Source organism: Heterocephalus glaber, unplaced genomic scaffold (assembly GCF_053883595.1).
Source record: "Heterocephalus glaber isolate CG9 unplaced genomic scaffold, H.glaber_assembly_v1.0 deba00001586, whole genome shotgun sequence".
Lineage (NCBI taxonomy): Eukaryota > Metazoa > Chordata > Mammalia > Rodentia > Bathyergidae > Heterocephalus > Heterocephalus glaber.
The window spans coordinates 9,587,877-9,659,965 of record NW_028258364.1 but is presented as its reverse complement, the minus strand read 5'-3'; the positions used below and the strand labels follow the sequence as shown (position 1 = coordinate 9,659,965).

At 39.9% G+C, this 72,089-nt stretch overlaps 1 long non-coding RNA gene across 8 annotated transcripts; it reads right to left on the bottom strand.

Moving 5' to 3' along the window:
- Nucleotides 1–23,031: 23,031 nt before the first annotated feature.
- On the bottom strand, nt 23,032–56,389 carry LOC147823408 (uncharacterized). 8 transcript variants are annotated; one of them, XR_015443907.1, is made up of 5 exons: nt 53,024–55,800; nt 52,656–52,756; nt 26,280–26,336; nt 23,351–23,438; nt 23,032–23,179 (listed from the first exon to the last, which is right to left on the bottom strand). It is a non-coding gene; the product is annotated as an uncharacterized LOC147823408 (long non-coding RNA). The 8 variants fall into 8 exon arrangements; XR_015443910.1 differs by lacking the exon at nt 53,024–55,800 and adding an exon at nt 56,098–56,389 and having other exon boundaries at nt 23,032–23,442; XR_015443909.1 differs by lacking the exons at nt 52,656–52,756; nt 53,024–55,800 and adding exons at nt 47,578–47,631; nt 50,383–52,649 and having other exon boundaries at nt 23,032–23,442.
- Nucleotides 56,390–72,089: the final 15,700 nt, after the last annotated feature.

Sequence of the window (72,089 nt, the reverse complement as noted above, 5' to 3'; positions counted from 1 at the left end):
GAGCAGCCAGCAACAGAGATTTAAATTATTTGCTCAAGGCTGCATTGCTAGCAAATGGAGTCAATTCCAGCCCATGTCATTTGACTGAAAAGTTCCTGTTCTCTACCACTATGCTAAAATATGAGAAATAAAATTAAACTTGTAAATTAAAAGTATCTGTCCATCTCAGACTTAAACAGTCCCTTTCTTTCTTTCTTTGGGGTTTTGTTTTGTTTTTTGAGACAGCCTCTCTAAGTAGTTGAGGCTGGCCTTGAACGCACTATGTAGCCCAGGGTGGCCTCAAACTCATAGCAGTCCTTCAGCCTCAGCCTCCCAGGTGCTGAGATTACAGGCATACGCCACCACACCTCTTTAGAAGATGGCAATTTGTTTTGAGGAAACTCTCAGTCAAGTCTTTCATTTACGGGAAAGGACCTCTGGTGGCCATAACATCACTAGGTGTCTGGTGGACACCACTGCTGAAACCATAGCTGGGAAGCTCTGTGGTGTGTTTTCTGCTGGTCCCTTCACCTGGCTGGTCTCCGGCACTGCTACTGTCTTATAGCTGGCTCTCCTGTGCTCTGAGAGAGTGGTCATGAGTATCTTCTGTGGAGGGAGGTATGTCACACTTTACCTCAACCCTCCCTTCCTTCCCTTAGCTTTGACTCTGAGTCCCTTGACTAGCTGAGCTGGATTTTAGTCTTCTCTAACCACCAGAAATACAGGATTCCTTTCAAAGCCTACCTTAGCTCCCAAGGAAAGGAAAGGGCCACATTTGCCCTTTCCCAACTCTCATCTTTCTACCAGCCATTTCCAAACCACAGCTAGATGTTGCTCCAAAGGAGCTTGCATTCTTCTCAGTCTGTGCTCAGACTTACAACTTTTTAAATTAATTTTATTGGTACATTTTAGGTATACAATATAATGACATTCATCATTGGAAATTTGCACCTTTACAAAATCCATTTTAGTTCTTATTTTTTTCCCATTCCCCTGCCCTCCCTTCAACCCCTCCATCCCTCTCTCTTTACAAAGACTTTGTTTCCAGTTTTCCATTTTCTCATATTAATTCCATTCCCTTCTTTCCTTTCCCCTACCCCTCCCACTTTCCTTTCCCCTTTGCCCCTTTTCTTCCTATCTCACATTATCTATTATACCTTTTAGTCCTTATTTACACTTTCAGTTTCTCACACTAGAGAAACTATTCGGTATTTACACGTGTGTCCTTTTTATTTCACTTAAGAGTATTGCCTCAATGTACATCCATTTAGCTATAAATGTCTCTAGTTTCTCATTTTTTATGGGTGAGTAGTACTCCATTTTATTAAAAAAACACATTTTCTTTATTCAGTCTCCAGTTGATGGGCAATTGGGCTGCTTCCAAGTTTTAGCTATTACAAATTGTATTTGCTATTACAAGTTTCACCTATTACAAATTGAACATGGGTGCACATATATCATTGTGGTATGATCCTTTTAATTCCCTGGGGAAGATACCCAGCAGGGGAATAGCTGGGTCAAATGGGCCTTCCAGTCCTAGTTCTTTGAGGTATCTCCATACTGATTTCCATAGTGCTTGCACCAGTCGACACTCCCACTAGCAGTGGAGCAGGGTTCCTCTTTCCCCACAGCCCCAACAGCATTTGTTACTGGTTGATTTCATGATAGCAGCCATTCTTTCTGGAGTGAGGTGGAATATCGGTGTTGTTTTCATTTGCATCTCTCAAATGACCAGTGATGTTGAACATTTTTTCATATGTTTATTTGCTATTTCTACTTCTTTGTCAGACTTACAACTTTGATGCATGAAACAAACAGTTCTCTTTTATTTTCTGTTTTGTATCCTAATTTGTTATGAAGTCCCATTTCCACTCAGTAACAGAGAAAGTTTTTAAAAAGTTAGACCTCAGTCTCTTCTGCTTTCAGAAAAATTTCTTTCAGATAAATGTATGGGGGTGGTGATAAATGTGCAGTCAATTGAAACTTAAATCACCCTCCACTGGAGGGATTTTCCAAATCCTTCACAGGATCCTCTGGTCTGTCCTCCTCCTCTGCACGATGGCCTCTCCTCTAGGGAGTGATGGATGTTGGCAGGAAGAACTCTGGTCTTCCAGCTTCCAGGCTTTGTTGGTCTAGTCCCATCTCTGAGTGCCCTCTGCTGGTTTGCACCTCAGTGTGGCAAATCCTGTTTAATCTTTAGGCCATTTTACTGGTCCCACTGCTCCACTCTAGGGTCCCTGCAGTTTCCCTACAGGTAGACTTCCATCCTTTGTGGCTTCCTGATCTTGTCTCTAGACCTCGGGACAGTGATCGCTCTATGAAAACCTCTGTGTGCCATGGCTCATGTGGAACCCTGAATTCTCCTACACACAACTTGGAGGTATTGGGGTCAGTGTTAAAGAAAAATTATTCTGTCACTTGATAAAATAGTAAGGAAGATTTTTTCAAGACTACTACAATAAAAATCATGAGGAAGGAGAGAGAAAGAGGTTGGGCTAAACTCTGAATACAACAAAGGCAGCTGAAGATGTATAGCTAAAAGGCAGAGTGAAGCAGTCGGTAGGTGGAAAATTACTAAGAAGAGTCACTAAAGATACAGAGATTCTTGCTAAACTGGGCTAAAGAGGTTGTTGCTAAAGGCAGGCAGGGATGAAGAACTTGATCAGATATGGGAGGTGACTTAGCAAGATTCTTGCTAAGACTGGGCTGGACAGGCCACAGACAGATGGGAATCAAGGGCAAGTCCTGGTCAAGAAGAGGGGTCAGAGGAGCCTCACTATTTGGACATAAAGAGAATCTTTGTCTCTGTCTCTGTCTCTGTCTCTGTCTCAAGCCAATCTATCTAGACATCTCCATAAGCCCAGACATTCTCAGGCTCTCTTGCCCCCAAACTATCTGTTGCTTCTATCAGCTTTCTTTCCTTCACCCTTTGGCTAGGCCTGGAGGATTGGAGGTGCTGGATGCCTTTCCAGAGACCCAAACAACATCCTCACCCTGCCTGAATTCTTTCCAAATCAATCTTACTTCCTCTCACAGAGAAAAGTTTATGGCTTCCTGTCTCAAGGATCCCTTTCTTAAATATTCTATCCTCTCCATATTATCTTTAGTATAAAACTCTGATCCAAGTTGGTTTTTAGTATGTGTAAGAGAGATCTAAGAATGAAAAAATAATTATTTTTCTGTCTCATTAAAGGCTAGTTTTCAAAGTTATTGTTTTTGTTTGGATTTCAGTCCTATTGGGGAAGTGAAAAAACAAGTATTGATATTTTCTTTTCCTTTTTATTTCAAAAGCTTGATCATATCTGACAATAGATACCTCAAACTGAATGAGGAATTTCACGCAAAGGAAGTGCAAAAGAGAAAAACACATTAGTATATTCTGCAGCTACATTCTTCCCATTGAAAATCTGTAGGGGTTCACTGAGTCCAAACTCTGCACCTCTCCTCCCCATTCTCTTTGCAGAGACATGAGTATGCGTACAATCTCGCGGTCCAGAAGGCATTTGGAGAATTCCACTCTTCCTCCAATTCCAACCCTCTTCCTGTTTTCTTTCCTACTATTATTATTATTATTATTATTATTATTATTATTATTATTATTATTGGATACTGGGGATTAAACTCGGGTCCTTGCGCTTGTGAGGCAGGCAGTGAAACCACTGAGCTAAATCCCCAGCCCTCCTACTTTATTGTGTAGGAAGCAAGGCAAAAGAACTGCATTTCCAACCAGGCATGGTGGCCCACACCTGTAATCCCAGCACTCGAGAGTCTGAGGCAAGAGGATAACCACAAGTTTGAGGCCAGCCTGGGGTACATAATAAGTTCAAAGCCAGCCTAGGCTACATAGCAAGACTCTATCTCAAAAAACTAACCTGTCCTCCCCCAAAAGAACTGCCTTTCTCATACTTCCAGTTAAGATACTGTTTATAACCCAAGCTCTAACCCCACAACCACTCTGTCCCAGTGAGAGTTGGAGGTGGAAGTAAGTACCTTAGGGCAGTGCCTCGGCCCCAGCGAGAGCCTCTTCTCATACACGTGATGGGAGAAACATTCGCCTTTCCCTGGGGTAGCTCGGGAAGCATGTTTTCCAGTTAGTCCCTGGTAGAATCGAACAGTTCTTTTGGATGTGTTTTACTTGGCTGATCTGTTTTCAGTCAGGTAACTTGTAAGACTGGGTCTATTCCAAGATTTTGTGAATAAATACTGTTTAATTTATCCTTTTCTGCTTAGATTGACTCCAGTGAAGCCTGTTATCTGCAATTCAAGACCAATGCAGTAGCTCTCTCCATCTCCACTCTCTATGCTCTTCTTTCAACATAAACGAAAGTATAAGAACATGTAATGACTTCTCACAAGTTACCATATGAAATATTACAAAACTGGATGGTTCTCTATCTATGTCAAGGCTATCTTATTTTTAAACACAAGGTATCTGGAACTGGAAGTGTAGCTCAGTGGTAGAGAAAACACTTAGCATGCACAAGGCCCTGGTTTCAATCTTTAGCACCCCAAATAATAATAAAAGTTAATGAACAAGTAATTAAAAAATAAATACAAGGTATTGACTTGAGGTATCCTTTGCCTAAAAGAAAATTTTTAGAAGTAGTATTAAGAGCTATGAGTGCTCTGAGAACTGGAAAACTCTAAGGAGATAAGGACATCCTTCTTTTCCTTTCTCTTTTATGCTTCTCCATGCATACTTCCTGAGTTTATATTTATTTAAGTTTTATCCACAAGTACAGACTATTTCTCAGTGCCAGTTCCCAAGTTCTTAGGAGAAGGAATCAAGTTCACCCCAATCCAATACATTATGGCTACAGAGCTGTATACAATTAAAATGTGGTTATGAAGTGGAGGAGAGTAGTCAGAAAATTAGGATAAGTGACAAACACTCCAAATTACCACCCCTCCAAAGATCTATGTTTAGAGGAGTTATCAGAGCTCAAAACTTTCTAGGGCTTAATAATACTTGGGTGGTAGTCAGGGGTCTACAATATACCAAAATGTGCTTTGAAGCTACTGAAGCATCCCTAAGGCTTCCATAATACTTTTGGGAAACATACAGGTGGGGAATTTTTGCTAAGCCATTAGAGATCTGCAAATTTTGCCTTAATGGCTATGGTAGTCAATATCCTGACTTTCTAACAGCTTTTCCCACTCACACTATCTTCTCCAGTATTATTACTAAGTCAATGTGAAGGCAGCTTGTCTGGGTGGAAGTCTGAACCCAGGTTAAGATGTACTACTCTGATTTTATTTTTCCAGAAGTTGTAATGAAGATCTTAAATATGCCATAGTGACTACACTTACAGAATTAGACCCTCTAAGAGGGCAGCAGAAATCTCAATTGAAGCACATAATCAGTTTTAGCCAACTAAAGTTCTCATCAGACAACTCAATAATGGTAGAGTTCAGGTCCTCAGTAGTCTAGCTTTTACTGGTTTAAGTGGTCTTTAGAGTTCCTCAATGAGGCTAAGAATCATGGTCTAAAAACACTAGGGCTCAACTATGCACAGAAAAAAGTGGAACACTTCCTATTGTCTCTGAATTTTGAGGAAACTCCCCAAATAAGTACTAAGTACTCACACAAAATTTTAAAAAGTTTTAATAAAACATGGCAAATCAATCCAACAATTGTCACCGCATCCAAACTATATAAGACTAGAAATTTTAAAATAGATTCTTTGAAAGGGATCTTTCCATGTATTAGGAAACACAAAGATCTTTGACACTATTTCTCCAAGTGACTCCTTCTTAGGGACAGGTAAGTGTAATAAGGACAGTTGGTCATCTTACTCCCTATATGAGTATTTACAAAGCTGCCCAAATTTATAGGTACAACTTCTGCTTCCCAATGTAGTAAATTTGATATTCTAGAGACTCTACTACTGTAAAACAACAAGATCTTGCATAAAATAAAATTTTAGTTACTTCTTTTGATTCAAATGAAAACAACTAGGGGGGAAAAAAACAAAGGCATGGGCTGGGGATTTGGCTCAGCGACACCGTGCCTGCCTCACAAGCGCAAAATCCTGAGTTCGATCCCCGGTACCAAAAACTCAACAAAAAACAAAGGCAAACTAAAAACTACTGATTCGAAACCAAAGCAGCAAGTGAAAGACTTCTCTGAAGTCAGGTGCTAAGAATGGTTTAGGAGCTAATGTTTGGTTGAGAATAGGTTGAGTTCCACTGAACTATACCCCTAACCCTAGATCATATTTAAAGGAAGAATAAAAACTAAGATAATGTGAATGAAACAAATGAAAATCATCACAAACCAGTGGACCTCAGAATGTTGTACAGTAATATGTCAGAAACATTACATTTTCTTTTCTTTGTAAAAATAGATTATGAAGCTAGAAGATGAAGCCATTTTAATGAACTCCTTCATTTTCAGAACTATAGCAGTACCCCCAGTATAGCTTCACTTTCAGTAGTTTCATTTATCCATGGTCAATAGTAGTCTCAAAATATTAACTGGAAAATTCCAGAAACAAACAATTCTTAAGTTTTAAATTATATTTCATTCTGGGTAGCATAAAGAAATCTCACAGCTTTCCACTCCATTTCATGTGGGATATGAATTATCCCTTTGTCCAGTATACCTATTGCATATGCTACCTGAGCTGGTTGTCACTTAGAAGCCATTGCAGTTATCAGACTGACTGTCATGGCCCTTTCTCTTTTTTATTTTTTTTGGTACCGGGGAATCAAACTTGGGACCTTGCACTTGTCAGGCAGGTGGTGAAACCACTGAGCTAAATCTCTAGCCCATGGACTGATTATCATAGGAGTGGAGTGTCTACATCCTAATAACTCTCATTTCACTTAAAAATGGCCCTAAAGCCCAAGAGCAGTGATGTAGGCCATTCAGATTGTCCTTGAAAAGTACTTAAAGTACTTTCTTTAAGTTAAAATGTGAATTTTTTTGATTTAATAAGGAAAGAAAAATAAACTGCATGCTGAAGTTACTAAAACTAAGATATTTTAAGAGATCACATTCACATTTTTCTTACAGCACATTGTTGTAAGTTGTTCTATTTTATTAGTAGTAATTATTGTTAATCTCTTGTGCCTGATTTATAAGCATTATTGTAGGTATGTATTTATGTATAGGGAAAAACATAGAATATTTATATGTAGGGTTTGGTCCTACCCAAGGTTTCAGTTAATCATGGAGGGTCTTGTAACATAGCCTCCAACTGTACTGATTTTAGACAAACTTTGTCTTATAAGTACCTATCATTTTGAAAAGAAACACTTATTTTGAAGTTAGTATTCTGCAAGAATTAGTTTGCCTCTGAATCATCACAAACTTTATATTTTTATGTTCTTCTGGTTTTAAATGAGACTGAAAGTTCTGGTACTTTCCCAGTGGTTTTAGAAGAGACAGGAGGGGTTGGTGGAGGAAAGCGGTCCTCTCACTCTAGACACTTCCTGAGAAGTAGACAAAGTTGTGGTGGCTTCACCCTCTGATGGACACCTAGCATTTACAAAGCATCTGGCAGGGTTTGCTAATGGTGCAGCACTTACAGCCTTCGGTCAACCAGCAACACAGAAGCAACTGGTTCCTACTCTAGTACAGACTGACTTGTGGCTTCCATTAAGCCACTCAATCTCTTTGAGCTGCAGTCTCCTCATATATCAAGTAAGGACATTATATAAACAGTCTCAATCTCCTTTCCGAGTCTGAGATTCGGTGATCTTGCCCTCCTAGCCACCCACTGATGCAAAGCCACCTCTCAGGCACTGAGGAAAGGCTGGGGAAGCTTGGCAAGCTGAGGAAAATATTTATGGGCATAGAGGATGGCTGATGTGTGAGTAGTCCAGATAAAGCAATAAGAAAACTGCTTTTCAGAATATCCTTTGTGATGTGTATGCAATTTAGTTGCTAAAAAGAGAGTATTTTCATGGCTGGTGTGAGTCCAAACTTGACATAGTTGCATGCAGTACATCTGGCTATTTTAAAGTGCTAAGAAGTTTAGTGACAAGTGCTCTTCCGTTTCTACTTTTTTAGAATTATTAGACTTTGGAGGTGGGGAGGAGAGGAGGTAGAAGCTTGAGTAATCCTTTCAAGGGCTTCCTCTGACTTTGGCACACAGTGCAAAGAAAGGATTTTTTTTTTAACATGTATTTTCCAGGAACAGGAAATTCATAGCAAAACATTTCCCGTCGTTCTGAGGTAGCCACAACACTACAATGCTCCAGGGCCCATACTGAGAAAGTCATATATAGATCTTTGTGTTTTAGCCAGAATTCCTTGACATATTGTTCATTGAAAACATACACACATCTCTAAATTCACACACATGTAGGAAATTTAAATGCAAATATCTTCCTATATATGTATAGTAGAAGCAAGTTTATATAACAAGATTTGCCAAAAATATGTACAGCAAAAAATGAATTTTGTTGTAGTTACCCTATTAATGGGATACAACAATAGTCAACCTCTTATGGCACTTTGATATGCCACAGAAAGCTGCAAAATCATGCTAACAATTTTTGAACGATATGCAAATTTTAATTCTGCACCATCTGAGTAGTCTATTATTGTGATGTCCATCATATGGGCCACAGAGCTCAGTGGGCAGAAGCTACATAGTGTAGAACAAAGGAACAACATGCTGGGAGTGAGACATGAGACCATGGTAACGGCAAACCAAAACAAAAAGGTGTTTATTAGAACAAGGGAGAACTTTTTTCTTAGCCACTTTCCTCATTGCTGAGACAATACCCAACACCCACAGTTTAAAGACGGAGATGTTTATTTTGGCTCACAGTTATAGTCCTTGGTTGGCTGGCTCCAGTGCAGGCATAGCAGGATGGAAGAGCCTGAGCAGAGGAAAGCCATTCATGTCATGGCAGACAGGAAGAGAGAAAGTGAAGGAAGGTGCCAGAGAGGGAGATACATCTTCCAGGTTACCCCTCAGTGACCCCCATTTTCTAACCAGGCCCTGCCTCTTAAAAGCAAGTCAGCTATAATGCCCTCATGATCCAATCACCTTCTAACAGCCCCGCCTGTGAACATATAAGGCCTTTGGGGAATATTCTCCCTCTAAACCGTAACGCTTTTATAGGCCTGAGAGTAAGTCAGATTAATATATTATTTTATTCAACAGTAGGAAAGCAATGAAACACAGTGTGAGTTGTTACATCATAGAGATGATTGTTTTATAATTATTGTTGACTTGTTAATTTTCAATTTCTTCTAGGGTGTTAAGAAAAATACTAACACTTTCAAATATGCTATAAACACAAAGAAGGGTGAGAAGCATCATTATGAGAAAGCATTTGGGTTTGATCCTGACTTGCCTACAGTACCCAAATATCAACACTTGTTAACCTCTTGTATGTCTCATAGGGATGCTCTGCCAATCCAGGCGTGTTCTGATCTTGCAGGGGTCATAGGTTAAGGCTCTGCTGGGGAGAGATTGAATGTTCACTGGAGTGGACATTCCCAATATCTATTGTTCCAGGAAAAGAGGTCCCAGGTTGGAGAAAGAATGCCTGAGACAAACGAGGAAGGAAATAGTTGTAGCTCTCTGAGACTTAGCCTGAAGCCTCCACCAAGTAGTAGAGGTGGAAGATTTCCTCCAGTGGAGGTAGAAACCACAAGTTAAATCTTGTAAACCAGATCATCTGTTTTTATGTTACCCTTAATGTGCATTTCTTTTTTGTGTTCCCAAAGTTTTTGGTGCCTAAACATTTTGTAAGTTCCACTTTGATCACAGCCACACTGTGTGGTTTGGGGAATTAAGGAAATAGTTGAGCCCACCATTGGGGCTAAGTATTATTGGAGGAGTTTCCCACAAGTATCAAGGTGATAAAAGCAGTATAATAAGTATGAAATCCCCAGCAAAAGGACTCCTGAAAATAAGTGTTGATCATGATGCCTGGCTGGTCCTCTCAAGGTGAAGATTCTTCCTTCTGAGCCTGATGAATAAGCTTTCATTTTTCCATGAAAGTCTTGTGAGACCTTCACATATGCACATATGTACAAAGAAGGATACGGGGTGGGTTGGTACGTTTGACACTGTAGTAAAGTTCAGGCCAAATCTAAAAATGTTATCACAATGATAATTAAAAATCCTCAGCATGAGAGGTATTAGAGGTTAAATTGCTGAAGGAACATGAGCTTGTTCATGTTGTACTTTAACAATTATTTATGGATCTTGAATTTAGTACATGCATCTAGAAGTGAAAATTATAATTTTTTTGCACTTAAATTAAGAAGAGTGCTTAATGGGGCAAATACTAAGATTTCTAATAAGTCTAACTTAAAGGTATTGACCTTTATTGACCTTTTTGGCTCAATTTTTTGGTCTGCAATGTGGCTTGTAGAAAAAAAAACCCTATAAATCCTAAATCAAGCTAGAGTTCAAGCCTAGTAGGATTTTCATTATGCGGACAAGCTGAGAAGTCAAAGTGAAAAAAGAAATGAGATAAGAATCTAGATTTAAAATTCACTTTCCAAAAAACCAACCTGGGTGACCACACCACAACCATTTGTGTATAAAGACATGGCACTGAAGCACTTAGACATACAGGCCAGGCCAGAAATTAAACTTCTAAGAAAACCACAGACTTCCACATAATCTATAAACTCTTCTGTCTCTAACAAGTCTAAAACAACCTTCCTGCCAACAGCAAATAGCAATATCACAGTATTTTAATCCTCATCATCCTCATCAATGCCTGTTATGTGACTAAGTAAAATCTCCATGTAGAAGAGATTGATCATAAAATTATTACTGGCAATAACTGATTGATAGGTTGATAATAAAAATATATACAATGCAGTTCTACATATTAGTAATTACATTATAACCAGCATTTATTCCAACATAAGAGGTGAAGTCTTTCCTCCCTCTCCTCTACATCAAAATTACTCCCAAGTTATATTTTAAAAATTATAATTTGATGCCCATCAACTGGAGACTGGATAAAGAAAATGTGGTTTTTTTTAATAAAATGGAGTACTACTCAGGCATAAAAAATGAGAAACTAGAGATATTTATAGCTAAATGGATGCACATTGAGGCCATACTCTTAAGTGAAATAAACAGGACACACATGTGTAAATACCAAATAGTTTCTCTAGTGTGAGAAACTGAAAGTCTAAATAAGGACTAAAAGGTATAATTATCTTAGAGGAAGGAATTAGGTAGGGGAAAGGAAAGAAGGGAATGGAATTAATATGAGAAAATGTAAAACTGGAAACAAAGTCTTTGTAAATAGGGAGGGATGGAGGGGTTGAAGGAGGGCAGGGGAAGGGGAAAGAAATAAGAACTGAGAGAGATTATGTAAAGGTGCAGATTTCCAATGATGAATGTCATTATATTGTATACCTAAAATGTACCAATAAAATAAAATTTTAAAAAAGTTATAATTTAAGGGGCTAAAATATTTCAAAATCATAAAGAAATGTCAAAATATATAAATTATAATTACCAATACTCAAAATGAGTTACAAAATCAAAAACTACTGCAAATACTACTAATGACATAATGGCACCCTATGTCAGGTTTATGACATTGTTGCCTGCATGTTGAGATTAGTTTCCCTATTAATAATAAGTTAATTTAGCTGGGTGTTGCGGTATATGCCTGTAATCTCCGCATTCTGAAAGGTTGAGGCAGCAGGATCAAGCCTTGCCTAGGCAATTTAGCCATTTAGACAGACCCTGTCTCAAGCCAAAAAGTTAACTATCTGGGTATATAGCTCAGACCTGGGACCTGGGTTCAAGCCTCAGTACTGAAAAAAAAAAATCAAATAATAAATTAATTTAAGGGCCCCTGATGAGCCACAGCACATATTTTAAAGATGGTGGCCATGGCAGGACCATGAGACAGGTGACCTCAGCTGGGCAGAGCAGGAAACGAACTGGTGGTTGTGGCCCTGTCCACATGAAGTTTCACCAGCCAAGCCGAGCTACAGAGTTCACCCATGTTGATTGATGTCAGCAGGGGTGGAGCAAGCCAGCCCCATCCTGTGCCTGTCAACTTCCTCTTTCAGACTGTTGAGGAAAGTGGCATCATTCTCACCTTAATGTGTGTTCAGGTATTATTTACTAACTGACAATATCTTTTCTTTCTCTTCTGGAAGCATAAATGGCACATCCATCAGTAGAGTGGATGAATGGACTAGTAAACAGAAATTTAAGGACTAAAAATCATTTGTTGTTACAGCTGGAAGGAATTGAGCCCAACAGCTGTACTCTGCAGAAGAGAAAACTGCAGGGTGAGGAGGTTAAGTCCCTGGCCCAAGGTCATGGAATTATTAAGTGTTGGAGCTGGGACTAGAATTACACCTCCCGCTCCTGGGCTGGTCTCCACGGTGAAGGCTTCAGGACTTCACACTGGTATGTGGAGGAAAAGTAATGTAAGGATAGGAAGAAAACAAGCTTTGAAATGGCTCAGAACTTCTTTTTGAAAGGTGACTTTTGTTGGCATGACTGGGAGCACTACCTAGCAAGTCTCTGTTGTCTGATCTGCTCCACATAAACCAAGGGAGCAGGGGATTCTGGCTGCCTGAGAGTTGATGTCAGGGCAGGCATTGAGGACAGTCTCTCTGAGGCTGAGCTACTACCAACTGCACACATTCCCAGGATTCAGAATTTCTGACCACTAGTGAGTCTCAACAGCCAGCTGTAGGTCCCAGGCAGGTCCTGGAAGTCCCCACAGAGCTGGGCACTAAGTCTTTAGCTACTGGATTTAGAGGAGGTTTGGAAGGAAGTTCTAGAAGAAAAGGCCAGCATGAGCCTGATACAATACAGGTCTCAGGCAGTGATTAATCAAGTGGTAGAGATTTCAATATTTAACAACAAGTACAACTTTATCAGCTCATACAGCATTCCTGAAATCATCCCTGCATATGGCAGTTTCAAATGAAATAATCTTAATGAGATACTCAGTTTAAGTTTCCTGAGGAGTAAACTCAGTGCATGCTGCTGCAATGAAATGTCACTTGAAGTAAGGATGCGCCCAAAGGACTCAAGGTCCAAGATGAATCATAGTGTGTAGGTCCGAAATCTACTCCAACCATTGCTTGTAGGTACTTTATACCCTCCGTCCTTCCCTCCTACCACTCCACCCACCCTGTCAACACACACACACACACACACACACACACACACGCGCGCGCGCGCGCGCCAAATACCACAAGCAGTTTTGAAAAGGAAGTCACAGAAGGACGCATCCTAGGCTTATATGTAAGTCTCTTCATCCTCTTCCCCTCTGGTACCTCCTCCCCCCACACACAAGCTAGGAACGGCTGTATCCAGTAGAACATTTTTTTTTCATCTAGTCAAGATCAAGCAATGAAGTCAAAGGGCATTATCTGGTGAAATATGCTTTGGCCTACATTTGCTAGACTAACCTTTTGGATATGCCTAGAACTTACCTGGTTATTGAATCTTCTTTCATTCAGCTTTTGTGCTTCAGAACCCAAGAGGAAAATATTAATGTAGTGGCGTCAAACAAGCTCGCTCTGGTCCAAGTGCCAGATAGTGATACCTAACCCTGGAAAGGTACCTGTTTTTCAGTGTGGTGGGATCAGTGTTAGGCAAGAATATCAAAAGCCATCTTTTACAAGGAGGCCAGCAAGATCACAGAAGGCAATACCTAGTTTGCTGAGCAGCAAGCTGTTTCCTAATCAAGTTTTCTTATACTCAGAACTACAGAAACATTTTCAAAGGTATTATTCTCGGCAGGTTTCCAGTAATTCAACATTTCCAGACTTATCCAAATGGCTTCTGAAATATTTGCTGTTTGTTGAGAGCAGCTTTCAGGATGAGGTAATTAAAAGAAACCTATCAATTTGAGATTTTTTTTTCCATGAGTAAATAATGTTGACATACTGTTCAAATAAACCCACAATTTACTGCAATCTGTTTTTAGACAAACCCTCCACTTTAACCTCCAAATGGGAAAAACGAAGAGACTTTCCTCTTCTCATTTAATCAAGAACATATGTTCAAAGATAATACTGGAGGCTTATTCTGGGAAGCATTCTGCTCTTCCTCTGACAGCCACGCAGTGAGCTCATGAGGCAGCCTCCACACATAATGAAAGCAAACGCCACCATAAATCTCCCGCACGGTGGAGGTCACTTCAGAAAAATCGCCCGCTGCTCAAATAAGCACCAGCTTTGCTGAGGCACACAGAGGGGGGAAAGCCGACTGTGATAAACACCAGCAGGTATACGTGGAACTGAAGCCGGCCCAGGCAACTGGGAGAGACGGGAGCTGGGGAAGAAGCAGGTGTGTACGGGTGTGTTTACACACAGCATCACCGGCCCAGGGTGCTCCCAGCAACTGCACCAGGGACTAGTTACTCCCCCTTAGGGGGAGAGCTTGGGAGGTACAATTTTCATTAAACCTGTCCATACAGTGGCAGGAGGCCAACCCAGTCCTCAAAATCGAAGCTTCTAAGAACATCTGTTAGGGGCTTTGAGATCCTAAGGGTGGGGGGGGGGGAGACTCAGAACTCAGTACATACGTTTCATTTCCAGACTGTGAGTCATAAAAGGGGTATGTAAATCCTGATCGCCAGAATCTGCTGACCTGAGTCTGGGTTTACTAACACCTGAAGTACATTTCATGGGAATTAGCTTTAAATATCAACCTGATCATGAAGCTTGAAAGGCTTTTCTCCCATCTCAGGATGCTAGGAATCCTCTGGAACCTGGAATGGAGTTTTCTGACAGCAGAGGTTTACTGTAGCATAACAAAATTACGGAGATTTCCCCGCCAGGCATAAGGATGTGATCACCATAGGCACCCGTGGGCCGGAGCCGGTTACCCACCACTATCCCTTTAAAGACCAAATTATGGAGTACTAGGGCCACTGCTTCAAGGCTTCCACAATGTGAAACCTTGACAAATTCCCAAATAAAAACCATAAAGCCAATAATTTTTTAAACCTGCATGAGTGACACCAGGAAAATTACAGCAGTGTGGCAGGTCCCCGTGAAATAAAGCTGCCATGAAGAAGCTTATGATGCTGTCATGGAGAAGGCAATTAGAAGGTTACTTGCTCCTGGGTCTAAGATTGGCTCTTGTTCTTCCTACAGTTCCCTGCCTTCCACCTCCCTGCTGCAGAATGGATCAATCTATAATAAGTAGTAGTCATATATCAGAAGGCAGCAATTCCTTTTAGTTGTTCCACTATAAAAAAGCATCCAGATTTAGAACTTGACAGGAACCGGTATCGTCTGCCCCCCAGAGCCGGCAGAAAGTCTGTGTATGTCATTCAGCCAGCATACAGCCTGGGTATTTTAAAAGCTTTAATTTGAAGGGGGTAAAAAACCTGGGCGTTAAGCAATTTGGTTGTGGATATTTAATGCACTGGCCACACTACAGAATTAGAGGCCCCTATTTAAGATGGGAAGTTGAAAACTTACACTCTCTGTAGGCAAGGTATAAGTAAATGTAGGATAGAAAGCAGAAATCAGCAGAGAGCTTGCAGAAATGCCATTAGAAGGACTAATGACATGTTCAGAAGTGGCCTTAAATAAATGCTACAGTGTCATTTACAGGTGTGTAAAACAAGTCTAGCTTTTAATTAGCAGGAGCCGTGTCTCCCTGTGTTCAGTTGAAGGCACTATTTCTTGAAGAGAATCTCCTAGCAGAGTTTACATAGAGATCAGGAGAAAACAATGGTCCAGAGAGGTTGAGATTTGCACCACAGTACAAGCTCCTCCAGGGCTGCACCAAGATTGGAACTCAGCCTCTGGTCTCTAATTTCTACTCTAAATTCTTATGAATAAGGCACCCCAGAATTGTCTAATCCTAACCCCCATAACCTGTAAATATGGTGCTTTATATGGAAAGAGTGACTTTGTGAGTAGGATAAAGTGAAGGAGTTGGCAATCAGGAGATTATCCTCTATTATCCAGGTGACCCAATGTAATCACAAGGGTCTTCAGAAGTAAATGAGGAGCAGGAGAATGAGTATGAGAAAGAAGAGTGGAGGATGGGACGATGCTGTGTTGCTGGCTTTGAGGCTGGCAGAAGAGGGCACAAGCCAAAACCTGCAGGAGGTCTCTAAAAGCAGAAAAGTTTCCTTCCCGAGAACCTCCGAAAAAGAATGTAAATCTTGCTGGCACCTTGATTTTAGCCCAAGAGACCCTTTGAGTCATCTGACTGCCAGAACTGTAAGAGAATACATTTGTGTTGTTTTAAGCCACTAAGATTGTGGTAATTTGTTAGAGCAGCAATAGGAAACCAATACAACACGTTCACTGGGAATCACATTTCCCTCTTATTTAGATGGATTCAAAGTAGCACTTTTACCTCCGTGCTGATCAGAGCCTAGATACAACCAGAAGAGATAGGACTCCAATGCTTCTGCTGTGACCTCCAGTGCAGAGAGAGTATGTGAGACCCTCATCCTAAAGTTGGTCCAGGAGTGGCCCCAGGTGGGAGGATGCAGGAGTGGTCTGCCCCTCTGGGAAGAGTATTTTAGTACTGACATTAAGAATCACCATGGCAGCCGGGCATGGCGGTGCACATCTGTAATCCCAGCACTCTGGAGACTGAGTCAGGAGGATCACTGCAAGTTTGAGGCCAGCCTGGGCCACATAGTGAGTTCAGGATACATAGCAAGATCTTGTCTCAAAAACAAAAACAAAAGCAAACAAACAAAGAAGAATCATCATGGCAGGTTTTTAGTTGGCAGTTGGCTTTGTTTTTATTCCCTCCGCTGACAAGGAAACCCCTTATTTCCTGCTGCCACTCCTTCCCTCTATTCTGTGGCTGGTCTTTAGCATCTTCTACTCTTCTTTAGCCCACTTTTTTCTTGTGGTTCCTCGATGGTTCCCTCCTAGGTCTTTCTTTCCCGTGTGAACTACTCCTGAAGGGAAAGCTTTTTACTAATTGTCAGCTGCTTCAGGTTAAGAAATTAAAGTATTATGGCTCACCACAATTCTAACATATTAGAATACTGCACTTCATTTGATTGTTTCATTAACCACTCCTATTCTTTCTTTCTCACTGTCCCTGTACATTAATCAAGAAATTAAACTCTACGGGTAAAATTTCAGGTTCCTAGGTTAGGTGGGCCTTGCTTAGAGTGTCATTCATTCTATGCAGACCTGGGCTTTAGTCAGACAGATCTCAGTTTGACTCCCCGGTTCACCTTTTACCAGTAGCATGACCATGGGAGAATTATGTATTAAGCCCCATTTTCTTTATCTAACATGGGATATAACAATGACCTCGCTCCACTGTGATAAATGAATGACCCAAACAAACACTCCATAAATAGTGAAGTAAGAGAGTATCATTCCAAGGCACTATAAGCCCACTTAAATCCTGTGGGAACAGAAGTTTCAGATCCTGAGTGGTGAAAAGAAATAGCACCCAAAGTGTAACAGTACAACCATTTACACACGGCCAACCGTATACCTTCTTGGATAGTAGCATCATTGGGAGCTAGAAAAGCATAACAGTTAATATACTATCCTGTCCAAAGGAATCTTATGATTTAGTAGAAAGAAGATATAAAAACACAATTACTGGTATTTATCACTGGGTATTGAAGGCATATGTACAACAAAGAATGGTAAGAAGATCCAGGAGAAAAAAAATCCCAAGGGAATCAACGATGAATCCATGAAAGAGAGGACTTTCCAGTTGGGTTCTGGAGCATAAGTATGAATTTGCAAAGAAGAAATGGGGAGAAAGAATGTACCAGATAAAGAAAAAGTGTTTAAGAAAAAAATGAAGTATAGGAATATGAACAGAGACCCTCCTGAGCATAACAATAACATTGAAATGTTTGGAACAACTATATTCGGTTCAAAGAATTAAGTCCATGGTCACTCTCTCTGAGTCATCAACAACCCAACTTTCTCTGGATCCACTGCAAAGTCATTTTCGGGTCACACTAAACAATTCATTCTTCCTTGACTAAAAACAATGCCTTGAGAATTCACCAGTGGCTCCAGTACAATCAATACTAATCAGGTAATATGCACTGGCCCTGAGATACAAAGCATCCAGAATCCCACTGTATGAATTCATACTTAATCAATGCTGCCTTATATAAGTGAGAGACTTTTTTTTCACATTCCGAAGAACTTTAGTAATATGCTAAGAAAATCAATAACTTATTAAATACCAGTTACCTCATTAAAAAAAACTATGAATCACCTCTGTTGCTATTATGTTAGGACCACAGATCTGACTTTACAGTTTGTAGTGTGTGCATGCTCGCAGGTTTACTTCATTCATTAGAGGAAATGACAGTCCCCACCGGGCCACATTATTAGAGAGGAACCTCTCTGGGACTCAGAATGACCATGCCACAGCCAACATAGTACTGCAGCAGGAAATGGATCCCAGCACATTACTGAAGGGAAAAAAGTCAAAATGGTGAAGGGCATATCTTTAACTAGGAGTGGTGATACTTGTTAGAAATAGAAGGGACTACACTACTGAAGTCACAATTATCACTTCAAATATTTCCTGCTCCTAGAATAATTTGTCATCCTCCTATAGGGCCAAGAAATAAAGTTATATTCATTTCCAGTTTTAAAATGGACTGACTTTGGCCATATGAGACTGCACATAATATATAATATACATATGTATTTCATAAATGGCAAAATAAGATCCACTCAGCTATAATATTAAGTACATTCCTCAGAAAATAAAGTGTTCTGTTCCCATTTCATTGAACTGTTAGTGGGCTTATTTCCCTAGGTCTGGTTAACTTTTTAATCTTTTTTAATATACATTTTAAGTTGGCTCTATCATAGCCATTCTGCCATCATTTTCTTAGGAATATAGAGAAAAGTTTGAGCTACATCTTATGATTGTGAATAAATTACCCTTGTTACTGGTTCCCTTACTTAAAAAGTATGGTCAGCATTATGTAAGCTAAACTTGAGAAATGCTGAGCTCAGTGAAAATATCTCACAAATTACACAAGATACAGGGACTTCCTACTAATCTTTGAGTAGCATTTCTTCAGTAATTGTGATCGTTAGACTCAAATACTAAAAAATAGCCACTTTATTTCAAGATGATTAATGTTTGTGGAAATATTCCTTTCACAAGCCAGTCTTCCCTACAGGCTGCATGGTATAGGGAAGGACAGATCTACATTTACTCATCTGGATTTCATGCCTGCCTACTCACTCTCAAACTGTGTCTTTAGTGGTCGTTTTGCTTGTGTGAGTCAGTATTCTCAGATATTAAATGGGGATAGATAATATTTGTCCTCTCTATTTCACTGGATTATTATTATGATCAAATAAAATCATATAAGTAAAAAAGTAGCATAAGCCTGGGGCCTCAACTGGCCAGTCTTACTGTGGTGTTGCATTAAAAAATATAAAGCAATCCAACAACTATAAAGTTATTCTGAAATGTATTTGCATAAAAAGAGGTATAATTTATAATTCACAACAGTATTTCTTTTAGCCCCATTGTACTTCTCAAATTCTCACCCTCTCACACTTTGCTGCTTTTTGAGCCTCTTTTTAAAAAAATAAATAAATAAATAAACTCCTCCCTTTCCAGTCTGCACCCCAGCAACCAAGACTTGAAGCTTGCCCATACCCGCCTTCTCCCTAACTCCTGTGTCCCACCCCTTCTCCAGCCCTTTAGGGCACATGTCAGTTCACCTCTCTGCCTTCCCTCCACATGCCTATCGCCCAAATCCTCCAAAACCAAAACCTGTAGCAGAATCCAGCAGGCAAGAATCTTCCACACAACATTCCCATCCCCAAAGGAGTGCCATGGAATGAAGACGAGACAAAAATATTCCTGCATTTATATTTTTAAATTTTTATATTTTATTTTGAAAATTTTTTACACATTATATTTTATACCACCTAGTATTCTGTGTACATACTGATTTTGCTTATTTTTCCACATTTTACTTTAGGTATTAAGGTAATAAGGTCTTCATTTTTAAATAAATTTTAAAAAGCACAAGGAAGTGACCCAGCAACTCTTTTAGGTATAGGATAAAGTGAGATTCCACTATACAGAAAAGTGGTTTCCAAGGTATCTCTACAGATGCCTCTCAGAGAGAAACCCAAGGCCAAATACAACAGGAAAATGCTGCCTTTTGTCTGCCATCAGAGAGGCCCACAGTGCATATTAACAACTGAGGGGGCCGGGGACTTAGCTCAGTTGTTCCGCTGCCTGCCCTGCAATCGCAAGGTCCCAAGTTCGATCCCTGGTACCAAAAAAAAAGAAACAACTGAGGGAGGTTCTGAGGTGTTATGGTTTAGATCTAATATGCTCCCCAAAAGTCTCATTTATTCAGAGGTGGGGATTCTGAAAGATGATTGGGTCACAGAGCACTATACTTAGCAGTAGATTAATCATTGATGAGTTCACAGCTGAATGTGCTGATAGGAAATGAAGCCTGTTTAGAAGAGGTGGTTTACTGGAGGTGTGATCTGAAAGGGTATACCCTCGTTCCTGGCTCCTTCCTTTTCTCTCTTCTGTCATGGATCAAACCCACTGAAGCTGTAAGCCAAAATAAATCTCTCCTCCTTTTTCTCAGCCATGAGAAAGCTAATCAATGCATAAGGTAAAGAAACCTACTCACAAAAACAATGATTAGAGACTTAAGTGTGAAAAGAAAAATTCAAAAACATTTAGAATAATTTGTTTGTAATCTCTGGTAGGGGAATATTTCTTAAATTGAACCCATACCGCACAACCATAACATAAAAGACTGACAAATTCATCTATATTGAAGTGTGAAACTTCTCTTTATGAATGAACACCACTAAGAAAGTAAAAATACAAATCACCCATTGGAAGAAGAAATTCTACAAACATACAATTTAAGAATTACAATGAAGAATGCATAAAGAACATCTAAAAATTACTCAGGAAGAGGATAGCAACCCAATTGGAAATTGGACAAGAACATTATTTACAATAAGAGGAAACTCTACTTTTTCCTTCTATTTTCTCTTTTTTCCAGAAGAGGAAACTCAAATGCCAAAAAATATATGAAAGATGTTCAAATTCACTGATAAGAGAAATGAGGATCAAAATCACAAAGAGTTGGACAAACAATTTAAGCCTGACATGACCATGTGTTGGTGGGGATATGGAGCACTGAACTCTTAAGGCCCACTGGAATAAATAAAAATGGGAAGAATCACTTTGGAACACAATTTGGTTTCTTCTATAAAATTAAGGATGTGCCTCCCCTCACATTTAATAATTCTGCTCTTAGATACATACTCTACAGAAATTCTTACACATGTGCTATAGAAAGAGAAGTTATGTACAAGAAAGTTCATAATCCATTGTGTATAATAGCAAAACACTGTAAGCAACATATTAATCATCAGAGAAGAAAATGATAAGTGAATGGTGGTATATTCATAGAATGGATAATAGCAGTAAAAATGGACTACACCTAGTGCATCAACAAAAATAAGGCCCAGAAACATAGAACCAACTGTAGAATTTTGCAGAAGAATGTTTATATAAAGTTAATTCAAAAGGATATAAAAATGAAAATATCTTATCTAAGGAGATATAAATATATAGTAGATCCTTAATGAAAAGTAAAACTCAAACACAAAATTCAAATCACTGCTCGCCTTGGGGTGAAATGGGAGGCTAAATCCAGAAAGAAGCAACCAGCAGGCTTGCTAAGATTGGTAATGTGTTTATTAATGTGGATTTCTATTGCTCTTTTTTGGGGGGGGGACCAGGGATCGAACTCAGGTCCTTGCGCTTGCGAGGCAGGCGGCGGAACCACTGAGCTAAATCCCCGGCCCTCTATTGCTCTTTATACTGTGTGTGTGTAGATCTACAGATATATACTGTATTCATGAATATCACATGCATACACTTTAATTGTTCATTTAACTTGTTTAGCTCAATATCTCACCAACATTGCCTGTGTAATCCTTTTATCTCCTCACACATACTAACACCCTGTTGAGTTTAGTTTGGAAAACAGTGCTCTAGGCCTTATAACCTCTCTCTTTTGGCAGACTCACCCCAGCACAAACTTATGGCCATTATTCCAGTAAGACCAGGATGCCAGAGCGGACTCATAGCTTTTGCTGAGGCTGAGCTTCCCCAGATGTTTTTGCACATGTCTTAGTACGCACGTGTGAACTGTACACACTAGCTTCACTTCACTTGAAAAGCAGTTGTTACGGAATAGCAGGTGGGTCTGTTGACAGACACAAAAGTAAGTGATGTTCACCTATCCCCTGCCCTTGGGGTCCACTCTTCCTCCCACTCTGTCCAGGGCTACATGGTGGGAAGGACGATGCTCCACACAGAGCTGCAGATCCTTGTAAAAATGGAAATGACTCTGGAGGGCTCAGTAGTTTCCGGGGTTTTACCATAGGACTGTCTGGTCAGGGACAGCATTTTCTGAGGCAAGCCTTCTGTGCAGCTACTGTCTAATAATCTTCAAATATAAATAGCTCCTGCTGGGCTTTTGATGTTCACACCTTGGTGGACACATTGAGAGATACTTAATAGCTGGTTGCGTTGCTGAGAAGCCTACATATTTCAACCCATTCCTCTGCTGATAAAGGACATTTGATTTGGCATGATTGTGGCAACGTTAAACTCTCATCCGTGGCAACTGGACTTTAGTCCCTCATTGGTATCAGGTTTAATGAGGTCTGGCTGAGAGGGTCTTCAACTAAGTTGATATTGATTGTCACTATCCGTAGAGTGGCCTACTACAATTTAAACCTCTTGTTCAAGGAAATATTTCATTTTGGCTAACTTTGTCTTCCACTGTAAAGATTGATTTCAGCATAATGATCCATCACCTGAGGAGATTCACTCTGCTGCTCCTGAACTCATATCTCACAACCAGTCATTTTATATTCTATGGGTCCCTGGCCAGGGTGCCTCTGCTCACTGCAATTGCCCTTCCATCACACAAGCCCTCTCTCCTTTCAGAGGATGCCACAAAGATGAGGGTTTCTCACTTCTTTTTCTCTGTTTGCATCTTCTGGAAACCTTGTCATTTACACACAGTTTCTAGCTGAAGAGCAAATCATTTATCATCACATGAAACCAAACCACAGAGCAGTTTGTGCTAAAGCAGACACAACATTTTTATGGTGAATTTGTTTTTATAAAACCGACTGTGGTGTCCTCACCATGTTGGCTTCACCCTGGCTTCAATCTTCACCATGTTGGCTTTTCGGGGGCAAGCAGCTGAAATTTTCTTGGATCTAAGGATAAAAGATCAGCTGGGCAACAAGAAGATACCAAACAGGGCCTGAAAAGTCATTCCCACTCTTTTCATGTTACATTTTCTCTTTGCACAGTTGCTCAGTCTCCACTCTGTCTCTTCTCACCAGACTCTTTTCATGCCAGTCCATTCAGTCGCATTTCCAAATTACCAGGGCTGCAATTTTGATTGCTTCATCTTGAGCCACCTGTCCAATCCGCTGTAGCCAGAGGTCAGTGGGCTTGTGCAACCAGATGTTCCTGACTTGGGAAACACAGTGGAGAGGGTTAGTAGGAGCTGGGCAGACCTTCTAAAGTATTTCTGTCTTAGTCCATTATGTGCTACTTTAACAAAATACCTGAGGCTGTATAACTTATAAAGTACAGAAATTTATTGTCTCACAGTTCTGGAGGCCAGAAAGTCCAAAATTAAGGTGCCAGCATTTAGAAAGACCTCTCTGTGTCGTCCTTTGACAGAAGGGCAAAGTGATGTCTAAAGAGACCCAGAGTTTCAACTTGCAAATTCCAGTCTTTTTTTAATTGGCATTAATCTATGCATGGGCCTTCATGATGTATCACCTCCATTAGACCCCACCTTCTAGTATTACTGCACTGGCAAGTAAGTGTCCAACACATGCATTTTGGGGGACACATTCAAACCAAACCAGTGTACAGTACACGCACTTATGCTTGAGATAATACTGATACTTTAAAAATCATAAATCATGTTATAGTTTGATAGATATTTAATGAACACCTAATTTGTCAGATACTATGCTAAGCTCTGAGGATACAGGTAAATAAGGTCCAGTCCTACAATGAAAGGAGTAAATAAAAGTCAACCAACTTACAAAATAAAATAATAGATTGTAATAATTTCTACATAAAACATTATAAGTGTGATGTGCCACAGTACTTCAGAGGCATGCCTCCCCGAGGCCTCTTTGAAGGGCTGATGTTAAATGTCTAAGGAAGGAGGTGAACCCAGTGGAGAGGATGCACCCCCTGAGGTGCGAAAGGACTTTGAGGACAAAACCAGAGTTTAAAGAACTGAACAAGAGCCAGTTCACGCAGGGCCTTGAGCACATTAAGGGACTGGGATTTTATCGTAAGGATTCTAGGAAGATGTTGATGAAGGTCAAGCAGGGGGAAAAAGAAGATCTGATCTGATCTATGGTTTTAAAAAATATGACTTTTTGGGTGGAATTACAGGCTGGCAGGAGTGGAGGCAGGAAAAGCAGTTAGGCAGTTGTTAGGGTTGTTCAGGTGATCAGGAGAGAAAGTGAAGAGATGACTCTTTGGGAGAGTGACAGTTTCTGGGCTGGGCAGATTCTATGCTCCAAACGATTGTGTCCCAACCATATTCATATGCAAAAATCTAATCCTCAATGTGATAGAATTAGTAGGCAAGCCTTCAGGAGGGGGTTAGGCTATGAAGGCAGAGCCCTCCCAAATGGACTTTATGACCTTATAAAAGTGGCCAAGGAAGCTCTTTTGACCCTTCCACCATTTGAGGGAGAAAAAAGAAGGCAAAGCTGACCCTCACTAGACACGGGGTCTTCTAGGACCTTGATCTTGAACTTCCAGCATCCAAAACAGTACTAAATAAATGGGGTTTTTTGATTTTTTGGTGGTTTTTTTTGGTACCAGGGATTGAACTCGGGTCCTTAGCTTGCGAGGCAGGTGGTGGAACCACTGAGCTAAATCCCGGGCCCAATACTAAATAAATGTTTGTTGTTCATAAACCACTCAGATTATGGTATTTTTTTATGGCAGCCCAAACAGACTAAGACAACAGAAGAGCAGAAGAACAGAATTCTAGATGTATTATAAGGTAGAACACCAAAATTTGCTAATGAGGAAGAAAAAAGAGAAAAATTGCATACTACAAACTAGCTTAAGTTTGTGAGCTCAAACTAGCTTAAATTTGAGTGGCTGACACTGTGGAAATCAGTGTGGAGATTTCTGAAAGAACTAAAACTAGAGGTTCCTTTTGATCCAGCTATACTTCTTGGTATCTTCCCTACAGAATTAAAAACATCATACCACAGTGATATATGAGCATCCATGTTTATAGCAGCACAGTGTATAATAGCTAAATCTTGGAAATGGCCCAAATGTCCATCAACTGATGAGTAGATAAAGAAGATGTGGTTTTTTTATACAATGGAGTATTACTCTGCCATAAAGAAGGATGAGCTTCAGACATTTATAGCTAAATGGATGCATCTTGAGACCATACTCTTTTGTTTTTATTATTCAATAAATTTATTGGTACATTTTAGGTATACAATATGATGACATTCATCATTGGGAATTTGTACTTTTACATGATATATCTTGGTTCTTATTTTTTTCCCCATTCCCCTGCCCTCCAACCCCTCCACCCCTCCCTATTTACAAAGACTTTGTTTCCATTTTTTCCTTATCTCATATTTATTCCTTTCCCTCCTTTCCTTTCCCCTCTCAAGTGAAATAATTGGACACATATGTTTAAATACCGCATTGTTTCTCTGGTATTAGAAACTGAAATGTGGAAATAAGGACTGAGAAGTATAATGGATGTTGGGAAATGGGAAGAAAGTGTTCAAATGTGAAGGGGAGCATGGGAGGAGGGAGGGAGAAAGGAAGGAAACGACGTGAAAATAGAAGGAAAAAATAGAAACAAAGCTTTTGTACATAGGGAGGGGAATGGGCTTGAGGGAGGAGATGGGATAAAATAAAATAAAATTTATTAACATAAATAAATAAATAACTCTTCCCCAAAAATAGTTGACTGGTTGAGTGGTTGGTGAGCCATTTTCAGGGATGGGAGAGACTGGAGTGACTGCCCAGGTCTTCATCACTGAATAACTCCACAGTACAAACATTGAAGTCCCTGGATTCAGATCAGATGAGAAACTCTTGTTGGTTCTCTTGGAGTCCAAGGGCTTCAATCCTTGAAAATGTCACCCCTACTCAAACCCACCTATCCATCCCTAGGATGCTTAGAGGAAGAAAGGCTTGAAGATGAAACAGTGTTAGAAAGCAGTAAATTAACCCAAATATCAATTCCCACCTTCTACGTATACTGTTAGGACAATACCACTTGAAGTGCTTTACCTGTCTTTTACTCTGTAATAATGATGATGAGGAGAAACGGTTGGTTGCGGGTATCTGCTGTGGGTTCCACATCCATAGATTCAGTCAATCATAGAATGAAAATATTTGGGGAAAAAATGTTAGTACTGAATATGCACAGCCATTTTTCTTGTCATTATTCCCCAAACAAAAAATATAATTGTTTGGATAGCATTTACATTGCATTAGGTATTATAAATAATATAGATATTATTTAAACTATAGGGAGAAGGTATGAGGCTTATACACAAATATTATAAAAAGGAATTGAGTATCTGCAGAATTTGGTATTTGCAGGGCCCTAGGACCAATCCCCAAAGAGAGAGAAAAATATACTTACTTCATAGCATTTTCATATTTAAGATAGAAACAAAGCTACTTATGTAAAGCACTTACCACAGTGCCTAAATTATTTTAGATGTTTAATATACATTGCATGTTATTATTCTTAGCATTTCTTTCTTTGCCATTTTTCAAAGTAAATTTATTACCAGGCACCAATTTGCTGCTTATCCAGAAAGTCTGGAAATAAGTTGTGTTTGTCTTTAGCTCTACAGACAAGGAATGTTTTGTTAGCAGTATAATTATTCAGGCAAAAAATACCACCACCAGGAAAACAGATATTCAACTACATTTTCCCAAACTAAAATGAAAATGGTTCAAGGCAGATCTTTTATGACTTGTGAGTTTATCTGAATTAAATATTCCACCAAGTTGTGGAATTAAATTATATTCACTAATCATTTAATTAATTCTTTATTATTTCTGTGAAATGAGAACTATTTCAGAAATTCATGGCATATGGTCATTATCCAATGGAGACCAATAGTGTTCCTGCCAAAGAGTGGATTTCCTGGCATGTAGTCTTCACTTAGAGTTTGCTATGGCTTGGGTAAGCATCTTCTAAAGGTCCCTGCGTTAAAGGCTTGATCCCCAGGGTGGTGCTATTGGGAAACGGTAGAACCTTTTAGGACATGGAACCTCGTGGGAGGCCCTTAGGTCACTGATGTATCCTTGAAGGAGATTGTAGGAAGTGGTCTCCTCCTTTTTCTTTTTATGCTTCCTGGCCATGTAGTGAGCAGTTTGCTCTGCCATGCATTCCCTGCCATTGCCATCTGGTATGCCCGCTAGAGGCCCAAAACAATGGTTCTGCTTGATCTTGGACTGGAAACTAAAACTGTGAATCAAAATGAACCTTTCTGTTTATAAATTAATTATCTCAAGTAGTTTGTCATAGTGACAGAAAGCCAATGCAGAGATTAAAGATAATGAAAGAACTGAGGAACATTCTGGTGTCTTTTTTCTACAAATTTCCAAGTGTGGATTAGACAGAGTATGTTCACTAAATAAAGTTTATTTATCTCTTTCATGAGGTTAGAACTTGCATTATCTAATATGGCTCCCTCCATTTCTATCTTCTGCAGCCATACATTCCCATTTGAAAGCCATTTCACCAATCATATATTTTTGTTTTGTTTTTGGTGGGGCTTGAACCCAGGGCCTCATGCATGATAGGCAAGTGCTTCACCACTGAGCTGTAGCTCCAGCCCACCAATCAGGGAGATCATAAACTCTCAGGTTTAAGAGGTATGCTAAAGGTTAACTGATCCAACTCTCCATTTGGCCAGAAAATAAGTGAAATAAAGAAATATTCCTTGTTGTTCTAGTTCTATCCAAGAACAGTTACTGCTGTTCCCACCATCTCACGCTCAGCTGCCCTTGAGGAGAAACTAGCAGTCCTGCCCCATTGTTGAAGAAAGTTCCACCATGTTTACAGAATTAAAGCAATATCCTACTGAGACTCCCATTACAGGGCTCCTCTTGCTCTTAGTGGTTTTTCCATAGGAAGGAAGCACCCATGGGCAACCAATATCTATTTTAAAAGGTGTGGTAGGCAGAATAGTAGCCCCTAAAGATGACCACATCCTAATCCTCAATACTATCCTAATCCTATAAATTATAATTTTCCTATCCTTGATTATCCAGGCAGGCCCAATGTAATCATAAGATCCTTATAAATAAAAGTGTGAAGCAAAAAGTGAGGGTCAGAGTCAGAGAGAAATTGAAAGAGGCTATTCATTTGGCTTTGAAGGTGGAAGAAGAGGCCACAAGCTAAGAAACATGGGCAGCCTCTAGAAGCTGAAAACAGACAGGAAATGAATTCTCCTTTAGAGACTCCAAAGAGAGCAAAACCCTGCAGACATACTGATTTAAATCCAGTGAGACCTGTGCTCGCTTTGGCAGCACATATACTAAATCCAGTGAGACCCATTTCAGATTTCTGATTAAATAAAGTCATGACTATCAGGGTCACCCACCCCTGCCATCTGCAAGCCTTAGCCATCCTGGTTTTCCTTCTGTTTCTGTAACTCACAGAGCTCATGGAGGGCTTGGACCCTTCTGCCTGGAAAGATTTTTTTCCCTGATAGTGGAGAGACTTTTAGACTTCCCCTAAATTGGTTCCTCCTCAGCTCTTTGTGGCCCATTTCATCTATAGCAGCCTCCCAGGTAGCACTGTATGATTTGCTTTAATTCTCTTCTGAGCACTTATCAGCTTTTCATCATTTTCTTATTTATAATACGTTTCTGTACTCATTTCCAAACTGCCTTCCCGACCAGAAAATAAGCTTCACGAGAACAAAGACCTTGTCTGTCTTCCTCAAACTTATAACCTCAGTCTTAGATGAGTACCTACCTCACAGGAAGTGCTCAATAAATATGTGTAGAATGAATAAATAAAATTTGAAAGATTAGTCACTCATCAGGCACAAAAGAAAAGGACATCATATATGACTCTGAAGATTTTAGCCTTAAGTGACCAAGAGATAGTGGTGCCATGACAAACAGTAGGACAGAAGGAAAAAGTAAATTTGGAAACTGGAGCCCAGGAAGAGTTTACTTTTTAATATGTTGGATATTTGTTGGATATGTTGGATATTTAATATGTTGGATAATAAGAAGTCCTATAGCCATTTGAACCGAACTCCAAAATTCACCTTTCTTCATCATCTTTCCCTTGAATTTATTCCCATTCTCTTCCTCTGCCTCCATCATTTAGTGATACCACCATTCAAACGGTTGTCCAGGCTCCAAACCTAGGAATTCATCCTGGACTTTTTTCTCTTACTCATTCCAACATCCAATGAGGTCAACTTCCAAATTGCCAAACTCAAATAAGAGGCATAGTTTTTTCATTTACACAAAGCCAGATATTTTACATTTTCTGCCCTTTTCTTTGATGAACAGTTTCAGTATACTACCTTCCAGTTACCTTTGAAAAAATAAATACACTTTTTCAGTCCCTTCAAGGTAAAGTTAACATTTTATAATGAATGAGAAAGTAAGCTACTTTTCAAAAGAAACTCCTACTAAAGAGAAATTTGAAAATAGGCATTTAGAAATATCTCCATCATGTTGTGACTTTCTTGCCCAAAAAATGATCCAGTGGAGTCATGTGGACAAACATTTGTATCAGAATGTTTTAAAAACTTGGTCTACTTAACTTATTTTTTTCAAACAGAGTTCAGCAGATATTAAACTTATTTTTTCACACTTCGAAAAATTATACCCCTTCCAATTAACTTGCAACTGACATATCAGAGATAAAAGATATTTACTAATTAGGATTTCATCAAAAACATTTGCAAAACTAATAGAGGAAAGGACAGAAAATAGAGCTGAGAATAGTTACTACAATTTAGTAAATGTGCTTCCATTTGGAGTCATATTGCTTTATGAAGCTTTTTCCAGCTACATCAGCCATTAAAACCAAGAACTGAAATGAACTTAGAAGAAGACCTACAAATCACATGAAATAAATCAATATTTAAAATATTAAGCATATTCAAGCATAAGATTTTGTTCATTATAAATAAAAGAAATGAAAATAATTCTTTTGTTTTGTTTATTTGGTGCTAGAGAATAAACCCAGAATCTGGTGCATGCTAAGCACATAATCTACCACTAAGCTATACCCGCAGCCCTTATTTTAAATGTTTTGATTTCATTTCTATCTTATCCTTTTGCCATTTCTATTTTGCAGTGTGTTGTTTTTGATTGTTTGGTAATGCTGGGGATTGAGCCCAAGGCCTGGCACATGCCAGCCAAGGGCTCCACCACCAAGCTCCATTTCCAACTCTGGAGTATATTTTATTATTTTTGTTTTGATACTGGGGATCGAACTCAGGTCCTTGCGCTTGTGAGGCAGGCACAGCACCACTGAGCTAAATCCCCAGCACAATCTGGAGTATATTTTAAATGGATATAGTACATTTTTGCAACAGTAAACAATTTATTTGAAATACAACTACACTGTGAGTGTGCACCTGGGATTTCCTTTCCCACAGGATGCTCACTCACTGCTCTGTGGGCGCATAGCATGAAAACCCTCCCACAACCCTCTATTTTCCACACCTCAGTTCTCCCGTGACCAGCCAAATGAGGTGTACCATCCATGGGTGTACCCTGATTCAATGAACCCTAATAATCTTGGCAGAAAGTAAACAGCAGCCACTTGTTAATACCAGAGTCACTAGCTTGCTGCTTGGACAAGGTAAGCAGAGAGTAACTCTCAAGCACTGGCTTCTAGCCCTTGCTCTTTTCCTTTTATCTCAAGAAGGCATATGGAATGCCAGTGGAGGAGAGCCACCATATTATAGGGATAACCTTGAATCTGTTCTAATTTAGTTTTTTAAGGCATAAAGCCATTGCAAACCTAACATTTATTATTAATAACACATTATTGGGCTGCATCCCAGTGAATCAGGACTCCCAGGTTGAAAGCCTCTGATTTATAGAATCAAATCTTATCTCCTTAGCTACATTCCCAACTCTGCCTTCCTCTCCAGCCTTACACTTTACCCTCTATGGCTCACACATATCAGACTACTTCTAATCTTATTCATACAGTCCCATTTGCCCCCAATTTCCCACATCCCCACCAGGCCAACTTTTCTTCTTCCATCACGACTGAGCTCAAGCCACCTCCTCCAGGAAGGCTTCTCTGACTCCCCATGTATTGCTCCATGACTGACCACAGTTGTGGATTTATGAGTTGACCATCCCTGCTAGACTGTGAGCCTTGGTTTAGGCCAAAGAGGGAATCTTACTGGTAATTGCAGTGCCTGGCCTGTAGCAAGAATTCCATAGATGTTTGCTGAATGAGTGAGAGAGTGGGTAAGCGAATGAATCAGAGAGCATAGGTCAGACTGAAAGGTTAACGTAATGACACCGCATCTACATTTGATTACTGACTCTTCATTGCCTAAAATTATGGCTTGAATGAAAAATCATCAAAGAAGGGGAATTTGTCGGTGAAAAGAGGAGGAATGCCACACAGATGGGGCCCTTCTTCTCACCCAAATAAGGCCTCGTTTCCCCTCCACAGTTGCTATCACACAGCAGCGACCTCTGAGGTCCAGCAAGGTCCAGTGAGGCTGGAGTCCCTCAATGGGCAGCCTTGAACCCTTTGGTGGCCCTTCTGTCTGGCATCCTGTGGGATTCCAGGAAGGGGCAGGCAAAGTGAACTCTAAGGAGGGTTCTCGGTAAGCCCTGGGATATAGCTATTTTCCAGCACATATTAAGTGATTTCAATTCTCTTGACAATTGGTGCAGCCATGCCAGCGAACACAGCTCAATATTAGCCTGCTTACAGTTAAATTGGATAATATACCCTTGCATCTCCAAGGAAAATAACTGCTCCTTTGAAAGCTGAGGTTTCTGTTTTGGGGGTTTTTTCCCATCTAAGAACACTTTTTCTCTTGACATTTGAGAACACCTTCTTTCTCAGCAATTGGGTGGATAGAACAAACTCTAAATAAGCACTGAGTGATTTTTTTTTTCCCTCGTCTTTTTGTTCCCCTTAAAACTTGCCTGTGTAACTGTGTCAGGTACTCTGCTCTTCCTGAAGAAATGAAAGCTGACTCAGGCTTACTAGGGTGGGGGTGGGGGGCTTTTAGTCACAAATAGCAATAGCCTGACAGTTATTTGCATCCTCAGCTTCCTCCTTTGTGTATCTGGGAGAGGTTTTGATTCAGTTTTTACAGAGCCTCCTTCAAATGCCACAGGCTCAGACACATTCTATCACTTGTGGCTGAATACATGAAATGGGCTTTCACCAGAAACAAACAGTCCTCCTCCCAGAGAAGTTTCTAGGATCGCAGAACTCAATGAGTTTTCCCTTCCCACCCAATGGCTTTATTTCTCTCTTGCTGTCCTATCCATATGGAGCGTGGGCTGTAGCTCTTTCTAACATGGTGCTCACTGGGATTCTGCATTTCTAGGCTTGATTCATTCTCAGAAGGTGAAAGGTACGGTCTCTAAAATCATCTCTGAAATGACCAAAAATACCCTCAGTGTTCACAGAAGCTGATTAAATTATTTTGAAGAGCCAATGACCTTTTTTTAAAAATCTCCAATAACTGAAGGCAACTACCAGTATTTCTCAAAGTGTGTTTTGAGGACCCCTGAACCCCAAACACCCATGTACTTGTCAAACATGCAAAGTCTCAAGCCTCATCAAACACTCTAACTTATGGCAAGGGCCTGGGTACTGGTATTTTTAAAGAACATTTGAATTAAGTGTAGTATATATTACAGACAACTTGCTGAAGTTTGACGATGAAGCACAAATGTAAAGCCAGCACTCGGATCAAGACAAGAACTTTACCAATATCCTAAAAGCTCCATTTGCTCCTTTCCAGCCATAACCACTTACCCTTCCCAAGGTAAACCATTGTCTTAACTTCTAATGCCATAGATTACTTTCAACTTTTTTGTTTTTGGACCAATCTGCAATGGACTCATATGGTATGTATTCTTTTGCATCTAACATATTTCACTGGTTATATTTGTGATATTCATCCACATTGTCACATATCATTAGAGCTTGTTCATTCTCTGACTGAATGATATTCCATTGTGTGACTATACCATTGGATTTCAATTTAAAGTATGGTGAAATACCTCAGTCTAGCCACCAGAATGGCTACAATTAAAAGTGGAGAGAATATGGCTCAAATGAGGCTCTGAAACACTAACAGTGGGACCATAGAATAGTACAGTCACTTCAGGACACTTTCCTGGCTGAATTGCATCTACTACCCTGAATACATGTATACCTGAGAATGCAGAAATTCTACTCCTAAATACCCAACAGAAATATATATACAAATCCACCAAAAGACACCAACTAGAATATTCACTTGTTCATAGCAGCCAAATACTTGGTAATACCTAAAAGTCTGTTAACAATTGATCCAAATCTGTAGTTTTAACAAGCTTGTTGATCAACTCATACACACAAAATTTTGAGTCTTTTCATTCAGTAATCTGAAGATCTGCTTGAAGAATAATGCTAGGAGTTTCAATAACTATAAACACCCATAACATCAATGTGTGTGTATTAGTTTCATCATTAAACTTATAACAGAGATTCAAGTAGAAGTTTATACTTAAGCACTCTATGTATTTTCCCATTGTTTTGAAAGCTGAGCTGGAGAAAAAAGAGTGCTTCACAAAACATGTTAAAATTTTAATTGTGTTCTCATAGCCATGGACTTAGGGCAGCTGTTGCTGTTGCTCAGTCACACTATCGCTGCTGTGAATGAATATTTCATATACTGCTGTTTTCCCATGAAGTTCCTTTGATTAAATAAAACTGGAATTTGTAAGCTCAGGAAATAACTGAAGGAAGAAAAATAACTCACTCACTCTTGGAAACTATGACAAGGAGCAATTGTACAAACCCCTACTACAGAGTCAAATGTGAGAGTTTATTTATGTGCTGACAGCAGCTGGCAAATCTGAAATATTCACCTACACAAAGGAGAGCCCTTAAGATGAGCAGCATTAAATAACAACATACAGATAACCCAATTATCCCTCCTCTGGAGGTGGAAAAACACCTAGGGGGTAAATCATCTTAAAGATAAACAAGTAACCAAGCTATTCTTGTTCCTCAAGATTTCCACAGCCTTAAGGTGTCCATACAAACCCCAAATACAAACTATTTAGAATCACAAATTGTAAAGAATGAAAGAGACCTTAAAGAGGAGAAAGAGGAGAGGAGACTCTCCCAGGGATACACATGTAACCGAAATTATACTTTGTTGTGATTTTATTTTATTTTTTTTTTTGTTTATTTTATTTTTTATTTTTTGGTACTGGCCATCAAACTCAGTGTTGTGATTTAATTCATAACACCAAATTTTTAGGCACCCAACAAAGTGACTGAATTTAGATTCTGTGTGAGACATTTAAGTAGTTAGTTAAAACAAATGCAACAGAGTAATTTAGCATCTCCTAGTGAACCCAAATCAGCCCTCTTCTAAAAGTAAAGCCAGGATCCCAACACGAGCAAGCAGGCCCATGCCCAGAGCAACCATCCACCAACTCCAAGCCAACTCTGCATTTTGCTTCCCTTGGCCTGAGGTAGCAGAGGCTCAGACAAACCAACCAACCTGATCCTGGACAACACCTGGAGAGAGAAGGTAAGTCCAGAAAGCCAGCTGACCCAAGGAGAAAGTATGCAACTTCAGAGACTCCAGAGTTACCTTCCAAAGTGAGTGGGTGAGAGACAACCACAGGTGACCACTGCGGAGAAGGAGTGGGCCAGATGTAGGACATGGGCACTGCCCTCCATAGGGAGCAACCAGACCCTGCAAGTGTCAATATTAAGTTCATCAATTCACTTGAACCCCTGCCCCACAACCTACATCCAGCAGAGACCATAAGTCTGATTGGGTTTTCCATCTACCAGTGAGAGCAAGACATGCATGCCTAAGCTTGGACAGTAGCCATAGCCCAGGTGAATAGACAGAGGGGCCTCTAGTGTAGGGAGGGCACCTCAAAACCCATAGGCCCTAAAGCTAGCCAGAGAAAATCATGACTGGCTGAATTCTAAGACTAAAGATTCTGGAAAGAAACCACTCATTCAAAAACACAGAGGAATTTTTTTCTTCAAATCATATTTATAATTATTTTTATCTCTCTATCAGGTTTTTTAGAGACTTGGAATTTTATCTCCCTTTTTTGACTTTTTTTCTCTTTTAGTTTCTTTCTCTTTTCACCTTTCCACATTTTTTCTCTTCCTTCTTATCTTTCTTAAAATTTCCTATACTGTTCTGTTTTTCTTCTGCATTCTTTTCTGCAGCTGTTTTCTAATATTATTAATTTCCTTTTACTCCTCAATTATACCCCATCTCATTTTTATCTCTTCCTTCTCACATCCCATTGATTAATTTTTCAAATTTTAATTTTTTTCAGTCTCTGGTTCCCCTCTACCTTTACTGGTATAATTACTACACTTTATAAATCTATAGATTGCTGGGTAATGTTACACTGTTACTGTTGAATACTGCTCTATTGCTAGTAGAGATAAAGTTTTTCCATTTAGTAGATATTTACTGTAGGTCAATATTTGGTTTGTCTTAGTGTTCACACTAAAATTATAGGTTGCGTTCCTAATGTAAAGGATGGGATGTAAGGGTGATATGGCTGCGACATCTGTCACTCTGTTGATCACCAGGGTTGATTTGGCTGATTTGGCTGGCTAGCCGGGTGCTCTCTTCCTCCCTCACTGCTCCATGTGCATCCCTCCTGAAGCTGTGCTCAGTCAAACAGGACAACCACCACCCACAGAGGAGAACTGTTTCCTGGGTCAAGGGTATATGAGTAGCTGCGCTCCCTTGCTAGAATCTTCAAACAAGCTCTCAAGGATGGTACATTATTGGTCCTTAGGGTCTATTAATATTTGGTTTGTCTTTGACACTATGATTGATGCTAATTTCATTACTATAGTTCAGGTGGCATAGTTGTTCCTATTAATGGGTTTTCTTGGGATGCTGATATCTGGACTGCCTTGGGGTCATTAACAATTCCTGGATACTGGGTACTGGGCCAAATATGCTGCAACTTCCCATCCCAAGTAAATGGAGGTGGTTGGATTCTGGGACAGAGACATCCAATAGTTAGCCATGCCCAGAGGATATCACCAAAAAGTAGACATTAACAAAAGAGGTCTCCATACTAGCAACAAAGCTTTCCACTGTAATCAACCCACAAGCCTCAACATAAAAAACAAACAAAAAAATAAAAACATGAGAATACATGGCGACAAAATGCCTCCAAAAATTCCCACCATTCTCAAAACTGATCCATGGAACATCAAAGGGGAGGAAACTAAAAGCTACACAGTCAAATTAATTTAAAATGACATCAGAGGAGATATCAAAATAGACCAATATGGCATTTGCCAAGCTCACAGAAGATATAAGTAAACAGAAAATGGGCCAGATAAGTAAAATGACCTATGAAAAGTCTACAGAAGACACTAACAAAAAGCTAGCAGGGCTAAACAAAATGATGCAAAACATAAATGACCAGCAGAGAAAAAGTTCAAGTCTATAAAAAAGCTCCAAATAGAAATTCAGGAGATTAAAAATTCTATCAAAAGCATGAGCAGCAAAAGTAACCAATGCGAGGACAGAGTGATAATTAGAAATGGAGCTGTTGTAAATGATCGATTATTGAAAGATACCTTAAAAACAAGAGAACATGAAAAATAGATCTAAAATCTCACAGACAACACAAAGAACACTAACCTAAGATTAACTGAAATTAGTGAAAAATCAGAAGACACGCAAATGCCATAAAAACCTGCTTTTTAAAATAATAGCAGAAAACTTTTCAAATAAGGGAAAAGAATTTAACATCCATATAAGTGAGGCATATAAAGCCCTAAATAGCCACCATCAGAAAACAACCTCCCCACAACACATTATAGTAAAAATCCCTGAAGTCCAACACAGGAACAGAATCTTAAAAAATATTAGAGAAAAGGAATAAATCGCTTATAAAGGCAAACACAATAGAGTTACAGCAGAGTTCTGAACACAAATCTTAAAGATGAGGAGAGCTTGGAATGAAGTGTTTTAAACCCTTAAAGAAAACAATTTTTAACCTAGGCTGATATATCCCACAAAACTTTCTTTCAAAACTGATGAAAAAATGAGATATTTCCATATTAAAGAGCACCTAAAGAAATTGATGATTACCAAACCAACACTCAAAAAAAATCTCAAGGATATCCTAGAAAAAGACAATGAAACTAATGATGACAAAATGTCTAACAGAATGGTACACCAGACACGCCTAATCAGCCCGCTGCAGACAGGCAGGTCTGCCCACACCCTACAGAGGTCCTGAGTCACAGAGAACATGCTGAATCAGCCCACTGCAGACAGGCAGGTTTGTGCACGCCCTACCTAGGACCTGAGTCCCACAGAAGATGCCAAATCAGCCCGGTGCACACAGGAAGGTCTGTGCACGCCCTACCGAGGTCCTGAGTCACACAGAACATGCCGAATCAGCCCGGTGCACACAGGAAGATCTGTGCATGCCCTACCGAGGTCCTGAGTCACATGGAAGACACCGAATCACCCCACTGTAGACAGGCAGCCACCTGGTTCCACACTACAAAGACGCAGAGGACACCAGACCACCAGACCAAGGTACTGGGTAGCGCTGTTCCCAGCCCAGAGGGAGGGGCTTCTGAGCCGTCATCCCACTGCTCCTGGTCCAGAGGAAGGGGCTTCCCAGACACCATCCCTTTCGCTGCTCCCAGCCCAGAGGAAAGGGCTTTTGGACCACCTTCTGTCCTGCTGCTCCTGGCCCAGAGGAAGGGGCTTCCCGGCCACCATCCCTCCCGCTGCTCCCAGCCCACAGGAAAGGGCTTTTGGGTCACCATCCCTACCGCTGCTCCCGGCCCCTGTCCCACCTCACCCAGCTCAGAGGAGGTAATCCGTGCAGGTGCTAACAGCCCCCTACCCTAGTTGAAATGAGAAAACACATAAATAAGTCTCAAAACCAGACTTCCAGATCACCTACAGCAACCCCAAAGGGAAATGAGATGGAACACTCTGATACTCAACCACCTGGATCCACTGAACTGGCAACAAAAGGGGATTTGGAAAAAATGAAATCAGAAATAATTTCTTAGATAACAGGAGAAATTGTGCCCCTAGTGCAAGACATGATTAATAAATCTAGAGAGGAGCTCAGGAACATGATGGAAACCTAACATAAGAAAAAAATGGAATCCATAAAATAGATGCAAATAGATTTCCAGGACATGAAAAACTCCACTGAAAGTCTACACAGCAGAATGAGCCAGTGTGAGGACAGAATTTCAGATATAGAAGATAAGATTGCAATTAGTGACCAGGAAAAGAAAAATGGCTTCAAAATTATAAGGGAACATGAGAAATCAATCCAGCAGCTGCTAGATGATGCAAAAAAGAATAACATAAGACTGATTGGGCTCAATGAAGAAACAGGAGAGAGTGCAGATGACATAAAAAATCTCTTCACAGAAATAATGGCACAAAACTTCCCAAGCAGGGGGAAAGAGCTTGACATACAGATAAGTGAGGCATATAGGACTGCAAATAGCCTTGATCAAAAAAATCTACACATAGGCATATAATTGTTAAGATTCCAGAAACACAACAGAAGAACAAAGTTCTCCAAGCAGGCAGAGAAAAGCAGCAAATCACATACAAAGGAAAGCCCATCAGAATCACAGAAGACTTCTCAACACAAACCATCAAGGCAAGAAGAGCTTGGAGTGACATATTCCAAGCCCTAAAAGAAAACAGCCTCCAACCCAGATTGATGTACCCTGCAAAACTATCTTTCAAAATGGATGGAGAAATAAGATACTTTCATGACAAAGAGCACCTTAGGAACTTTGTGAATACCAAACCAGCACTCCAAAGAATTTTACACAATAGCCTAGGAACAGACATTGAGGATCACAACCCCAGGAAGCAAAGCAGAATGAACCCATCTGGCATGACAAGAACTTAAATATAAAGGCGGAGAATCCAACAAAAAGAAAAAGTCATGGCAATGACAAGTCAATACATTTCAGTTATAACCATCAATGTTAATGGTCTCAATTCACCAATCAAAAGAAATAGACTGGCAGAATGGGTCAAGAAGCAAAATCCAACAATATGCTGCATACAAGAAACACACTTCATTCAAAAGGAAACTCATAGACTGACAGGTAAAGGGTGGAAAACAATACTCCATTCAACAGGAACCCGAAAAAAAGCAGGAATAGCTATCCTCTTGGCAGATCAAGTAGATTTCAAACCAACACTGATTAAGAGAGATGAAGAAGGACACTACATCCTTGTAAAGGGAACAATCCAAGAGGAAGAGATGACAATCATAAATATCTATGCACCAAACACTACTGCACCCAACTATATAAAACAAATACTAAAGGACATGAAAAGTCATATATGCACTAACACAATTGTAGTGGGGGACCTCAACACCACACTGTCACAAATAGATAGATCAACTAGACTAAAAATAAGTAATGAAATACTAGAACTCAAACGAACTCTTGAACAAATGAACTTAACAGATGTTTACAAAGTCTTCCACACCACAAAATCAGAATACACATTCTTCTCAGCTGCACATGGGTCATTCTCAAAAATAGACCACATACTCACACATAGAACATGTTTAAGGAAGTGCAAAGGAATTGAAGTTATCCTCTGTATATTATCAGACCATCGTGCTATGAAATTGGAGATCCATAGCAAAAGAAACTGCAAAAATTTCATAAACACGTGGAAATTGAACAACACACTTCTGAATAACCAATGGGTCACAGAGGAAATTAAAGAAGAAATCAGACAGTTCCTTCAATTAAATGACAATGACAGTACAACATATCGGAATCTATGGGACACAATGAAAGCAGTCTTATGAGGGAAATTCATAGCAGTGAATACACATATTAGGAAAACAGAACAAGCCCAATTAAACAACCTGATGCTGAACCTCAAGCTTCTAGAAAAAGAAGAGCAGGACAACCCCAGAGCACATACAAGGGAGGAAATTATAAAGATCAGAGGAGAAATCAATGCAATGGAGACTAAGAGAACGATACAAAAAATCAATGAAGCCAAGAGTTGGTTCTTCGAACAAACCAACAAAATTGACAAACCTTTACCCAACCTTGTCAGAAAAAGGAAAGAAAAGGCCCAAATCCATGCAATTAGGAATGAAAAGGGTGAAATGACAACAGACCCAGCAGAAATCCAGAGGATCATCAATACCTACTTCCAGAACCTATATGCCAATAAGATGGACAACACAGAAGGAATGGACAGATTCCTAGATACATATGAATTACCACAGTTGAACGAAGGAGACCTAAAAATTCTGAACAACCCAATATCAACCAATGAAATTGAAAATGTAATTAAAAACTTATCACCTAAGAAAAGCCCGGGCCCTGATGGCTTCACTGCTGAATTCTACAAGACATTTAGAGAAGAACTGCTGCCACTACTGTTTCAACTCTTCAGTGAAATTGAAAGGGAAGCAATACTCCCAAATTCATTCCTGGAAGCAAGCATCACCTTCATCCCCAAAGCAGAGAAAGACCCAACTGAAAAACAGAACTATAGGCCAATCTCACTAATGAACATAGATGCAAAAATCCTTAATAAGATACTGGCAAATAGAATGCAGAAGATCATCAAGAAGATCATACACCCTGATCAAGAGGGATTCATCTCAGGGATGCAGCGATGGTTCAATATACACAAATCAATGTAATACATTATATCAATAGAGCCAAGGACAAAAACCATATGATTATCTCCATAGACTGAGAAAAAGCACTTGACAAAATCCAACATGCATTTATGATAAAAACCCTACACAAAAATGGAATAGATGGTCTCTACCTCAAACTGATAGAAGCCATCTATGAAAAATCAACAGTCAATATCATACTAAATGGTCAAAAACTGAAATCCTTCACACTAAAATCAGGAACAAGACAAGGATGTCCACTATCACCACTCTTGTTCAATATAGTTCTGGAAACATTAGCCATGGCAATTAGACAAGAGAAAGAAATAAAAGGAATAAAGATAGGTAATGAAGAAGTCAAATTGTCATTATTTGCAGATGACATGATACTCTCTATAGAAGACCCCAAGAACTCCACCAAAAGTCTTCTAGACTTAATAACCAAATTCAGTCAAGTAGCTGGTTACAAGGTCAACACACAAAAATCAATAGCTTTCCTCTACACCAATGACAGACTCACTGAGAGAGAAATAGGGCAAATAATTCCTTTCACAATACCATCCAAAAAACTGAAATACCTAGGAATCATCCTAACGAAGGAAATCAAAGACCTCTTCTCTGAAAACTATGGCACTCTGAAAAGAGATATTGAAGATGATATCAGAAAATGGACAGACATCCCCTGCTCCTGGGTAGGAAGGATTAATATAGTGAAAATGGCCATACTTCCAAAACTGCTATATAGATTTAATGCAATTCCAATTGAGATCCCAGCAGCATACTTCATAGGCCTCGAGAAAACAATCCAAAAATTCATTTGGAGCAAAAGAGACCCAGAATAGCAAAAGCAATTCTAGGTAACAGAGACATGGCAGGGGGTATCACAATCCCCAACCTGTAACTATACTACAAAGCCACTGTGATAAAACAGCATGGTCCTGGCAAAGAAACAGACTTGAGGACCAGTGGAACAGATTAGAAGATGCGGAAACAATGCCAGACACACTCAGCCATCTCATCTTTGACAAAGGAGCCAAACACCCTCACTGGAGGAAAGATAGCCTCTTTAAGAAATGGTGCTGGAAAAATTGGGCTTCAACTTGCCAAAGATTAAAACTAGACCTGTATCTCTCACCATGCACTAAAAGAAAACCAAAATGGATTAAAGATCTAAATATTAAAATAGAAACCGTGAACCAGTTGGAACAGAGGTTAGGTAGAACCCTTGAAGACATCAGTGTAGGAAAAGATTTTATGAACAAAACCTCAGTTGCCCATGAACTAGCACAATCAACAAGTGGGATCTCTTCTTATTAAAAGGCTTCTGCACAGCAAGAGAAACCACCAGCAGTGTGAAGAGACAACCCACAAGGTGGGAAAAAATCTTCACCTGCTCTTCCTCAGACAAAGGTCTACTATCTCGAATCTATAAAGAACTTAAAAAGATCAGATCTCCCAAATTTAAAGACCCAATCCAAAAATGGGCATCTGAAATGAACAGACATTTCTCACACAAAGAAGTAGAAATAGCAAATAAATACATGAAAAAATGTTCAACATCACTGGTCATTTGAGAGATGCAAATGAAAACAATGCTGAGATTGCACTTCACTCCAGAAAGAATGGCTGCTATCATGAAGTCAACCAATAACAAATGCTGGCAGGGCTGTGGGGAAAGAGGAACCCTATTCCACTGCTGGTGGGAGTGTAGATCGGTGCAACCACTGTGGAAATCAGTATGGAGATACCTCAAAGAAGTAGGACTGGAAGTCCCATTTGACCTGCTATTCCACTGCTGGGGATCTTCCCCACAGAATTAAAAGAATCATACCACAGTGATATATGTGCACCCATGTTCATAGCAGCGCAGTTTGTAATAGCTAAAACTTGGAAACAGCCCAAATGCCCATCAACTGGAGACTGGATAAAGAAAATGTGGTTTTTTTATAAAATGGAGTACTACTCAGCCATAAAAAATGAGAAATTAGAGACATTTATATCTAAGTGGATGCACATTGAGGTGATACTCTTAAGTGAAATAAATAGGACACAGATGTGTAAATACTGAATACTTTGTCTGGTGTGAGAAACTGAAAGTATAAATAAGGACTAGATGTATAATAGGTAATGTGTAGTAGGAAGGAAAGGGGCAAAGGGGAAGGAAGTGGGAGGGCTAGGGGAAAGGATAGAAGGGAATGGGATTAATATGAGAAAATGGAAAACTAGGAACAAAATCTTTGTAAATAGGGAGGAATGGAGGGGTTGAAGGGCGGGCTGGGCAAGGGTGAAAAATAAGAACCAAGAGAGACTATGTAAAGTTGCAAATTGCCAATGATGAATGTCATTATATTGTATACCTAAAGTGTACCAATGATTAGAATGAATAATCAATAATGTAAAATAGGAAGAAAAGGTCCAAAGGGGTAGGGGTAGTGGGAGGGGCAGGGGAAAGGAAAGAAGGGAAAGGAAAAATGCTGAGAAATGGAAAAAATGGAAATAAAGTCTTTGTAAATAGGGAAGGGTGGAGGGCATGAAGGGAGGGCTAGAAATGGGGAAAAAATAAGAACCAAGATGCATTATGTAAAGGTACAATTCCCAATGAGAAATGTAATTGTGTTGCATACCTACAATGTACCAATAAAAGAATTTAATACAAAAAAACCCCAAAAAAATCTATCAACTGAAAAAAGCCCAGATCTGGATGGATTCATTGCTGAATTCTACAAAAACTTCAATGAAGATCTAACACCAGTACTCCCCAAGCTTTTTAATGGAATTGAAAAAGGAAGGACTACTCCCTAAGTCATTCCTGGATACTAGCATTACCCTAATTCCAAAACTAGACAAGGAGCCAGCCAAAAAAAAGAACAATAGATCAATCTCTTTAATGAATATAGAGGCAAAAATTCTCAATAAGATCCTGGCAAACAGAATGCAATGAATCATCAAAATGATCATACATTTTGACCAGGTAGGCTTCATTCCAGGGAAACCAGGAAGGTTCAACATACACTAATCAATACATTTAATAAGATAAACAGACTGCAATCACATTAACAAGGATAAACAAGCAAGGATAAAAAAGTCACATAAACATCTCAATAGATGCAGAAACAGCCATTGACAAAATCCAACATCTTTTCAAATAAAAACCTAATAAAAACTCTGAAGAAAGTAGGTATAGAAGGACCTTATCTCATAATAAATGATAAATTCCATTTAAGATAAACCTACTGCCAACATTATATTAAATGGGAAAAACTGAAAGCTTTCCTTCTAAAATCAGGAACAAGACAAGGATGTTCACTATTACCACTCCCTTTCAACTTAGTACTCAAAACATTAGCAAGAACAATTAGACAAGAGAAAAAAATAAAGGGGACATGTATAGAAAAGGAAGAAGTCAAATTATTATAATTTGCAAAATGACACGATACTCTATATAGAGGGCCCCCCAAAAATCCATCAAAGACTCTTAGAATTAATAACCAAATTCAGCAATGTAACAGGATACAAAACAAGCACACAAAAACTAGCCAGATATGGTGATGCACACCTATAATCCCAGCTCTCGAGGGGCTGAGGCAGGAGGATCACTGCAAGTTCAGGGCCAGTCTGGAGTACATAGTGAGTTCAAGGCCAGCCTGAACTACACATTCCTACACACCAATAATGAAACTACTGAGAAAGAAAGCAGGAGGGGGGAAAAGCTATTCCCAATAGCACAAAGGAAAATTAAATACTTAGGTATTAACCTAACTAAGGAAATGGAAGACCTTTATAATGAGAAAGGAAATCTGAAAAAGGAAATTGAAGAGGATACCAGAAAATGGGAAGATACCTTCTGTTCCTAGATAGCCAGAACCAATATAGTGAAAATGGCTATACTTCCAAAATTAATATTCAGATTTAATGCAAACCCAATCAAAATACCAACAGTATTCTTCACAGAACTGGAGAAAACAATTCTAAAATTCATATGGATCAAGAAAAGACTAGACGAGCTAAAACAATCCTGGATCACAAGAGCAAAGGGGAGGCATCACAATCCTGGACTTGAAGTTATATTACAAAGCTACAGTGATAAAAATAGCATGGTACTGGCACAAAAACAGACATGGGGATTAATGTAAGAGAATAGATGATGCATAAACAACCCCAACACATCTAAGTATTTGATCTTTGACAGAGGAGCCAAAATCCTATACTGGAGGAAAGATAGCCTCTTTAATAAATAGTGCTGTGGAAACTCCCTGTCTACATGCAGAAGACTGAATCTAGACCATATGTCTCACCACATACTAAACTAAAATCAAAATGGGTCAAAGAAGTAAATGTTAAAGCAGGAAAAACCTGCTGGAAGATAAAATACATAAAACTCCTGAAGTCATAGGGGTAGGCAATGACTTTCTGAATAGAATCCTGGTTGCATAGGAAATAATACCAAAAATCAATAAATGAGATCACATCAAATTAAAAAGCTTCTGTACAGAAAAAAAATAGTGAAAAGACAACCTACAGAATAGGAAAATATTTTGCCAGGAATTCCACAGACAGAGGACCAATATCTAGAATATGCAAAGAATTCAAAAAAAATTAGACTCCTCAAAATAAAAAACCCAATAAAAAATGGACAAGTGAAATGAACAGACACTTCACAGAAGAAATACAAACAACCAATAAATAGATGAATAATTAGTCAACCTTGCTGTCCATTAGAGAAATGCAAATTAAAATAACACTGAGATTTCTACTTAACGCCAGAAAGAACAGTCATCGTGAAGAAATCAAAGAATAAGAATCCTGGTGAGGCTTTGGGGAAAAACAACCCTTCTTCATTGTTGGTGGGAATGTAAACTAGGACAACTACTATGGAAATCAGTATTAAGATTCCTCAAAAAGCAAAAACTAGAAATTCCATTTGGCCCAACTATTCTTCTTCTAGGTACCTTCCTAAAAGAGTTAATGACATCATATTACAGTGGTCCACACATACTCATGTTTATAGCAGCACAATTCATAATAGCTAAATCTTGGAACCAGCCTACATGTCTATCACTAGATGAACTGATAAAGAAAATGTGATATTTACACACATTGGAGTACTGCTCTGCCATAAGGAAAGTTAAATTTGAGTCATTTGTAAGAAAATGGATACACTTTGAGATATAATGTTAAGTGAAATAAATCAGGTGCACAAGCTTAAATATTGTTCAGCTATATGGGGAACACAAATTATATATAATGAGCAAAATAAAATATAGATAAAAGAAAGTAGAGAGATCTTTTTTTGTTTTTGCTTTGTTTTGTCTTTTTGAGATAGGGTCTCACTATGTAGTCCAGGCTGGCCTTGAACTCACTGTGTAGCCCAGGCTGGGCTCAAACTCATGGCAATCCTCCTGCCTCAGTCTCCTGAATGCTGGGATTAACAGGCATGTGCCACCACGCCCAGCTCGAGAGATCTTTCTTAAATGGGAAAGGTATCCAGAGATGAAGGGAAGGAAGAGGGGGAGGGAAAGGGTATGAAAAAAGAAATTAAGATGTTTTATGTACATGTGCCAACTCCACACAAGGAATGTAAACATTATCTATTGCAAAGACAGGCAATCACCAATTTATGATTACTCAACTTAACATTTTTCACCTTTACCATGGTGTAAAAGCTATGTGCACTCAGTAGAAATTGTACTTCAAATTTTGAATTTTGATTAGGCTAGTGATACGCAGTAAGATGTTTCCTTTTGATTCTGGGCAACAACAGGGGCCCACAGCTCCCATCAGCCCCGCATTCACTCGTATACGAAGCCAGCACTCTACAGTGCACTGTGTTGTCAAGCTATGAAGCTTGGTAGGTTAGGTGCATTAAGTGCATTTTTGACTTACAAGATTTTCCATTCCCTTGGGTTTATTGGGACATAACTCCACTGTAACTCAAGAGGCACCTATATTGATAATGAACCATTCAGAGGTAACCTATGAAATTAAAGATGAATAACCTACTAGCATACACCAATACCTTAAACCTAAGATCCGGAAACACACACTGGTGTTTGGTTCAGCTGTGCACTCGAGGGGACACATGTGTCAGACCCAGCAGGCGAAATGGAAGAACACTGTTCCTGAGCCTAGGGACACAAACAGCTTCCCTGTGACTTGCCACGCACAGAAAAAGAGCTCCGACTGTGCAGCAGGGAGCTTAAAGGCTAAGAGAAGAGGGAAAACTCATCCCTCCTTTCATCATTAATCTGCTCTGTCTCAAGGAAGATGGCAAATACTTAAAATATCAAGAGGCTGGGTCACTTCAAGGAGCAGCCCATCTGGGAATACACTCCTAATCCGCCCTAAATTCCAGAACTTCACTCAGCCCTTAAGATCACACTTAACTTTCCAGGCAATGCAGTCACAAGGGTGGGCGTGGGGCAGGCTGGGGTCGCAGGGGCCTGGGCCAACAGACAGGAAAGCTGGGCCGGCTGGGCTGCAGAACGTGCTGTCTTTGTGACCTCCAAGGACTCACCACTGCCTTGTCATTCAGCCTCAAACAGTATGGTCAAGTGAACATCTCTCTTCATTTTGCGTTTTTGGAGGAAAAAGAAGTTTGACTGTTCAGGACAATGAAATGATTCCAAGTATGTTTTGTTTTAAATTGGAAACTAACCTGGTAGTTGGTCGGTCTTTGAGACAGAAGCTTTATCTTCATAGTTTACTTGAACTGCACAGATTTTTTTCAATTAAAAACTAAATCTAAGAGTGTTAATAGTGAATTTACTGTTCAAGTTAAAATACAGCTATGCTAACAGAGAGCAAAGGTGAACTGAGGACAGCTGGCTTTCTCCAGATTTGGCAGCTGAAGCCTCCTCTAAGGTGGAAGTAGAGACCAGCTTGGTAGTGTGTGTGTTGGGGGGGGGGGGATACTAAAGATTAATTGAACTGGGAGCTCTCACTGAGCCACATTCCCAGCCTGTTTTAAAATTCTATGACAGAGTCTCACTAAGTGACTAAGTTCCCGAAGCTAGACTTGATTTGTGATCCTCCTGTCTCGGCCTCCCACAATTCTTAGATTATAGGGATGCACCATTGCACCCAGCACACCTATAATTTTTAACAGCACTGAATTAGCTGCCAGCAGGGTGAGGTCATAAGCCAATGCCAATCGGACCTTGTTGTTCTACCGCTCTCATCCTGTTCTAGAGGCCACCCTGATACTATCTTGGGCCAGGTGCTCCTGCCTCTCTCCTTTATGACACAACCAAGCAACCAAGCTGGGGAACACCTTTCATTTCTTACAAATGCAGAAACTCTGGATCTGAATCAACTCCCATCAAGGCCACCATGGCACAGAGTTGATTCTATCACATGTTCATGTAGAACAGGGGACTGGGTGAAGACCCAGATACATACAGTATAAGCTCCATGAGGACAGGTGCTCAGTACATTTTATTCAGTTCTGTCTCTCACTGGGCCCAGAACCATGCCTGGCATGTAAGAGGAGCTGGGTAAGTATTTGGTGGCAATGACAATGAGAGCCCAGATCGGAAAGAACCAAGGCTGGGCAACATGGACCTGGCCCTTATGAGCCACAAATAGGAGAAGTATAGCTGAACCCAGTGAAATTCCATAACAATTGCAGGCTTCTTAAAAACAAAACATCAGGGTAAATCCTAAATTTTAGCATTTTCTCATTAATTCAGTAACATGTGTTGTACAAAGCTGTGTCTAGGTGTTAGGTGTAACACAGTGAACAAAACAGATCCATGTCCTCATAGAGTTTCCACTCCAGTGAGGAAGACGGACAACAGACTTACAAATATTTTTAGAGCATTTTAAATGCCAATAGCTTCTTCCACAGAACCCTAATTCTAGGGTTAATGTACCACTCCCCAGCATCCTGTTACCTCATAGCCTGATTTTTTTTCAGACTGATTCTTATTTCTCTCATTGGTGTAATGTTAACAAATTAGGGGAAATTATAGGGACAGAATGTCTGGTCAACACAAAATCTCAAGGATGATGAAAGTCCCTTTTTAAAACTAAATAATCCAGGGAGGGAAAGCAGCAAAAATATAAAAGCAAAACACAAGTAATTATTCTTTTGAAACTGGGTTTCACATCTGCTTTGCTAGAGAAGCTGTGCCATCTGAATTCTGGGGATGGAGGTAGAAAAAGCTTTCAAACATTCCTTTCTAATGACATCACCGATTCTAGCTGAAGAATCAAGGGATTTTGGACAGCCGGACTTAGGAAATAAGGAAATAGGAAAACCATTAACAATAAGGCCGAATAAACATAAGGCTTTTTTTTAAAGCTCTAAAATTACTCTCAAACCTATGATGCTTCATTCCAAATATTTGATTTTCATTTTAAATTGTCAAGTCTCATTGTATTTGCCACAATAAACTTCAAAAGTCCTATAACGAATAAATCTCATTTTCTATTTTGCCGCTGGGAAACTAGGCAGACTATGCACTATGTTTCATAGCCAAAATCCCCAGAGTCCTCACACAAAACCTAAGCCATACACAGGACTACTCTGAAGTGGAATCCTGAGGTACAGCCAATCTTCACAAAATAAGCAAAGAATTTCCCATGATCCCAAGGATTCTAGCAGAGTTTGTAGTGTATTGGCCTCCATTTTCCTTTCTTATCCAGCTCAACTATAACCAAAAATAAAAGAAAGTGAGAGAAAAGAAGGAGGAGAAAGAAAGGAGGAAAGAAGGGAAGGAGGGAGAGAGGAAGGGAGGGAAGGAGAAAGGAAGGAAGGGAGGAAGGAAGGAAGGAAGGAAGGAAAGAAAATGATCCCTAGAAATAAAAGACAATGGTTTAGCTTTTCCCTGGAATTGTTCAATCTTGTTTAAAGGGCAAAGGAAGTATATGGCTCCTCTCACTTTATACCAGAAAAGAGCAGAGGTCCTAATTCTTCACTCTAAAACCACCACAACATGAAAGTGAATCTGAAATCCTGAATTGCCCTTTGAATTTCTGTCACCTTGAGAATCAGTCAGCATACTCCCAGTGTTCTTTCTCATACTTTCCTTTAGTAAAAAGAAATGGGAGGATAGAAGTCTATTGTCTTCTACATGCTTACTACAGTGCCATGTAAACAGAGTTAAAACAAGAATCCTCATTTTCACTCACTGTCAAATGGCTGCCTCTTTGAATTTGACTTCCCCCACTGCATCCCATATATCACCATGTACTGTCTGGTCCACTTTGCAATTTGCCTGTTTTCCTCCACTCTTCCCTCCAGTCGTTATTCTTTAACACTAAGACCATTGTCAAAGAATGGGTTCAGTTATGCTTTCTGGGCCTTTTGTACACTCCTCCCCTCTCCTGTCACCTGTATTCATTTCACGTGCCTGTGTTCCCCATTTGTGTATTTCCACATCATGTTCTGAGCCAAAAGAAAGTATCCCAAATAGAATATTTTTGATAGGTCTGACCCCCACCTACTCCTCCCAGGCACCTGAGTTCCTGAGCTCCGAGAACCATCCCAGCCCACCTGCACCTGAGCCTGAGAGCAACACCTCCTCTGCCAGGTCACACCTGCCCCATCTGTTAGGTCACAGAGCCATCGCTATGGCTACACACTCGGCCATTCTCAATCTCACACTCCCCCAACTTCCAGTCACCCCACCTAAGCCAGTGCCATCATTTACCTAACAATTTTAAAAATGCTTCCCAATTTAAGTCATTTGGTAGATTGATTGTGAGACAAAGACCACCAGAAGGACAGAGGACAAACAAACTCTTGGGCCTTAACTTGTTACTCACTTAAAGCATGATTTGTGTTTTCTTTTGAAGCAGTCAGGGACTTGAAAGCTGCTTTTGCTATTTAAAAAAAAAAATCAAAAGAGTGACTCCTTACTTGGGCCTACAGACACCCAATAGGTAACTAAAAATGGAGCAAAGCTTGACTTCCCTTGTGTATCTGTCTCCTTTATTACCTTAAACTCCGGATGTGATCCTTGCTCAGCTCTGCATATAGGTTAATCATTTAGGGAGTGTCTGTCTGAACCCTGGCAAAATAAGGTTGATTTGCACTAAACTGACATAATCAATCTCATTCCCCTTCAAGACTGAGGGCATCAAGATAAGAGGTTTACAGGAACATTAAACTACCAATGAACACGCAGAAGACTCTAGTCATACCCTAAACCTCCAGTCACTATGGATCCAACAGAGCCTCCAAAACACTGAGATTACCCCAAGCAGGAACAATCCTCTCACAGAGACCAGATTAATTGATGAGGACCTTTGCAGAGCCATCTCAAAAGCAGAACTGAAATAATGATCAACCAGACCCTAGTCCAGTGGTGGCAAACCTATGGCACACATGTCACAGTGGGCCATTTGTATCACTGTAAACTCTAAAAGGTTCGCCATCACTGCCCAGTCCAGCTCAATCCTTAGAAGCGATTCCCTCCCCTGTTGAAGGGCCAGTTTCATTTTCTGCTTCAAAGCTGTGCCCCCTTCAGCTCCTCAAGCTGATGTCCCTTCCCTATTTTCTTTTACTTTCTAACTCTGCCTGATAAATCAGGCTACATCTCTCTCTGGTGCATCCTGAGATGCTTTTCTGTGACAGTGTCAAGAAATGGCCTGGATGTAGTTAAGGTCCCCTCTCTTCTTTAGGGAAACCTCTTCAAACTCCACCCAGGGGCAGTTGCATTGTTGATTATATTAATGACTTTTGTCACATACCTCGGCAATGTCTGCCCCACCTCTCTGGTTTCAGCCTGGTGACTCGTTTTAGCCCATGGGATATTAGCACATGTAATTCAAGCAGCAGCTTCTGAAAGCGCCAGCATTTTTCTACTTTCTTTTTTTTTTTTTAAACCTCTGCCATTCCTAGGAGAACATGCTCAAGCTGACCTGCTGGCTACTTGTACAGAAGAGCCAACTGGCCACAGTCATTCCAGCCAGGCCTATTCTAGATCAGCCAACAGCAAACTAATGCCCAGGCATGTGAATGAGCCCAATCAAAATCATCAGAGCTGCCTCGCCAGCTCGAGGCTGACTGCAGATGCACAAGCAAGTGCAGCCCAGAGCAGCCAAGCCCAGCCTGGAGCACATTCATGAGCTAAATCAGGGTTCAATCAATAATGGCCCATGAACCAAATCTGGCCCACAATCTGCTTTTGTATGGCCCAAGGGGCGGGGGGGGGGGGGTAACCACAAGCCATTCAAATTCATGGTTGAAGATCAAAAGAATATTTCATAGCACATGAAAATAAAATTCAAATTTTGTGTCCTTAAATAAAGTTTTATTGGAACACAGGCATGCTCATTCATTTCCATCTTGCCTATGGCTGCTTTTGTGCTACAAAGGCAGAGTTTGGAGACTGCATGGCCCAAAAACTCCTGTAACATTTACTGTCTGATTCTTTAGAGAAAAAGATTGCCAATCCCTGGCCTAAATAAGTATTTATGGCTATAAGCTACTGCGGTCAGGGGTGGTTTGTTACAGCGTGACTGTGGCAAAAGTTCATGACACATCTTCTCATCTGAAAGTTAATCTCTTCCCCTATTTCCCCCTTAGAAAGTCCTGGTGGTCAAAACAAAGCCAGTCCCTTTCTCTTTTCCACCATACTTATGGACCCCATGACCTGGGGCCATGGGCTGCAATGATGAATGCCAGCACATCAAAGAATGTCACATACTGCAGCAGTTCCCAGGTTGGAAGTAGACAACACCAACCACTCCGCCACAGTGACCAGCAAAGATCCAAATGCCACTTACCCTACTGCCAGTGTCACAAAATCATGAGTGAGGGTGCCCATCCATTGCCAACTTTGTACTCAGAAGCAACTTGCATAGGAGCAGAGGTAGGGGGAAGAAATCTAAAAGATGAAGGGAAACCGAGTGTTTATTTAGATTCATTGGACTAAGTTTACAAGGTTAGACTAAAATTTAATTCTCCCCTTGGGGTCCAGTGGTTGACCCTTGGGAGGAACATTATATCAGTTAATAAAGAAAAAACCTGTTACATCTTCTTATCATCTCTGAATATTCTGTGAGTCAGTTTTGCAAACCTGAGATGAATTTTTGCGGAATGATTGAATGAATAAATGAATGGAGAACACCCTGCCCCACTGACACATACATACCTTTCCCACCACCTTTTCTGGCATTTATACAGTATCCAAAAATATCTCATTCCTCATCTTGAAATGTCTTCCAACCCCAAGGAGCAACTTGCAGGTCCAGCTGCCCTCATTCAGAAATGCTGAAACACTCCTCCCCTTCCTCTGGTCCCTTGGCCAGGGACTCCAATAGGTGGTCTCAAAGCCTTGGATAAACTGACATGAAACACCAGGGTATCCTCTATGGTAGAGGATCTTGGATCTTCCCGTAGACTTTGGCCTTAAATCTGTATGGGAAATCTTTTGTGATTATAAGGAGGCAATGTTTTCCCCAAGAGAAGAGTTCAGATTCCCACATCTGGAGTTTGACCTTTGTGGATGTTGTCATTTCACCCGCCACAGGAAATCTTTCTGGGTTGGGCTGAAATATGTTACTGTTCAACAGCATGGCTGGTAGCAATCCCACCCAGCTGTGTGGAACAGGAAGCTACAGGGTAATTAATATTCTGTTAAAACATCAGGGGGTTACACTAAAGCTGGCCCTTTATCAGGGCTGACTCATCATGTTCAGACCAAACACTGTATTGTCTGACCACTTCTGCTGACTCACTTGTCAGCCCTGGGCGGGGTGCACCTAGGCAGGGCTGCAAGCTCTCGTGGCTGCCTTTCTGGGATGTGAGTGACCCTGGGGCGGCAGCCAGGTCACTTCACTCTCTAGAAAAGCTTCTGTGATCAGCCATGGATGGGCTTCAAATATGTGATGGATTATTTCACGGGGAGATGGCTAGCCTCTTTCTGCATTGTTTCATGTGAAAACAGCAGGGAAAGCAAAACAACTAACATTCAGAAAGAACCATGGTATTTCCAAGCTGGAAGGGAGATTTATCCCCAAAGCTATAAGTACTTTCCCGGGAGAGAGGGAAAGGGAATATAGCCTGGTAGATAAGAGCTCAGACTCCAGCAACCTGAATTCATGTTCCATGTCTGCCACTGGTAGTAAAATTGTAAGTAGTGGGCTAATGTAGCTATTAAGTAACTTTAAGCAAATTGCTCAGACTATCTGAGCTTCCATTTCCTTATCTATAAAATGAGGAATAATTATAGTACCCACCTCATTGGGCTATTGTGAGGAGAGAATTAAAAGAGATAAAGTATAAAAAGAACAGTGTGTGCCCCAAGGTACTCAATAAATAGTAGCTGTTATTAAGGCTGATGAGGCATTCCATGGAAACGTCTTTCCGGGAAACAGGGATGGATCCTCCAAGTGTTTGGCATCAGATAAGCAAAGGGTAAAGGAATATTGCTGCAAGCTGGGTACTGATGGGGTTGGGGAGGACAGAGGAAGAACATTCCCCAGGGAATGATGAATCCTCAGTATCTTGAGGAGCTGTGCCTTTGAGCCCAGGTAGGGGGAGATACTCACTTTTCTGTCCTGATTTCAGGTGTGTTGAAGATGGTTGCTCACAAAGAAAGAAAGAAAGAAAGAAAGAAAGAAAGAAAGAAAGAAAGAAAGAAAGAAAGAAAAAGAAAAGAAAAATAACCGTCTGATTATAAGTCTCTGAAGATTCTGCTCAGATTTCCCTTTAAAGGCTTCATTTAAGTGTGCACATACGAAAGCACAGACTAGTTTAAAAAACAAAAACAGAAACCTGGCTGGTAATGACATACACAAACGGATACTTACATGATACTGTTAAGTGCACTCCTTTTAAACTACTCATTCTTATTCCACAGAAAGTGGTCCTTATGTCAAAGCCCTTAAGAAGTCAAACAGCTTGTATAACCAGCAAACCTCATGGTTAGTTAGCAGCTTTCAGGACTTGGATTCCCAGTGATAAACAAAAGAATTCCGAAGGCCACAATCCATAAACTCTCCATAGAAACATATGGAACTGCTTAAGGAGTTTGGCTCAGAGTGTTATTTTGAAAACAAGTATCCTCAGCCAGAATCTCCACTGAGTACTATTTATTGAGTGGTTGGAGAAGGGCAAGACTGCATGGATCTTGTAGGGCTGCTCTTCAGCAATCCCAAACTGAAGATATTACTTACTCAAGCCTCCTCATACCCTAGGAAGGAGCAAGAAGTTGGCGCAGTTGTATGCATTCCACCCCAGGCATTGGGGCCGCTATTGCAGAAGCCTGCATTCCTTAAATATCCTTCTACAAATCTCTGATTGCAAGATCTTCCATCTTCAATGCTCTCATTTCTTATTCTCAGAACTTCTGATTATAAATCCTCACAGAGATTCAATGGACCACTCTGTCCTTTGTACTTTAACAATAATTCATCCAAACTTCAATTAAATGGTAGATAATTCCAACCCAGCCTTCTACTGCTGAAATGTTAGTTCTCTGAAAAGAGCAACTTTTATCTGCTTCTGCTCCAGGCTTTGGCTTAGTAAGTATTCTACACTTCTTTTGTTGTTGTAATAATAAAATCTAAAAAGTTGATGAAGGTTATAAATTAATGAATTGGCACAGCCATGAACAGAACTCAAAGTTCTGATATTTTGAGGAGCTACATCACAAGGACTCCAGGTAAGTCTACCCTATAGTTGCTCTTGCTCTTTAATTAGATTGTGTGGCCACCATGATGCAGATATAAAATGGCTATTTTATCCACTGGCCATCACACTCCAAAAGGTGGACATAGCCAACCTGCCTGGCTTGTCGACGCTGAGAATTTCCTTGTACTGCACTTTGTCTTGGTTTCAGAACAACATAAATTATCCTTTTTTTTTTAAAACTACTGAGGGGTTTATTTTTTTATATGTTACCCAAGACTTTCCGTAAAATGGTAGTCTCAGTCCCACTAGAAAAACATAAAATTGTGTGACTAAATAAAAATTTTAAATGTTATACATATTTTAAAAAAATAATTTATTACCAAAGAAATCAAACCAAAGTCCGTATGATTCTCCATGCATTCATTTATCCCACATAAATTTTATTTAAAAAGATATTTTAACTGATACGTAAAAACATAAAATGTATACATATTAATGAGGTGATGTTTTACAGCTAAGCTTTCAAGAAAGAAATGCATGGGCACTAGAAACAAAGAGATCATTGAAAACAGAACAGTTTCAAAGTCTCACCTCATGATGTAGCTGCTTAGGGTGGTGAAGAGGTGATTATTGACTATTCACTGAAGGTCTCAAGCTGAAGTGAGCAGGACAGTGGGTCTGAGAATCTTACATAGATGCTAGGACCATTGATGGCTTCTACTTCATGTAGAAAGAATAGTTCAGGAAAAAACTGATCCATTCACAGAGGGAGAGAAAATTAAAGAAAATCAAAAACTTAAATGGATGGGTTAAATAGTAGATGAGATAAAGAAAGAATTCATAAACTGGAGAACAGATTTTAAGAAATTATTCAGAAGGCATAGAGATATACTGCAGGGCTTCAAAGATCTATAACTCAAAGTACTATAAAAAATAATCATTAACTTGGAACTCTGTACCTAGCTGTAGTGATTTGCTAAGGCTGCCATACTAAATACAGTCAAATCTTGGATGGCAAGTAACTTGGTCTGGGAGTGTTCCACAAGACTAGCAAACATTTCTAGGAAACTTTAACTTGATAAACAAGTGATGTCTTGCAATACAAGTAGTATGTCACGACGAATGTCACATAATCACAACTGGTTCTTCTCTTGCTCTATCCCTTGCTGGTTTGCTGTACAAGTGCTTTGGATTATGAGCAGAACAAATTATGCTTGTAAACGAAGGGCTTACTTGTACCACAAATTGCATAACTTAAGCAACAGAAATTACATTTTACAGTTCTGGAGGCTGAAAGTCAAAGATCAAAGTGTCAGCAGATTTGGTTTCACTTGATGACTCTCTAATTCACTTGTAGGTAGCACCTTCTTGCTGTGTTCCTATAAGGTCTTCCCCTGTGCATGCACATCCCTGGTGTCCTCTTATAAGGACACTAATCATACTGGATTAGGCCCTACTCTTATGACCTTATTTAAACTTAATGTCTTGTAAAGGCCCTCTCTCCAAACACAGTTACATTGGATTGTTAGGGCTTTAACATAGGAATTCCCTGGTACACAATTCAGTCCATTGTATTGGCTAAATTCATTCAAATATACAGATAAAACACATACTTTTTTTTTAACAAAAAAAGACCATAAATGTTTACTGATCATAGACAATGATGAAAGCAGCCCCTCCATAACTGGTCAAACTTTATGCTATCATTTCTGAAAATTAAAATTGAATTAGAAAAATATCCTCATGTTTCAATCCCTTGAACAATCATCCTCTTTATAGGCCTTCAGTGTTATATTTCCCTATGTTCTTTAAGAATGCAAGAACTGTATTTGAATATATTTCTGTATATATATATATATATATATATATATATATATACACACACACACACACACACACATACAAATACGGTTAGGGTTAGGGTTCAGTCCTCCTGCTTTGAAAATTTGACTCTCTTTCTATATTTGTCACCTTTTGAGAACCTCTCTTGCTTGTGGGTCTCAAAGCAATTCCTTGAAGGAATAATTGTGTGAGTGGAACAAGGGAGAAGCCTTGTATTTCTATATAAAAGAGAATGTAGGGCTAGGAATGTAATTCAGTGACAGAAGGCTTTGTATGTTGGGGGGTCATGGGGTCATGAGTGTGGGCACTATATATGGTCTCTTGTCCCTTCCTTACTGTCTCTGCTCCCCTGCTCTGCTTCCTGCCACTATGAATTAAGCAGCTTTGCTCCACTATGCCCTTCTGCCATATTTCTGCCTTGGAACCTGCTGACAATGTTCTGAATCTCCTGAAATTGTGAGCTAAATAAATTTTTCCTCCTCTTCATTGTGGATGTCAAGTATTGTGTCTCAGTAATGGGAAAGTTAATATACCTAGCATTCATGAGGCTCTAGGTATGATCTCCAGCACCACAATAAATAAAGAAACATTAATTAAATCATAAAAATTAATATAGAACTGAAATGTGATAGGTAATACTGGCCTCTGCCTATTGGTTTTTTTCATTTCTTCTTCATACAGATCTTAAATAGATAACAAAGAAGCCATACAGACACTCCTCAGCTTAATGATGGAGATCCCAATAAATCCACTGTAAATTGAATTTATTGTAATTCAAAATGTATTTTACAGGACAGAAGGATCACAAGTTTAAGCCCAGTCTGGACAATTTAATGAGACTCTGTCTCAAAACAAATTTTAAAAGAGGGGCTGAGGATGTAGCTCAGTGTGAAGGTCCTGGGTTTAAATCGTCAGTACTGAAAAAAAAAAAAAAAAAAAACCTACTTACCAAACATTATAGCTTAGCAATACAGTGTACTGTGGAGTATGGTTGCTTAACTCCTTGTGAGGGCATAGCTGACTGGAATCCTGACTTGCTGCTGCTGCCTGGCACCTTAAGAGAATATCACGCTGCACATCTCTAGGCAGGGAAAAGATAAAAATTTGAAGTACAGTTTCCACTGAATGCATATCATTTTCACACCATTGTAAAGCTGAAAAATCTTACATCAAGTCTTCATAAGTCAGGAACCATATGTATTTTAGAATTCTAAATGTGTAAGTTTTGCAAAACACAGAGCCTCACAGAAAGACATATTAAGGCTTTAGTGCAGCACACACACAAAAAACTTCAACCAAAAGTAAAGAAATGGAATGCAAAAGGCAACAGCAATCAAAGCAATTACAAAGGCTAAGGGTAAATTTAAACAAGCATTAAAAACAGAAAGAAGAGTAATAATAGTTATTATAATGGTAATAATTTTATCAGTCAGTGTCCAGCTCTGAAATAGACACCATCCTAAGTCTTTTTGATAGAGAATTTAATTGCTTACCTGCGTCATGGAAGTATGAAGAAATCAAATGTGGAAAAGAAAGACAACTCAGGTATTAAAAACAGAAGGGTGCTACTGCCATTCCTGAGCCAGAGGAGCAGGGCTTAGAAGTTAGGCCAGTGGGCAAAGCCATGAAGCAAGTGCCCACAATGGGAGCTGGAGTCACCCAGGAGACAGCCACCACCAGAGATCCTACAAGAGGCCACCAATCTTCAGCCAGTGTCTCCCATTGAATAAACTTACCTGGACGTCAGAGGAGCCTGCAAATGCAGTTGCCTACAATGCAGAGTGGGATAAGAGAAAGACAGGAAATGCATCTGTGCACTAAAGGCAGCTAACTAACACAATAATAATGATGAAGTTAGAATTTCAAAAAAGGATAGAATTAAATGGGCAATAAAGATTAGAAGATGGCAAAGGACTGATCAAGAAAATTTAAAAAATTAGTATTAGTAGAATTTAGAAATTTTGAGCCACACAATTAAGAACCTTGACGTAAGTCAAAGTGCCAGACACTCTGGAATGCCGAGAATCAGTTATAGATGTGCTGTGAAATACTGATCCCCAGAACCCATAGGTTTTAGCAGCCTTACCCAAGGCTCTGTGGAGGCGCAGTGTCTCCAGCCACTGTGGACTCACTCTCAGACCTTTTACTGTTCCAACTAGCCTCCACAGACTCTAAGCACAGGTGATTTTCATAGCCAAGATGTTCTACTCCTGGGAGATGGACCTCAGCAGGTACACATGGCACTCCCTGCTGAGCCCAAGGAGCTGGTGGAGCTACAGGACTATTGGTGCTCCAGGGCCTGAAGAGCAATGATTGCAGCACAAACTGGGGTGGAGACATGGGGAAGGGAGACTCCTGGTAAGTGCTATTCCAAACAATGGCCCTAAATACTTTTCTTCAGATACAGATGTTTCTCAATTTAGGATTTCATGATTTTTCAATTCTACAGTGATGCAAAGGCAACATGCATTCAGTAGAAAGCATACTTTGAATTTCAAATTTTGTTATTTTCCTTTGTTGGAGGCATGCAGTATGGTGTTCTACAGATGCTAGGCATCAGCTGTGAGCCATAGCTCCCATTCAGCCCCACAAACATGAGAGTAAACAACTGATACTCTACAGACTACTGTGCTGCTAAGCTATGGTGATCAATAAGTTAGGAATATTAAAGCACTTTCAACTTAAGATATTTTCATCTTATGACCATTTAGTGGCACACAATTCCATTATAAATGGAGAAGTGCCTAGTGGGCTCTCAAGTTAGGACCAGCCTGATATACAAACAACTTGGGTTATGACCAGAATTTTAGTTTTAACTTTGGAACAAAGTCTTGAATTACAACTTGAATGTCAGCTCCATGTGCTTCCAGGTGGTCTCAGATACAGATTTAACCCTTGAAGAGTTCTGGAAGGAACATTACAACATCTTTTCCTGTAGGGAGTTGAGAAATCTGGGGTCAGTGCCTCTTTAAGGAGACTGAGATCCGCCTGTATACAGGAGAGAGACTTTGAAGGCTGTGCAGAAGAGTCTGAGCCTTCAATTGACCAACTTGAGTTACAACTAGCCAGCCCAAACGAATTGAGTTCATAAGGCAAGGGTCCACTCTAAATGTTAAATAGTGTTCTGGTTAACCATTGATGTGTAACAAGATACCTCAAAACATGATGGTTTAAAAATAATTGTCTCATTATATCTCATATCTTTTGGATCAGAGTGTAGCTGGGTAGTTCTTCTGCTCTAATGGGGTAAATTTGGCTCACTTATTAGTATTCCGCTGGTGGCTTGGCTGGGCTAGGCTGGAGAGTCTAAGACAGTTTGAATTAAATACCTACTGCCTTGACAGAGGCAAGAATAACCAAGGTCTCGCTACTTCTCCATTGTCCCATTCTCTCCATGCTGTCTTTCCAGCAAGGTAGTCAGGTTTCTTATGTGGTTTCTCATACATCAAGCTGCCAAGGCAGAAGCTTCCATGTCCTTTCAAATGACAGGCCTGGAAATGACACAGCATCTGTTGCTTCTGTTCAATTGGCCAAAGCACTCAGCCCAGAAACAAGAAAAGGAGAAAAAGACTCCAACAGGCAAATAACTCTTAAAACAGTATTTTTACAGTGTAGAGCTTCACTAGAATTTTTTATGAACACATATTAATTGTACAAACTAATGGAATTAGTGATATTTCCATTGATGCATTGTTCATTGTTCATGTCCAATTTTTGTATGTGAAATTTTATTTGGATTCAAAATGTATTTGCTCTTTGTGTAAGTCAAGGTTCTATCACAGGCAGAACCAGTAGAAGATGGGATGGCTAGACAGGCAGATGGACAGATTGCATGGGTTTGACCTCATGTACTTGTGGAATTGGTTTACTGGTATCCATTAGGCTATTGTTTTTGTATCTAATATTGGATTTGAAGCCCAAGAGCAGACAACACCAAATGAATAGGAGATAGTAAAGTCAAACTGGAAGCTCTAAGAATGGCTTGAAACCAATTCTAGCTTTTGCTGTCTCCAATATTGATGAAGTGAGGGGCCTGCTGGAGATGCTGAAACCATTTGACACAGAGCTAAGTGCATATCCAGATCAGGAATTGAAGAAACTGAAGGAAGATCCAGGGAAAGATACAGCAGGTGCATGCCCAGATGCTACCCTAAGAACCTGAGATGAGCCAACAAATACAACATGTGTGAGCTTACAAAGCACCTTCCCCAGACTTTCCAGCACACAAAGCATAATGGCTTCTGGTTCACTTCCACCTTCCAGACTATGTTAGTCACTTTCCTTTCCTTGAGACACAATACCTGACATTCGCAATTTAAAGGAGGAAAGGTTTATGTTGGCTCACAGTTTTAGTCCATAGTTGGCCAGGTAAGAGGCAGGAAGGCATGACAGAAGAGCCTGGGCAAAGGAGGGCTGCCGATGACATGGAGACTGAGGAGCAGAGAGAGAGAGGAAGTGCAGAGCCAGAGAGGGAGCTAAACCCTTCTAGGTCATGACCCCAGAGACCTGTCTCTTTCAGTCAGACCCCACCTCCTAATCCAAGCCAACTGGAGAGCCCCATGTTTCAGCCACCTTCCATAAGCCCTGACTCTGAGTGCATGAAGCTTTGGGGAGACAACCAGATATAAGCCTTCATCCTCTCACCCACAAAAAGACTCATGCACATCTTTTTTATGCAAAATGGATTCAGTCCATCTCTAAGAGTCACCAAACTCCTAACAGTTCAGGCATCTCTGAAAAGTCCAAATCCAAAGTCTCCTCTGAGACTTAAGGCAAATTCTGAGCCCTTATAAATGTCAACAAGAAGTTAAACACTTCCAACATACAATGTCATAGAATAAACATTGTCATTCTAAAAGGGAAAAATAGTGGGACAGAAACCAATGGGACTAAAGCAAGACCGAAATCCTTCATGGCAAACATTAAATCTCATGGTTTCATGTCCAGCATCTGGGGCAAGTTGTGGCAGTGAGATAGGAACTCCAAATGGCTTGGGTGATCCCACCCCTATGGCACTGACAGTGATTGTTGCTCTATGGCTGCTCTCTTGGCCTGGATTTGATCACTCCATGAAGCTTTCCTCAGACATTTCACATTCTTGGCTTCTCCAGTTTTCTAGGATCTCCACTGCACTTTTGGCTTCACTCTCACAACTTCACACATTGCCCCCTCAGGGCCACACTGCCTGACCTCCAAGGCCTTCCTTTGAAATCTGGGTGGAAGCCTGCCTGACCCCACAACTGCTACATTCTGCATGGCTATAAAAGCAACACCACATGGATGATTCCAAGGTCTTCCACCAGCTCAAGCAGAAGCCAGGCTTCCTTGAATTATGACTGCAGAGGTCTCACAGTGCCTAGATGGCTTAGCACTGTGAACTTAATCCCGGGGAACAAATTCTCTAGATGTCTCTTCTCAAGCACACGGTCCTAGCGCTCTCTTCTCAAAACAAAGTCTTTCACTTTACAATTTGAGCCTGCAAAGACTGAGACCTTGCTGGTTCCTCATATCCTTTCAAGCCATCTTTACTATTGTCCTGTTATAAAAGTATTTGTCTTCTTTTTAATATTAATATTTTCAGCAACCAAGCTTTCTTCTGCTCCAACTTTACTTGCATCAACTTTATAGGATCTTCATTTCCTGTGAAAGCCTTTACAATGACTCAGCTGTGGCATTTGCTCTTGATTCTCAATGTAGAGCTGGTTAAAAGCCCCCAACAGTATCCATATTTCAGCCTGATTATTGAGCTGCCTTGAAATTTCTTTGGCCATATTAATTAGTCTGCCTCCCTTAATCTCAGTCTTCTGCAAATTCTCAGGACATGAGCAAAATGTAACCAAATTTTCTGCCACAGTATAACTCACGTGGCCTGGAGTCCAACTATCAGTGGAGTCCATGTTCCCAACTGATACCTTCTGAATCTAGTCTTTACTGTGTGCCTTTAAAATACCATTCTGGGGCCAGGGGGTTGGCTCAGTAGTTCTGCCACTTGCCTTGCAGGCACAGGGTCCTGAGTTCAATCCCCAGTACCAATAAAATAAATAAATAAAATAGCATTCTGGTCTTCTGAGCTCTGACCAGAATCTCCTATCAAGCTCAGCTTACAGTATTCTAGGGCTGTTTCTCCAACTGGCATCTCCAAACATTCCTAAACTCTTCCCATGAACCAGTTCCAAAGGCATCTAAATTACATGGTCAAGTACAGTCACAGCAATGACCCCACTTCTCTGATACCAATATCTGTCTTAGTCACTTTCCATATTGCTGAGACACAATACCTGCAATTTAAAGGAGGAGAAGTTTATTTTGGCTCACATTTTTAGTCAATAGTTGGCCAGCTCCAAGGCAGGAAGGCATGGTGGAAGAGCCTGGGCAGAGGAGAGCTGCTCATAGCATGGTGACTGGAAAGCAGAGAGAGAGGAAGTGTGGGGCCAGGGAGGGAGCTAAGCCCTTCGAGGCCATGACCCCAGTGACCTGCCTCTTCCAATCAGACCCACCTCCTAACACCAGGCCAGCTGTGGGGCACTCATGTCCAATCACCTTCCACAAGCTTGGAGTCTGAATGTGTGAGGCTTTGGGGGGACATCCAAGTATAAGCCATAACACGGACCTTGTGTGAAAGAACATGCCTCTCATCGCCCTTCCCAACTGGAAACGCACAGGGAAGAGACTCAGGAAACACGTCCATCCAGTCAAGTTGGCATATTATAGTCACCACGCCCATCACAGGAAATTTTAACATTGAACTTTTGGTGAAATAAAAGAAAGATTGTTATAGTCTTTGTCTAGATGTCCCCCCAAAGCCTCAGGAAGTCTTAGATGGGGATTTTTTAGAGTGGCTGAATCTAGAGTGTGTGAATTATTCATGGTGCAATGCTAGGCTCAAGAGCACTGGGATTAAGGGTGTGAGTGCTACCCGCTCTAAGTAATTTGGATAAGATAAAAGGGGCAGAAAGGCTGTTAAAGTCCCCTTGTTGCTTTTGTTGTCTTCCACTGCCATGAACTGTTGCCTCTCTGCCATGTGCCACTCTGCCTTGGAGCGAGCTGATTATGAACTGAAACCTCTACAAACTGTGAGCTAAATCAACCTTTCCCCGTTTAACTTTGGGTGTCAGGTATTTTGTCTCAGCAACAAGAAAAGTAACTAAAACAAAGGCTCTAAATGATTTATACATTTTTTTGTCCCTCACTTGATAATAGTTTTTCACGAGTATTTTACCACCAAGAATTTCAAGGGATTAGATGAGATCATTATTAAAAAGTCTGGGATGATATATAGCCACTTCAAACACAAAACCTGCTATTAAGTGGTCATGTTCATGGGAGCAAATTCATTTTGCATATAAAATTCTGAAACTATTTTATTAGATTTAATATAGTAATACCCCCTTATCCTCTGGGGATGTGTTCCAAGACCCTTAGTGGATTTCTGAAACCACAAATAATACTAAACTCTCATATATTCCTATATGTATCTATGATAAAGTATAATTTATAAATTAGACACAATAATAGATTAACAACAACTTACCACGGATAAGACCTCAGCATAATTTTTTTATTCTTAAGGATAAAACTTTCACCTTTTCATTTAAAGAGAGTACATTATGGCTTCTCTTTGTTTTAGGGCATTATTAATTAAAATGAGGCTTACTTAAACATAAGCACTGTGATACCATGACAGTAGATCTAATAACTGAAATAGCTACTAAATGACGAGGATGGGTAGCATATATAGTGTAGACATGCTGGGAAAAGGGATGATTTACTTCCTGTTCAGGATGGACAGAACAATGTGAGATTTCATCGTGCTACTCATAATAGCATACAGTTTAAAACTTATCAATGGTTTATTTCTGGAATTTTCTATTTAACATTTTCAGATTGTGGTTGATCACAAGTAACTGAATCCCAGAAAGTGAAACTACAAATAAGGGTAGACTATTACAGTTGATGGCTTATCTACTATTTTGTACTTTTCTTAGGTAAAATAAACAATGTGTAATAAATATTTTATTAAATTCTATAAAATATTTTAAAATCAATTTCAGCTTATACTACTGTGCTCTGCAAAAATTAGAATTTTCTATTTATGCTATGACATGAAAAAGACTGGAATCATTGCTGTAAACTGGCACACATATCTTTCTATACCCAGGAACAAGAACAGACAGTGCATTCTGTTCAAGTGCATGTTGTATGTTTGTAGAAAGTGGTAATATTTTAGCTCACAAAGCACATTTCAGCATATAACAAAGAACTGATATCATACCAACCATGTTCCCTGACCACGATGCAATTAAAGCATTAATCAGTGATTTTTACAAAGCAATAATTCCATTTGAGATTTTAAAACTATGCAAGATTTTAGTCAACTTCTATTTTCAATTCAGAAGAAAACATCTGAGTATATTTATAATAAAATGTTTCCAAAAATGGTTTTAAGTAGATTGTGGATGAAAGAAGAAATAATAAGAATTTAAAAATATTTAGTACTGAATAACAATTACAACTCTTTTTATTAAAAATGTATGAGGTGCAGCTAAAGCTACAGTTAGATGGAAATTTATTGCTTTAAATCATGTGTTCAACGTAAGTTGAAAATCAATTAGCTAAACATTAAATCCAAGAAATTAGGGAAAAGAAATAGCTCAGCAAGGCAAATTAAATAGAAGAAAGAAAATTATAAAGACTATAATTTAATGAAACTCAACCAATGAAATAGAAAGAATCACAAACCCAAAGCTATTTCTTTGAAAATAAGCAAGGTTTCAATAAAAATGAAAGTAAGAAAAAAGATACTGGAAACAAAAGGAGACATAGTTACAAATATGTTTATATGATATTTAGTAATCATAAAACTTGCTTTGAACAACTATATCACAAATCACTTAGAAAATAAGAGAAATAAGCAATTTTCTTAAAAAAGATGTATAACTAAAATCAACTGAAAAAATACAAATTATGAATAAACCAGTAAGCACCTGGAGAAATTGAACCAATAATTAAAATCTACCCATTAAAAAACAAAAAGTTTGTTAGAGGAATTCTACCACAACTTCAAGGAATAGGTAATTCCAGTCTTCCAGAAAATAGAAAAAAGAGAGAAAGACACCTACACACAAACACATTTGTTTCATGAGGCAAATATATCTTGATCCCAAGAGACAGACACAAAATTGAAATCACACTCCTGTGCAGACACAAAATTTCTAAATAAAATATTAGGAAATGAATACCAGCAATGGATTCAAATACATATTAATATGTCATTATTTTAAAATCATTGCAATTAAACATTGAGAAAAATACACACATTTCAGTACATACAGAAAAATATATTGTAGCACTCAATAATATTTTTATGATTAAATTGACAAACTAACAACAGCAACAAAGAAAAGGGCATTTCCTTCTCCTGACAAAGGTTATCTACCAAAAATATATAGCAAGTGTTAACAATGAAATTCAGAAATATTCCTATTTAAATTCTATACAAAAGCAGAATATTCATTATCATCATTTTTAGTTAATGTTAGGAGGATATAAATGGCACAATATGACAAGAAATAGAAGTAATGGATAGGACTAACTGCCAGGGCACCAACCATGTGATTAGAGAGTTGAAAATTTCAGCCCCCTTCCCAGATCCCCTGGGAGAGGAGAGGTGCTGAAGGTTGGATTACCACCAATGGCCAATGATTTAATCAATCACACTTGCATAATGACACCTTCATAATAGTGCAAATGACAGGGATTGGGGAGCTTCTGGGTTGCTGAACACATGGAAGTACCCAGAGGGTAGTGCACCCTAGGAGGTCCTGGAAGCTCCATGATGCCTCCTAGCTGCCTGGGCCTAGACAGCCCTTCATATGGCTGCTCCTGAGTTGTATCCTTGCATAATAAATGGACAATAGTGAGTAAGCCCCTTCCTAAGTCTGTGAACCATTCTAACAAATGATCAGCAAGATCAGGTCATAAGAACCTCCAGTTTGTAGCTAAGTCTGAGTTATGGGGAATGTGGGAGATTTCTGTTTGTAGAGAGTATCTGAAGTAGGGGATAATCTTATGGGACTGAGCCCTTCACCTGTGAGGTCTGCACTGTGAGGTTAGGAGTAGAACTGAATAAAATTGTAGGACACCAGTTGGTGTCAGGGAATTGCTTTGTGGGGGAAAAACTCACACATTTTTGTGAGCGAGCAGAAGTGTTCTGTGTTGACTGTGAGTGTAAAAAGGAAATAGTTAATTTTTTTCTCCATAAAAGAGAATAGATGGCGTATAGAGCAGAAAGAAGGCCTACAACCAGTGCCCGATGCCAACTCATAGAGGAAGAAGGGCTCTAACCCAACTTGAGTACTTGCATACAAAGGAATCTGCCAGGATCATGGAGTTAAAGTCTAAAGTCACAAGAGTCCACACTCTAGAGTCAAGTTTACATCTAAAGAACCTTATGTCTCACTAATAAAGTGAAGGATACTAATTTATGGATAAAATTAAGAAAAGTAAGTTTAAGAAAACCCAAAGAAGTCAATGTCAAAAAGAAAGTTAAACTTGCAGTTGTAGTAAATACTTGCTTTTCAAAGGCATATAAATCTCAGAAGTGGAACTATCCATGCATGGTATAGAAGCCAGCTACCCAGCTCAATGTGATAGGATTTCAGAAGTGTGTTACTCCATTTTAAAATAACAACTGAGAACAACATTGCTATCCATTGGGTCCCAGCTCCATTCTGGCTCATAGTTGATAGAGGGGTGGCCTAGCCCACAGCAGTTTATGCAGAACTGAAGGATACATCTTTCTACTTAATATCAGCTATGATTTCAACAAAAGGGAAAAAAAGGTGTGTGGGGCATGGAGGCACACTCCAGTAATGCCAGCACTCTGAGAGGCAGAGGCCGAAGGATCACAAATTTGAGCCTGGACTGGGCAATTTAGTGACTGAATCTGTCTCAGGAAGGAAGGTGGTGGGCTTCTGGGGATGCAGCTCAGTGCGAAGGCTCTGGTTTCAATCCCCAGGACAAAGGTGTGCATAAAATGTCCTTTGGGTAAATAGAAAGAATGCCTTCCTGCTAAAGCCCAACAGCAGAGAGGAAAACAAAACCCAGAAGTGTGGAGAAAGGAAAGCAAGTGCAGGCTGTGCTCTCAGTTTTAGGTTCTGCCAGCCTTCCTAGAAGATGACTTGTCACATCCATGCATTCACACTGCTCTAAGACCCTTGAATTTCCTTGAATTTTGAAAAAAAAATGTTTAAATAAAATTACAGATACTCCAGCCACAATTTTGGAACACAGGGCCAGGGATTTAGCTCAGTGGTGCCGTGCCTGCCTTGCAAGCACAAGGTCCTGAGTTTGATCCCCGGTACCAAAATAACAATAATGATAATAATAATATTGGGATACAATAGCTCTGTGACTAGAAACTGTTTGAAATACTATGACATGTTTCACTACTGCCTCCTTCAAAAATATAAAGAATTGCCTGAGTCGTGCGGAAGACGCCGAATCACCCCGCTGCAGACAAGCAGGTCGGCCCACACCCTACCGAGGTCCCCGGTCTCACAGAACACACGCCAAATCAGCCCGCTGCAGACAGGCAGGTCTGTGCACGCCCTACCGAGGTCCTGAGTAGCGCGGAAGACACCCAATCACCCCGCTGCAGACAGGCAGCCACCTGATTCCACACTACAAAGATGCAGAAGACACCAGACCACCAGACCAAGGTACTGAGTCCCGCTGTTCCTGGCCCAGAGATAGGGGCTTCTGAGCCGTCGTTCCACTGCGCCTGGTCCAGAGGAAGGGGCTTTCCAGTCCCAGCCCAGAGGAAAAGGCTTTTGGGCCACCTTCTGTCCCACTGCTCCTGGCCCAGAGGAAGGGGCTTCTGAGCCACCATCCCACTGCTCCTGATTCAGAGGGAGGGGTTTCCTGGCCACCATCCCTCCCGCTGCTCCCAGCCCACAGGAAAGGGCTTTTGGGTCACCATCCCTACCGCTGCTCCCGGCCCCTGTCCCACCTCACCCGGCTCAGAGGAGGTAATCCGTGCAGGCGCTAACAGCCAACTGCCCCAGTCGAAATGAGAAAACATGTAAATAAGTCTCAAAACCAGACTTCCAGATCACCTACAGCAACCCCAAAGGGAAATGAGATGGAACACTCTGATACTCAACCACCTGGACCCACTGAACTGGCAACCTAAGGGGATCTGGAAAAAAGGAAATCAGAAATAATTTCTCAGATGACAGGAGAAATTGTGCCCTTAGTGCAAGACATGATTAATAAATCTAGAGAGGAGCTGAGGAACATTGATGGAATCCCAACATAAGAAACAAATGGAATCCATAAAACAGATGCAAATAGATTTCCAGGACATGAAAAACTCCATTGAAAGTCTACACAGCAGAATGAGCCAATGTGAGGACAGATTTTCAGATATAGAAGATAAGATTGCAATTAGTGACCAGGAAAAGAAAAATTGCTTCAAAATTATAAGGGAACATGAGAAATCAATCCAGCAGCTTCTAGATGATGCAAAAAAGAATAACATAAGACTGATTGGGCTCAATGAAGAAACAAGAGAGAGCGCAGATGACATGAAAAATCTCTTCACAGAAATAATGGCACAAAACTTCCCAAGCAGGGGAAAAGAGCTTGACATACAGATAAGTGAGGCATATAGGACTCCAAATAGCCTTGATCAAAAAAAAACTACACATAGGCATATAATTAGTAAGATTCCAGAAACACAACAGAAGAACAAAGTTCTGCAAGGAGTTAGAGAAAAGAAACAAATCACATACAAAGGAAAGCCCATCAGAATCACAGAAGACTTCTCAACACAAACCATCAAGGCAAGAAGAGCTTGGAGTGACATATTCCAAGCCCTAAAAGAAAACAGCCTCCAACCCAGATTGATGTACCCTGCAAAACTATCTTTCAAAATGGATGGAGAAATAAGATACTTTCATGACAAAGAGCACCTTAGAAACTTCATGAATAACAACCCAGCACTCCAAAGAATTTTACACAATATCCTGGGAACAGACATTGAGGATCACAACCCCAGGAAGCAAAGCAGAATGAGCCCATCTGGCATGACAAGAAATTAAATGTAAAGGGGGAGAATCCAACAAAATGAAAAAGTCATGGCAATGACAAGTCAATACGTTTCAGTTATAACCATCAACATTAATGGTCTCAATTCACCAATCAAAAGAAATAGACTGGCAGAATGGGTCAAGAAGCAAAATCCAACAATATGCTGCATACAAGAAACACACTTCATTCAAAAGGAAACTCATAGACTGAAAGTTAAAGGGTGGAAAACAATACTGCATGCAACAGGAACCCCAAAAAAAGCATGAGTAGAGATCCTCTTTGTAGATCAAGTAGATTTCAAATCAACACTGATTAAGAGAGACAAAGAAGGACACTACATCCTTGTAAAGGGAACAATCCAAGAGGAAGAGATGACAATCATAAATATCTATGCACCAAACACTAGTGCACCCAACTGTATAAAACAAATACTAACGGACATGAAAAGTCATATATGCATTAATACAATTGTAGTGGGGGACCTCAACACCCCACTGTCACAAATAGATAGATCAACTAGACAAAAAATAAGTAATGAAATGTTAGACCTCAATCCAACTCTTGAACAAATGAACTTAACAGATGTTTACAGAGTCTTCCACCCCACAAAATCAGAATACACATTCTTCTCAGCTGCACATGGGTCATTCTCAAAAGTAGAGCACATACTCACACATAGAACATGTTTAAGGAAGTGCAAAGGAATTGAAGTTATCCCCTGTATAATATCAGACCATAGTGGGATGAAATTGGAGATCCATAGCAAAAGAAACTCAAAAAATTTCATAAACATGTGGAAATTGAACAACACACTTCTGGATAAGCAATGGGTCACAGAGGAAATTAAAGAAGAAATCAGGCAGTTCCTTCAATTAAATGACAATGACAATATGGCATATTGGAATCCATGGGACACAATGAAAGCTGTCTTATGAGGGAAATTCATAGCAGTGAATACACATATTAGGAAAACAGAACGAGCCCAATTAAACAACCTGATGCTGAACCTCAAGCTTCTAGAAAAAGAAGATCAGGACAACCCCAAAGCTCATACAAGGGAGGAAATTATAAAGATCAGAGGAGAAATCAATGCAATGGAGACTAAGAAATTGATACAAAAAGTCAATGGAGCCAAGAGTTGGTTCTTTGAAAGAATCAACAAAATTGACAACCTTTTAGCCAACCTTGTCAGAAAAAGGAAAGAAAAGGTCCAAATCCATGCAATTAGGAATGAAAAGGGTGAAATGACAACAGACCCAGCAGAAATACAGAGGATCATCAATACCTACTTCCAGAACCTATATGCCAATAAGATGGACAACACAGAAGAAATGGACAGATTCCTAGATACATATGAATTACCCAAGTTGAATGAAGAAGACCTAAAAATTCTGAGCAACCCAATATCAACCAATGAAATTGAAAATGTAATTAAAAACTTATCAACTAAGAAAAGCCCGGGCCCTGATGGCTTCACTGCTGAATTCTATAAGACATTGAGAGAGGAACTGCTGCCACTACTGTTTCAACTCTTCGATGAAATTGAAAGGGAAGCAATACTCCCAAATTCATTCCTGGAAGCAAGCATCACCTTGATCCCCAAAGCAGATAAAGACCCAACTGAAGAAAAGAACTATAGGCCAATCTCA